At 45.9% G+C, this 60,948-nt stretch overlaps 7 protein-coding genes and 1 pseudogene across 8 annotated transcripts; 4 read left to right on the forward strand and 4 right to left on the reverse strand.

Annotated features, from left to right (window-relative positions):
* Positions 1–11,847: 11,847 nt before the first annotated feature.
* LOC127765832 (probable nucleolar protein 5-2) lies at positions 11,848–15,899 on the reverse strand. Its single transcript, XM_052290791.1, has 10 exons — positions 15,720–15,899; positions 15,514–15,616; positions 15,369–15,410; positions 14,643–14,822; positions 14,404–14,568; positions 13,921–14,121; positions 13,532–13,831; positions 12,994–13,194; positions 12,779–12,913; positions 11,848–12,551 (listed from the first exon to the last, which is right to left on the reverse strand). Exons 2-10 carry the CDS (start codon positions 15,589–15,591, stop codon positions 12,147–12,149), a joined length of 1,707 nt encoding a protein of 568 aa, XP_052146751.1. The 5' UTR covers positions 15,592–15,616; positions 15,720–15,899; the 3' UTR covers positions 11,848–12,146.
* Positions 15,900–19,327: 3,428 nt separating this feature from the next.
* On the reverse strand, positions 19,328–23,256 carry LOC127765831 (probable nucleolar protein 5-2). Its single transcript, XM_052290789.1, has 10 exons — positions 23,072–23,256; positions 22,858–22,963; positions 22,702–22,743; positions 22,015–22,194; positions 21,777–21,941; positions 21,295–21,495; positions 20,905–21,204; positions 20,464–20,664; positions 20,247–20,381; positions 19,328–19,965 (listed from the first exon to the last, which is right to left on the reverse strand). Exons 2-10 carry the CDS (start codon positions 22,933–22,935, stop codon positions 19,561–19,563), a joined length of 1,707 nt encoding a protein of 568 aa, XP_052146749.1. The 5' UTR covers positions 22,936–22,963; positions 23,072–23,256; the 3' UTR covers positions 19,328–19,560.
* A 3,203-nt stretch (positions 23,257–26,459) lies between these two features.
* Positions 26,460–27,820, forward strand: LOC127765098 (uncharacterized; annotated as a pseudogene).
* Positions 27,821–41,010: 13,190 nt separating this feature from the next.
* On the forward strand, positions 41,011–43,554 carry LOC127767433 (zinc finger protein CONSTANS-LIKE 13-like). The gene is made up of 4 exons (XM_052292772.1): positions 41,011–41,831; positions 41,953–42,183; positions 42,830–43,119; positions 43,242–43,554. Exons 1-4 carry the CDS (start codon positions 41,235–41,237, stop codon positions 43,333–43,335), a joined length of 1,212 nt encoding a protein of 403 aa, XP_052148732.1. The 5' UTR covers positions 41,011–41,234; the 3' UTR covers positions 43,336–43,554.
* Positions 43,555–43,926: 372 nt separating this feature from the next.
* LOC127767432 (divinyl chlorophyllide a 8-vinyl-reductase, chloroplastic) lies at positions 43,927–45,475 on the reverse strand. The gene has a single exon (XM_052292771.1). The coding sequence runs from the start codon at positions 45,303–45,305 to the stop codon at positions 44,088–44,090; it is 1,218 nt and encodes a 405-aa protein (XP_052148731.1). The 5' UTR covers positions 45,306–45,475; the 3' UTR covers positions 43,927–44,087.
* A 2,244-nt stretch (positions 45,476–47,719) lies between these two features.
* On the forward strand, positions 47,720–48,541 carry LOC127765463 (uncharacterized). Its single transcript, XM_052290374.1, has one exon. The coding sequence runs from the start codon at positions 47,720–47,722 to the stop codon at positions 48,539–48,541; it is 822 nt and encodes a 273-aa protein (XP_052146334.1).
* A 3,735-nt stretch (positions 48,542–52,276) lies between these two features.
* LOC127766181 (inactive beta-amylase 9-like) lies at positions 52,277–54,389 on the forward strand. The gene is made up of 2 exons (XM_052291250.1): positions 52,277–53,134; positions 53,215–54,389. Exons 1-2 carry the CDS (start codon positions 52,424–52,426, stop codon positions 54,076–54,078), a joined length of 1,575 nt encoding a protein of 524 aa, XP_052147210.1. The 5' UTR covers positions 52,277–52,423; the 3' UTR covers positions 54,079–54,389.
* Positions 54,390–54,989: 600 nt separating this feature from the next.
* Positions 54,990–59,650, reverse strand: LOC127766182 (tubby-like F-box protein 6). Of its 2 annotated transcripts, none has more exons than XM_052291251.1 (7): positions 58,988–59,650; positions 58,466–58,867; positions 57,801–57,888; positions 57,572–57,701; positions 57,039–57,218; positions 56,161–56,635; positions 54,990–55,389 (listed from the first exon to the last, which is right to left on the reverse strand). In XM_052291251.1, the coding sequence occupies exons 2-6, from the start codon at positions 58,808–58,810 to the stop codon at positions 56,167–56,169; spliced, it is 1,212 nt and encodes a 403-aa protein (XP_052147211.1). In that variant the 5' UTR covers positions 58,811–58,867; positions 58,988–59,650; the 3' UTR covers positions 54,990–55,389; positions 56,161–56,166. The 2 variants fall into 2 exon arrangements, with proteins under 2 accessions (XP_052147211.1, XP_052147212.1); XM_052291252.1 differs by having other exon boundaries at positions 58,979–59,650.
* Positions 59,651–60,948: the final 1,298 nt, after the last annotated feature.

Raw genomic sequence — 60,948 nt, forward strand, 5'->3', positions numbered from 1 at the left:
CCACCCCATGTCGGTCTGACCGGTCAGGCCGATGGGGCCCTCTGACAGCACTTCAACGGCTAGTTTTCTAGCCGTTGCAGAGTAGCACGGTCTGACCGGCCACATACCTTCGGTCAGACCGGCAGAGCACAAAGTTGGGGGATTTCGCCACCAACGGCTAGTTTTGGTGGGTGGGAGTATAAATACTCCCCCAGCAGCAGCAAGGGGGCTCTCTTGGCACCCAATTCAATTGCATACACCCCTTGCACCTCTCTCACACTCACTTGAGCTTTGTGTTCATCCATCTAGTGTGTTAGAGGGTTGTTTAGCCAAGAGTCAAGTGCATTTACTTCCATTGTAGAGCTAGTGTGGTACTTGATCATCTCCACACCGGGTCATTGCTTGTTACTCTTGGAGGTTGCCGCCTCCTAGACAGCTTGTGGAGGAGTTGCCCGGTGACCTCTCCGAGAAGATTGTGGAGGAGGCCCGGTGCCGATTTGTGAGTGGTTTGGAGTTCACCACCTTCGGAGTGAAGGAAGAACTACCCCGAGTGATCGAGGCTTGGGTAGTCCTCTCCGTGGGCCGGCTCCCGCCTTGCCCACCCCTTGACGAAGGGGGCGTGCGTTGGCTTCGTGGTTGAGCGGTGGAGTTGGGCTCGCCTCAACGGGGAGTAGGAAACCGGCGAGTTTCCGAACCTCGGTAAAAAATCTCTTGTCTCATTGTCTCATTTGATTGTCGCATTTACATTTGTGCAATTTACTTTCCTAGAGATATAATTGAGCCACTATCACCCTAGGTTTGCAAAACATAACTTAGTTGCTTAGTTAGAGTTCACCCTCACAAGCCTAGCAACTTAGGTTAGATTTGATTAGGTGTTATTTAATTTTTAAATCGCTTATTCACCCCCCCTCTAGTCGACATCTCGATCCTACAAGTGGTATCAGAGCTTGGTCTCTCTTGATTGGGCTTCACCGCCTAGAGAGAAGATGCCGAACGAGGTGAACCATGTAGGGAAGGCTCCCATGTTTAATGGCACAAACTACTCCACTTGGAAAATTAAAATGTCTACTCATCTCAAAGCTATGAGCTTCCATATTTGGAGTATTGTGGATGTAGGCTTTGCTATCACTGGCACACCCTTGACAGAGATTGATCACTGCAACCTCCAACTCAATGCCCAAGCCATGAATGCCTTGTTCAACTCTTTGAGCCAAGAGGAGTTCGATAGAGTGAGCAACCTTGAGACCGCATATGAGATTTGGAACAAGTTGGCGGAGATCCATGAGGGTACAAGTGAGTACAAGGATGCCAAGCTTCATTTCCTCAAGATCCAATATGAGACATTCTCCATGTTGCCTCATGAGAGTGCGAATGACATGTATGGGAGGCTCAATGTCATTGTGAATGATCTCAAGGGGCTTGGGGCAAACTACACCGATCTTGAGGTTGCCCAAAAGATGCTTAGAGCCCTACCGGAGAAGTATGAGACCCTTTTCACCATGCTCATCAACTCCGACATGTCAAGAATGACACCCGCAAGCCTCTTGGGGAAGATCAACACCAATGACATGTACAAGTTGAAGAAGAAGGAGATGGAGGAAGCCTCACCCTCTAAGAAGTGCATTGCTCTCCAAGCCGAAGTTGAAGACAAGAGCAAGAGCAAGGTGAATGAAGTCAATGAGGACTTGGAGGAAGAGATGGTCCTTCTTGCTAGAAAGTTCAACGATCTCTTGGGAAGGAGAAAGGAGAGAGGAAGGGGCTCCAACTCAAATAGGAGAAGAAATAGAAGACCCAACAAGACTCTCTCCAACTTGAGGTGTTTTGAGTGTGGTGAGAAGGGACACTTTGCTTCCAAGTGCCTTTCCAAGGATGATGATGGAGACAAGTCATCCAAGAAGAAGAGTGGAGGCTACAAGCTCATGAAGAAGCTTAAGAAGGAAGGGAAGAAGATTGAGGCTTTCATCGGGGAATGGGACTCAAATGAGGAGAGCTCCGCCTCATCCGGGTCCGAGGAAGAAGGTGGTGATGATGCAAGCTCCAAGAAGAAGAAGATGGCCGTTGTTGCCATCAAGGAGGCTCCATCACTCTTCGCTCCACTTTGTCTCATGGCAAAGGGCTCCTCTAAGGTAACATCTCTTAGTGATAGTGAGAGTGATAATGATTGTGATGATGTTTCCTATGATGAGCTTGTGAGTATGTTTGAGGAGCTCCATGCTTATAGTGAGAAGGAGATTGTCAAGTTCAAGGCCCTAAAGAAGGATCATGCTTCTTTGGAGGTCTTGTATGAGGAGTTAAAGACCTCTCATGAGAGACTCACCATTTCTCATGAGAAGCTTAAGGAAGCTCATGACAACCTCCTTTCCACTACTCAACATGGAGCTCACATTGATATTGGCATATCTTGTGATTTGCTTGATGATAGTGCTACTTGCCATATTACTCATGTTGCATCATCTAGCATTTCTACCTCTTGTGATGATCTTATGGATATGCCTAGCCCTAGCTCTAGCTCTAGCTCTTGTGTTTCTATTTGTGATGCCTCACTTGTTGTTGAGAACAATGAGCTTAAGGAGCAAGTGGCTAAGCTCAACAAGAGTTTGGAGAGATGCTTCAAGAGTAAGAACACTCTTGACAAGATTTTGAGTGAGCAATGGTGCATCCTTAACAAGGAGGGACTTGGATTCATTCCAAAGAAGGGTAAGAAACCTTCTCACCATGCCACTCGTTTTGTCAAGAGCAATGATAAGTATTGCTCCAAGTGTCGTGAGGTTGGGCATTTGGTGAGTGATTGCCCCGGTGGTAAGCCTCCTAAGACATGCATGTTCGATTCTCATTATATGCTTAGGAAGGCTTATGATGGTAGTATTGTTGCTAGATATGTGGGTTCCCCTATACTCGGTGGTAAAAAGAATGCCATTTGGGTGCCCAAAGCTTTGGTCTCTAACCTCCAAGGACCCAAACAAGTTTGGGTACCTAAAAGAGCTTGATCTTCTTTTGTAGGTGAAGTACCGCACCGGTGGGAGCCATTGGGTGCTTGATAGTGGATGCACTCAACACATGACCGGTGATAGGGCTATGTTCACCACATTTGAAGTAGGAGGGAATGAACAAGAGAAAGTGGACATTTGGAGACAATAGCAAAGGAAAGGTAATTGGGTTAGGTAAAATTGCTATCTCCAATGATTTGTCAATTGATAATGTCTCTCTTGTTAAATCTCTAAATTTCAATTTGCTTTCGGTTGCTCAAATTTGTGATCTTGGCTTGTCATGTGCCTTCTTCCTACAAGAAGTTATTGTTTCTAGCCTTCTTGACAAGTCTTGTGTATTCAAAGGTTTTAGATATGGACATCTTTATTTGGTTGATTTCAATTCTAGTGAAGCAAATTTGAAAACTTGTTTAGTTGAAAAACTTCATTGGGTTGGCTTTGGCATAGGAGGCTAGCTCATGTTGGCATGAATCAATTGAGCAAACTTTCAAAACGTGATCTAGTTGTGAGCTTGAAAGATGTGAAGTTTGAGAAAGATAAGCTTTGTAGTGCTTGTCAAGCCGGCAAGCAAGTTGCATGTTCTCATCCTACTAAGAGTATCATGTCCACATCTAGACCATTGGAGCTCTTGCATATGGATTTGTTTGGCCCAACAACCTATAAAAGCATTGGTGGTAATAGTCATTGTCTTGTGATTGTTGATGATTATTCTCGCTATACTTGGGTGTTCTTTTTGCATGATAAGTCTATTGTTGCCGAGCTTTTCAAAAAGTTTGCAAAAAGGGCCCAAAATGAATTTAGTTGCACTCTTGTGAAAATTAGAAGTGACAATGGTTCCGAATTTAAGAATACCAATATCGAGGACTATTGTGATGATCTTGGTATCAAACACGAACTTTCCGCTACCTACTCACCTCAACAAAATGGTGTAGTGGAAAGGAAAAATCGTACATTGATTGAGATGGCAAGGACTATGCTAGATGAATATGGTGTTTCCGATTCCTTTTGGGCGGAAGCCATAAACACCGCTTGCCATGCAACCAATAGGCTTTATTTGCATCGTCTCTTGAAAAAGACTTCCTATGAGCTAATTATTGGGAGGAAGCCAAATGTTGCCTATTTTCGAGTTTTTGGTTGCAAGTGTTATATTTACCGAAAGGGTGTTAGACTAACCAAATTTGAAAGTCGGTGTGATGAAGGGTTTCTTCTAGGTTATGCCTCAAATAGCAAGGCATACCGGGTCTACAACAAGAACAAAGGTATTGTGGAAGAAACCGCCGATGTTCAATTTGATGAGACTAATGGCTCCCAAGAGGGGCACGAGAATTTGGATGATGTAGGTGATGAAGGCTTGATGAGAGCTATGAAGAACATGTCTATTGGAGATGTCAAGTCTATTGAAGTGAAAGACAAGCCATCCACCTCCACTCAAGATGAGCCATCTACTTCCGCTTCGCCAAGTCAAGCTCAAGTTGAAGTGGAGGAGGAGAAGGCACAAGATCCAACTATGCCTCCAAGAATACACACCGCTCTTTCCAAGGATCATCCAATTAACCAAGTGTTGGGTGACATTAGTAAGGGTGTTCAAACTCGATCTCGTGTCGCTTCGATTTGTGAACATTACTCGTTTGTTTCTTGTCTTGAGCCAAAACATGTAGATGAAGCTCTTTGTGATCCGGATTGGATGAATGCTATGCATGAAGAGCTCAACAACTTTGCAAAAAACAAGGTGTGGACTTTGGTTGAAAGACCTAGAGACCACAATGTCATAGGGACAAAGTGGATCTTTAGGAATAAACAAGATGAGAACGGATTGGTGGTGAGAAACAAGGCAAGGTTGGTGGCGCAAGGTTTCACCCAAGTCGAAGGTTTGGACTTTGGTGAAACTTTTGCCCCCGTGGCAAGACTTGAGGCTATTCGCATCCTTCTTGCATTTGCATCATGCTTTGATATAAAACTATTTCAAATGGATGTGAAAAGTGCTTTTCTAAATGGTGAAATTGCCGAACTTGTCTTTGTTGAACAACCTCCCGGTTTTGAAGATCCTAAAAATCCTAACCATGTTTACAAACTCTCAAAAGCTCTTTATGGTTTAAAACAAGCTCCTAGGGCTTGGTGTGAAAGATTGAGAGATTTTCTTTTGTCAAAGGATTTCAAAATTGGAAAAGTTGACACCACTCTTTTCACAAAAATCATTGGTGATGATTTCTTTGTGTGTCAAATTTATGTTGATGACATCATATTCGGTTCTACTAATGAGGTATTTTGCAAGGAATTTGGTGATATGATGTCTAGGGAATTTGAGATGTCCATGATTGGAGAGTTTGAATTGGTCTATCTAAATCTCTAGGGTTAAGGGTAGTTTCCCCCATTGCTTCAATCTCTATGAAATAGACCTACACCTTGATGTTCATGCTCCAATCTTGTGCAACTTTGTCCTAGCAATTTTTAGAATCATTTGTATGGATTGTGGAAGGATTCGGTTGTGCTACTGTCAGTGACGGTCTGACCGGCCAAGCCGTCGGTCTGACCGGCCTATGGCCGTCAGTCTGACCGACCTTGGGCTTGCGGTCTGACCGGCCTTGGCTCTCGGTCTAACCGCCCCTGACAGACAGCACTCCCCCTTCTCCCACTTCACTATGTAGCTTCTAAAATTGTTGCTTATCCATCCTTTGCTCCTTGTTTTTCAGCCATGCCTCCTCGCACTCGTCATGGTCGTCGTGAGCCCACGCCCGATCCCATTAGTGAGAATGAGGATTCAAGCGGAGATGAGTATGTTCAAAGTGATGATGACAATATGGAAAATGTTGAGGGTGAGGAGATGGAAGTAAATGATGATGGTGATGACAATGAGAGTAGAAATGGTGAAGATGATGAGGCAAGTGATGATGGGAGTCCTCTCAATTCCACCATCCAATTTGTGCTTAATTTGAGGAATGCTCAACAATACACTATCCTCCGTCATCATGATCAATTCCGGAGGCCTAACGATTGTAATGATCCAAGATTTCATACACGGTTCCAAAAGTCCGTGTATGCACAAGTGTATGCCAACAAAGCCTTCGCCGAACACAAGTGGATTTCTTGGAGGCACATTGGTGAGACACCGGAGTTTGAGAATTTGCAAGAGATGTTCCGGACCGTTGGGATTGATAGAATTGTCACCATGAAGCAACCTTTTGATGAAGATCTCATCCGGCAATTCTATGCCACCGTATGGGTGTCCGGCGATTGTGATGCAATGAAGTGGATGTCGGGGACCCTTCGATGCTCTATCAACCACCATGAATTCAAGGAGCTCTTGCACATTCGCTTCAACAACGGGGATGACCTTCATGATGAGCACACCCACAACCCCTTACCCATTGATCACTTTTCTCAGTTTTATGAAGAAAGGGGAAGGCACACATATGGAAAGGTGGCGGGTTTGAGGGCTCTCCCAAGTGTGATCAACCGCATAGTAAGGGCCACCATCCTCCCAAGATGCGGCAACAATGATGACATACGCGGAGTTGCTTGGCATGTTATTGATGCCATTATGGATGGTGGTCGGTTTGATGTTATCAACCTTATGATGAAGGAGATTGCCATCTCAAAGGGGACTATTGGACAAGGAATCTATTATGCTCCCTACATAATGAGGTTGATTCAAAGCAAGTTGGGACAAATTGGTCACAATTTAAAAGAACATAAGGAGTACAAGCCTCGTCTCCAACTCTCCTCCCCTAGAGCTCCTCGTGTGCGCCAACCAACATTCGATCAAGGTGCAAGCTCAAGTGCAGCCCCCCCTCCTCCTCAAGTGCACTTTCCCGGTCAGACCGGCCCCCTGGAGGCCGAGATGATGCTGCTCGGGATGGCCGATACAGAGCCGACAGAGCCATAGTCGGTCAGACCGAGCTGATGGCAGTCTGACCGAGCCGAGGCCGGTCTGACCGGCCATCCCATGTCGGTCTGACCGGTCAGGCCGATGGGGCCCTCTGACAGCACTTCAACGGCTAGTTTTCTAGCCATTGCAGAGTAGCATAGTCTGACCGGCCACATACCTTCGGTCAGACCGGCAGAGCACAAAGTTGGGGGATTTCGCCACCAACGGCTAGTTTTGGTGGGTGGGAGTATAAATACTCCCCCAGCAGCAGCAAGGGGGCTCTCTTGGCACCCAATTCAATTGCATACACCCCTTGCACCTCTCTCACACTCACTTGAGCTTTGTGTTCATCCATCTAGTGTGTTAGAGGGTTGTTTAGCCAAGAGTCAAGTGCATTTGCTTCCATTTTAGAGCTAGTGTGGCACTTGATCATCTCCACACCGGGTCATTGCTTGTTACTCTTGGAGTTTGCCGCCTCCTAGACGGCTTGTAGAGGAGTTGCCCGGTGACCTCTCCGAGAAGATTGTGGAGGAGACCCGGCGCCGGTTTGTGAGTGGTTTGGAGTTCACCACCTTCGGAGTGAAGGAAGAACTACCCCGAGTGATCAAGGCTTGGGTAGTCCTCTCCGTGGGCCGGCTCCCGCCTTGCCCACCCCTTGACGAAGGGGGCGTGCGGTGGCTTCGTGGTTGAGCGGTGGAGTTGGGCTCGCCTCAACGGGGAGTAGGAAACCGGCGAGTTTCCGAACCTCGGTGAAAAATCTCTTGTCTCATTGTCTCATTTGATTGTCGCATTTACATTTGTGCAATTTACTTTTCTAGAGATATAATTGAGCCACTATCACCCTAGGTTTGCAAAACATAACTTAGTTGCTTAGTTAGAGTTCACCCTCACAAGCCTAGCAACTTAGGTTAGATTTGATTAGGTGTTATTTAATTTTTAAATCGCCTATTCACCCCCCTCTAGTCGATATCTCGATCCTACAGTTTCATCTAGAATACTAAATAAAAGGTGTTAATTATCTCCTGAGGTCATACTACTCTTTTTTTTAACAGGCCAAATTATCCAATAAATTTAGTGGGTTACGTCCCATCCAAGTGCACTTTCAAGTCAACATAGAAATCTATTTAAGGGCATTTAGTTTTGTGCAAATACAAGCAATCCGGCTGAGTTTGAAAAGCAGGGGATCGAGAAGATACGTAAAACGAGACGATCAATTAGCACATGATTAATTAAGTATTATCTATTTTAAATTTTAAAAATGGATTAATATGATTTTTTTAAAGAAACTTGTCTATAGAATTTTTTTTGCAAAAAATACACTGTTTAATAGTTTGGAAAACGTGCGCGTGGAAAACGACGTGTTTTCTCACTCAATGTCCCCTGAACGAACGCGTCCGTGTAGGAGGGTGAAGTCTTACTCTAAACCAGCGGCTTCTTTAGAACAAAAGAAATTTGTATGGTTCAAATCCTATAATAAAATTCATACATGCCCATTTGAAACAAACGAATAGCCATACCAAAATCATACGAAATTCTTTATATTTCCTCAAATCATAAGAATTTTAAAGGGTTTTCAACGTAAGATCCAATCTCTTGAAAAATCCAATTGTGTCTTAACTCCCGTTAGATGACAAGACTTATCTTTGTCTATCCATGTGTTTCTAAATTCTTACGTTCCGGAGGAAGCTATATATTTTGATGTATCTCTATGCATTCAGCTTTTGCTGTTAGGGTGCGTAGAACCGTGGGCCGTCTAGGTCACATTGGGTCTGCTACACCATAGGCCCAACCGGAGCCACAACTTTAGGTCTTGTGCCTACACAACCCAAAATACTAGTCTGATGGGTAAGGACTGCCCACACCTTTTAAGTCGTGTTGTTCTATCATCAATTACCGATGTGTGACTAAACCCAACATCTGCAGCCTTGAAAAAAGTGCATATCAACCATTTGCTTTTTTTTCTGTTCTGAAATAAATCGACCTACTTCCTCCGTCCCAAAAAAACTCAACCTAGGAGGGGACCCCTCCTAGTACAATAAATCTGGGTTGAGTTTTTTTTTGACGGAGGGAGTATGTTCTGTCTATAGCAGACTTCTTTTTTCTGCTCTAAATTTTATTCCTTTTTTTTTTTGCCTTTTGAGATATTGCGTTTGTCATTCATGTGTATCACTAAACAAATCTAACCTGCCACGCTCCTGTTGCCGGTGTTCGAGAAAAGCAAGACCACGAACATGTTACCTACAATAGAATTAGGGCTGTGTTTAGTTCAACGCAAAGTTTAGATTTTGGTAGAAATTAGAGATGATGTGATTGAAAAATTGTGTGTGTATGATAGGTTGATGTGATGGAAAAGGACTGAAATTTGGATCCAAACTTTAGATCTAAACATCTACTACGAGGACTTGTGCAAGAAAATGTTTCTGAGGTATTTGTCACATGTCAGTAACTTGGACTTGTGCAAGAAAATGTTTCGAGGTATTTGTCGCTGAGAAACTTGTTACATCTGTTCCCTTGCAAGACCAAGCTGTTAAGTCTAGTGCCACAATATACGGCTGTCAGGCAAAGCAGTTCACAAGTAAAGGCTGTGATTTTCATCATGCAGTTGCGTAGTTGCGTCTTGCGTCAGACAAAAAAAGGCTGTGATTTTCATCATGCGGTGTACTGGTCTGCTTTAAACCAACAACATGTGTATATGTAAAAAATCAGTTACTATTGGAACTTCGTCGATATTAGAGTCATGTAGCGAATCTACTTACTATTAAAGTAACCGCTGAGATAGGACTTAATACAACGAATTAGATAGGTCCTCCCAGTACGTAGTACGTAACAAATCTAAACAAAAAGTTGTCTAGATTCGTTGCAGTAGAAATCTTATCTCAAGCTCGGTTGCTTTATTTTGGACGATAAAGGTAATAACTTTCATAGTGACAGTTCACGCATGGGATGCTTAACAAGTTGGACCTACTGTTGTACTCTAAAGCCTCAAAGGCAGTAGCTTTTCCTAAAATTGTTGTACGGAGGGGGACTTCTGCACTACAATAGAAAGTTGTTGTAGCTAAAAAAGGCAAAACACAATCGAGTTCACTGATGCACGTTAATGATAAAGATTTAGTTAGTGGTGTACTGATGTAATGCACATCAATGATAAGATTTAGTTAGTGGTGTACTGTATTTCCCGGGTTTGGTTTGGTTACATAACATGTGCTTAAGTTGCTGTCCTGCAAGCTTCGACTCCTTCGAAATACAGCAATAGGAAATACAGAAATAAAGTATCGTATTGGTCGAAGCCTATAGGAAAATTTGGTAAAAGACATGTTTAGCTACTGGATATGAGAATCATAGGAATTTTGATTCAGACGATTAAAATAGACAAAATAGATCAGAGCAAGTCAAATAACATAGCTTTGCTATTAGCTCCAATAATATCCACATCAAGCATTTAAGTTAACTAGTAAGAGTAGTATATATACAATAGATACTACTCCATCCGTCCCAAAATATAAGCATTTTAAGAGGTGGATACGGTTATTAAGAAAGTAGTTAGAAGTAAATGGTGGAGGGTTGAGATTGATTGAATAGTGGAGGTAGGTGGAAAGTTGTGATTGGTTGGGAAAAGAATATTGGTAGAGAAGTAGTTATATTTTAGGACAAATCTTGTATTAGATCATCTACACACATATCCGTATGCATTCATTTTTTTTTATTTTTCTTTTAGTCTGTTATTTTTCGGGTCATGCTCATCCGTCTTCAAATTATCCTGTCCACTCGTTCTTCTCGAGAAGGAAGCAGTAGCCCAATGAAAACCATGCTGGTACTAGTCTTTGATCAAATGTCTGAAATACTTCAAAAAGTGGATGAATAGGAGAAATTTTGAAACAGATTCTTATAGTCCAACGAGCTTCACAGAACTATATTATTTTATAGGATTTCAGTCCTTTAAAATTCTTATAAAATTTCATGGTCCTAAGAGCATCCCTAGCAGCTCATCTATATTCTATCCTCCATATGCCTATTTGAATGTTCCTACAAAAAGATTCTCACTCCATATTTCTTTTTACTCCAACAGATCATTCATATTACATCATCTATCCTATATTTTACTATTATCTTTCAACTACCATCTATTTTATATTAACTCTTCTCTTCTTCTCTCTTCTACTCATTTCTCAACTCTTCTCCTCTCTTGCCGAATCCCCTTCACCTCCACCACCCACCGCCGCTACCATGGCCTCCGACCTGCTTGCGCCGGAGCACCAAGTGGCGGGGCACCGCGTCCACCGACAAGCTGGCAGGCGGGCAAGGGGTGGCGGCGGAGGAGCCGCGGAGGAGGCAGGCGGCGGCGAGCGGGCGGCGGTGTCGGGCGAGCGGGGAGCAGCGCGGCGGTCGCATGGGGAGGAACGGCGGGGAGGAGCCGCAGAGGAGCGGCGTCACGGCCAGATCCACCGCCTCTCTGCGCTCTACTCCGTGGCGGCGGACGACCGGAGGCGGGCGGAGGAACCGCGGAAAAGGCAGGCGGCGGCGAGCGGGCAGCGATGTCGGGCGAGCGGCGGGGGCCGCGGCACGGGCGGCTAGATCCAGGTTTCCTCCCCTCCGCTCCCCTCCGTTGGCCGACGGCGGTCGAACGGCGAAGGTAGCCACCGGTACGTCCTCTCTCTCTCTTCCTTCACCCTTCATGCTTCATGCTCGATCCAGATGGGGGTGGGAGAACCGGATGAGAGCGGGCGTTTGGGGATGGCGTGAGGCGTTTCTCTCTCCGTGTTTGGCGATCCGCCAATTTTGGCGCATCGGATGGAGCCTCTGCTAGAGCGAGGAGCCTTTGCTAGAGCGATGTTTTTCCCCTCCATGCGCCAAAATCGGGATGGAGGCTCTAAGGAACTCAAAAGTTGAGCCACCTATAGCGCATCATGCATACAAGACGGTACTGCCTTGGCCAGCAATCTACAGTCTTAACAGATATACAGGAAATACCAAAGACCACTTCAAATTCAGAAGAAAGAACATGAACTTCACTGTAGGGAAGTAAGAACCTGAAAGACCTTAACAGCCATTGCAATATTGCACGAACAAGACCCTCCCGGCCAAAAGGACCAAAAATTTCGGTTCACATAGAACGAGCAAGCACGACATGTTTCCCTATTCCAAAATTTAGTACTAGGTGCTTCAATACAGTTCCACTAGTAAACAAGTCTCAAGTCTCAACAGTGGTGCCTATACTATGGCTAACAGGCATGGAACAGACCCGGCATGTTCCATTTTACAGAACAGCGAGTTTTCAACCCAATGCTACCCAAGATTGTCTTTCTCCAGTGTATCCCTCATTCATCACCATGCTTTTTCTTCTTTTTCTTTTTGTCTTTCTTACCAGACGCTTCGGTTTCCATGGCAACATCCTCAGCATCTTGTGAATCAGATTTCTTCTTTTTCTTCTTCTCCTTCTTCTCACCTTCAGCGGTGGCTACAGGTGGCTCCTCGCTCTCCTTGGACTTCCTTTTCTTTTTCTTGCCGCCATCAGCATCGGCCACAGGAGAATCCTCGCTCTCTTTGGACTTCTTTTTCTTCTTTTTCTTCTGACCCTCTTGGTCACCATCCTCTTGAATGGTTTCTTCTGCACCTGCAGGCTCCGCCTCTTGATGTTTCCTCTTCTTTGAAGCACCTTCAGGCTTCTTTGGTGTTTCTTCAGTGGATTGTCCAAGTACCAGATCAGCCGCAGGATTGTATGTCTGACAAATTCAGGTGCCATAATCAGGTTGAGATGAATTCTGAATTAGATGTTTGCCCAAGTAAAAGTAAGCAAAATACACAAGACAGCTTTTACAGTGACTGGACAAAACGTTAGGTGCAACGCAGTCTCGAAAATTAGTAAGTTTCTTGAAGAGTGGCCAAGATTAACAGAAAACATTAAGCTTCCTCAATATATTTTCAAGACAAAAATCAAGATACTACCTACCTTGGCAGGAGTGATTAAAGCCCCAGCACCCTTCTTCCGGTCCTTTTCATACACTTCTATCTTGGGCTTTCCCTTAGTAGAACCTGCAGACCTGCCAAGTTCTTTACCCTCAAGAACCCGAAGCCGTGTCTCAAGCTGCCCAAATGGATCTCATGTCAATCCAAGGAGTCAGACAATATTATGGATAAAGAAAAGGTATTTCAGAAAGTACATACCTTGACTCGACTCTCAAGACCAATGGAGTTATCTTCACCATCACCAAGGGCATCATACCGAATGGCAAGAGCAGTTTTTGCAGCAAGAGAACGAGAAATCTTCCCCTTGTGCTTTGGAGCTGCTTGACCAATTAAGGATGCATGGTAGATGAGACCATACTTTGGCGTAGCATGCTTTGTCTTTAGAGCTCTGAACAAAGCCTGGAGGGAAAGATTGTGTTACTTATTATTTTTGTGGGAAACAAATTATAATACACCGCAAAAAGCTACTCCCTCCGTCCCATAATATAGCAACCTAGTACAGGATGGGGGCATATCCTAGCATTAGGGACCAAGTACAGGATGTGTGAAACATATTATCTCCCAGACATAGACTGAAATATAAGATCAAACAAAGTAAAATCACAAACACCACACATGAAGCATCCTTTCCCCATGTTACTAAAAAACAAACCCATACTTCCATTTACCTATTTTGCATCAAGTAATCTGAGTGGAAAATGGTTAAATCTTTCAAGAATAACAAATAGCAACTGACCTTCTCTGCACCAAGTATCTGAATTGTGCTGCCAGGCTGCTTGGCCAGATTTACCAAACTGCCGCCATGTGCAATAAGTCGAGCACCAACCAATTCGCCAACAAGTGCAGTCAAATTTGGTGCGATAGTGTTCATCCTGCTTCTCAGATAATCAAACAGCTGGGCTCTGTACTCAGAAAGAGCCAACACCTGATCACACAGCTCCCTGATATTTAGCAAGTCAAGTTCACTAACTTCTGTTCCCATGGATATTACTGCCGCCTCTTTTAGCTGTGCTTCAACCTCATCATCTGAAAGTATCTGAAAATAGCATTTGCTTCTTAATAAAGAACCAGTTGTGGTGGATACTCACGGCCATTACATTCTGATCACAAATGTGCAGAATTTACCTCAGAGAAATCAAGGCTTTCTGCGTTAGTCCGATCACCCATCATCTTCACAACTTTTGCGTACTGTATGTTATCAGCTACAATTTTAGTGAGCTCTGGAAAGTGCCACCCATACCATTCACGAACCCTCATGGCATAAGTGTTAAGCTCCTTGTCAAGATCATCCAATAAGCCAATGGCCTGAATGATCATAGTATCAACCTGTATAATCAGAAACAATATAGTGTTTACCTCAGTTACCGTCCCATGAAGGGGTTATGTACAAATTAAAAATAGTAAGACCTCTTGTATATCCATTTGATGCTGAACTAAATAATTGCAGGTGCGAGTTATTCGTTATAAAGTTAACAGAAACATAAGAGTAACAAATTGAGCATGAAAACTAACAAAAGGAAAATGATTGAATCATATGACTCAGAGCCAGGGAGAAGTACTGAATAACATGTTCAATAAAAGCGAACGGTAGGATAAATAAAAGCTCACCTTTTCAGGACTGAACTTCAGCTTATATCTAGACAAACTGTGGGACAAGCCAAGGCTCATTGGACCAAGGTCTTGTGCGCCCAAACCAGAGATAAGTTCAGTGAGCTGGTTTCTTAACCCTCTCATGAGCTCCATCACAGCACTATTATGAAGGCAGTCGATTTTCTGCAAAAGCACGTCAAATTATAAGCATGATTGGTTGTTCTACATAAACAAAACAACCAAGGAGCCTAACTAACCAGCTTCTCCTTTATAGCATTTCCAAGTTTAGAGTCAGCCACAGCTAATGTTTCACCCTCACAGTGCTTCTGCAAGAACTTGCGCAAACCCTTGGTAGGCTTGCTGTCAATAATGAGGGTTGCAGCAGAAAGGGCATCAGATGTGTTCTGAAATTTGTTGAAAGCCTTCAGCTCAACCACCTAAATATAGTTGATTTGTTTTGTCAGAAAAGAAAATCAACTGAAAAGAACAAAATAAATAGCAGTAATAGGAACAAATGGATAGACTATTGCAATTCAGCGTAAAGTAACATGACTTCTGTACATGACAATGTTCTCCACATAATGTCATAAACTCAATGTGCACAAATTTATTTGTCGAATCAATCTATAGGCATCGGACGGACAGAATATGTGCACAATAGGAGGCAAACGAAACCATTACATCTCTCTCCCCTGATAACCATAACACATTGGAAAGGAAATTACAGTTCAGAACATGGTAGGATTAGTCAGTTTTTTTTTTGTTTCTCGAAAACCACTTTGCATCTATCAAAATCATATCCCCAATTAGCAAGGCAAAATCAGCTAAGCTAAAACATATGTAGTACTCACCAACCTACAGAAGCCATTGGTCCTTGTGCTAATTTAACTGACTCCATCGACATGTGTCAAATCATGCATTAACGCTCTTAATAAACAAAAAAAAAGAGAAAATTTTGTGCTGTAAGGAAGAAAAGCACAAACCTTTCTCGCCGAGTCAGACGTCGTGAACTCCTTCCATAAATCCTAAAAAAAAACAACACAAAATGCGTTAGCACGATTAGTCCACTTAACACTCCATAGAAAGTCAAACCAACAGCTGAAGCGGCGGCGGCGGCGGAAGACTCACCTCGACCTTGTCGAGCTTCCCCTCGTCGAGCACCTTGAAGAGGGCGAACCCCGCGGGCGTCTCGAACAGCACCAGCATCTCTCTCACCGCCCGTGTCCCGCAACTACCAGATAACCCCCCACCAAATCAAAACCCCAACCTCAAACCTCCACGCTCAAACCGAGCAGCAGCAGCAGCAAAAAAAAAAAAGGATGGCGCGCGCAAACCTTGGGTCGATTCGATTCGACGACGGGAGAGGAAAGCGCGAGGCGTACGTTCTCGGCTGCGGTGAGACGGGGATGGAGAGGAGATAGCGCCGCCGCCGCCGCCGCCGCGGCGAGGGTTTAGCGCGAGGAGTTCGGCTGCGGCGAGGCGGGGGAGAGGGGAGAGGGAGAGAGCCGGCGCCGCAAGGGTTTTAGGGCTTGGGCTTTTGGGGAAATTTATAGTGGAGAGTAGTTGAGAACTGGGGGCCCATCTCGCCGTTGGTTTGGTGGGGCGGAGATCGTCAGCCGTTGGATGGCTTATTAGGTCGGGGACTCAGGGTTGCAATCCGTTTGATTATTATGGAGACAGTTCGTTCTATGGCACAGCTGTATTGCAAAAATGGGGAACATGTGACGGGTGGGCAAAAGTGACCACAAACAGAAAACCAGTGGAAATGATCGATGCCGAAATTTTCGTGAGAAATTCGACCAGGTTTTTCCACTAACTGAAACTATTAAGGTTAATTCACTCATCGCTCTCAGTTAATTGAATGACTGAATTTAACCAAAATTAGAGGGGAAAGCCTAAATAGTAAGAGTATCTTAGTCTTGATGGCTTGGTCATAAGTTGAAAGTTAAAATTGCTAGATTAAGAACAACGTTTTGTGTTGCCCGGTGAAACCTTTGCCGACAACTTCCTTGGCCTACCCCTTTCCATACACAAACCAACGAAGGCAAAGATTCAGCTAATGATGAACAAACTCCAAGCACTTACGGGGTGGAAACCCAAGATGTTATCTCGAGATGCTCGCATTGCGTTGATCAATCACTTTCTTATGGCGCTTTCCCTCTGCTTCATGTCAGTCCTTGAGCTTTTAGCCTGGCAATTAAGGAGATTGAGAAGAAGTACAAAAGGTTCACTTGGAAGGGTGATGCATAAGCTTTCGACGAAACTTGCCTGGTGGCACAAGAGAAGTTATACTTGTCGATAGAGTGTGATGGTCAGAGCGTCTAGAATCTATTGACGCATGGGAGTCGTGTGGCACGCTAGGTGGTGTTGGATGCGTCAAACATTGTCCAATCGCCCATGGGTTGCATTAGCGTCACCGCCAAAGGTTACTCACCTTCTCGCGGCGGGGTCAAATTTGATCCTTAGGAAACGAAGACTTGCATCCGTTTGGAAGGATCGTTGGTTGCCCAAGGGCAGCTCAATCGAGAGTTGGACGCCTATTCTCACCTCCTTTGTCAAGAAACAGGAGGCCGCACAGTGGCATTCGTGCTCTAGGACCATGCATGGTTTGCTGATATCAAAAGCGAGTTGTCCTTTCAGGTACTCATGGAGTGCTTCAAGGTTTCGATATGAACGCGGAGGTGGTGTTGGAGCCCGGCACTCTTGATTCCCTTCCTATGGGCAGTAACGACAAATGGCGAATTCTCGGGCAAATCGGGCTATCCGATGCTTTATTGTGGGCAAACTATGTGTGCACTAGGCAAGAACATCTGGAACTGGAAGGCCTGAGCCCGAAGCGATGCAAAGTTTTCATGTTCCTCACTATGCGTGGAGCTCGCCTCACCACCGACAATTTGCAGTGACACGGGTGGCATGTCACTTGGCAAGCTGCTACTTTCTCTACGGCAGAGAGTTAGAATCATGTGCACACATCTTCCACAATTGTGAGTTTACAGCGCATGTGTGGGAGCGGGTGTGAAGCCGTCTTAGCTTTCCTTGCCCGCCGCCTTCTCCTAACCTATCCGATTGGTCGATTGAGGCATGGAAGAAGATTGGCAAAACAAGACCGAATAACCCTTCAATACGGATGTAAATTCAGTAACTTGGCTCATTTGGAAGGAGCGAAATGCGCATGTCTGTGAACGGAAGACCACTTCGGCTAGGGCCCTATGCACGGCGATCGCGGACGAGTGAAAGACATGGGAGGTGGTTGGCCTGCTCAAGCTGGCGGACACCAGAAGGCGCTAAGGTAAGTCTATACTTAGGTAGTGGAAGCATGTGTTTCAACGTGAGTTGAGCTAGCTAGGAGTTCACCGTTGCTGACCGCAGTTAGCCTGGTGTAAGCGTTGTGAATGTTTTTTCTCTCCCCCTTCTTAATAAACTTCGGCTGGCTTTTGCCTTCCTGATAAAAATAAACTACTACGATCTATCTTGGTAAATTAGTGTGTTATATATTGTTTCCTATTATGTTATTTGTTTGCCAAACAATCATAAAAGAGGAAGGTGCTGCCAAATTTTGTTATGGTTTATTTGATTTTTCAATTATCACAAATCTCAGTTATGACCGAAAACGAACGGCTTGGTCTTGAGTTTTGCTTAACGTATCTGGCCAAAGAAGCAGCAGCAGCCCTGATTTCGATAAACTTGTCTATTTAACCAACGTGTGTATGTCACCAGAAGAAAATCAGTTAGGTTTTACGTACTTATCAAATCTAATAACTTCCGAACGGGCATTGACAGTTCATGCATGAGATGCATCTTGAAGTATTGGACCAGCAGCAGCGTAGTATACGTAGGCCAAGTTTAGTTCCAAAATTTATCTTCAAACTTTTAATTTTTTCATCACATCAAAACTTTCCTACACACACAAACTTCCAACTTTTCTATCACATCGTTCCAATTTTAACCAAACTTTCAATTTTAGTGTGAACTAAACACACCCGTAGTCGTAGTAAGAAAATATTAACTTCCGTACGGACATTGACAGTTCATGCATGGGATGCTTAACATCTTGGAGTATTGGACCAGCAGCAACGTAATATACGTAGTCGTAGTAAGAAAATATTTAGTTACTGGTGTAATGATGCAGTCCACATAAATGATGCTCCCTCCGCCCTCTAATACAAGGGATTTTGACAATTCATGCATGGGATACTTAACATCTTGGAGTATTGGACCAACAACAGCCTAGTATACGTGGTAGTAGTAAGAAAATATTTAGTTAGTGGTGTAATGATGCTGTCCATATAAATGATACTTCCTCCGTCCTCTAATATAAGAGATTTTGATATTTTGCTTGTATGTTTGACCATTCGATTTATTCAAAAATTTTGGAATTATTATTTATTTATTTTTACTTACTTTATTATCCAAAATACTTTAAGCACAACTTTTCGTTTTTTATATTTGCACATATTTTTAAATAAAACGACTGGTCAAACATATTTTTGAATAAAACGACTGGTCAAACAGTACCAGCAAAATATCAAAACCCGGAATGGAGGGAGTAACATTTAGTTAGTGGTGCGCTGGGAGTAACAATTAGTTAGTGGTGCGCTGGTGCAATTCCCCATGTTTGATTTGGTTGTCCAGAATTGTTTTTTTTTTTTTGGGACGGAGGGAGTACATACAACATGCGTAGCGTTGCTGGCTTGCTGCAGGTACAGAGATAATCAGACAAGCAGCCAAGGCTTTCAATCTGGTTGGCAAAGTTGATCCAAAAGTTCCGAGTCACCCATAGCATCACGCATGCGTAGTGCTACCTTGGCGACCAGCAACATTGTCACCACAGCACATACTAACAAAAAAAGACAACTTCAGAATCAGACGAAAGAGCACGAACTACTGTTGGGAAGTAAGAACCTGAAAGACATCAACAGCAACTGCGAGAACGAGATCTGGCCAGCCAAAAGGACAAGAAACTTTAGTTCACATAGAATGAGCAAAAGCATCATATGCTCTCCAATTCCAAAATTCGGTAGGCAATTGAATACAGATCCATGAGTAACAAGTCCAAACTTGATGCCTATCCTACAACTAACCGGCATGGAAAAACTCGGAATGTTGCATTTTACAGAGCAGCGATTCTTCAACCCTATGCTACTCAAGATAACATGTCCTTCTCCAGTGTATCCTTCATTCATCGCTATGCTTTTTCTTCTTTTTCTTCTTCTCTTTCTTGCCAGACTCCTCGGTTTCCATGGCCACATCCACGGCATCTTGTGAATCAGATTTCTTCTTTTTCTTCTTCTCCTTCTTCTCACCTTCTGTAGTGGCCACTGGAGGTTCCTCGCTCTCCTTGGACTTCTTTTTCTTTTTCTTGCCACCGTCAGCATCGGCCGCAGGAGATTCCTCGCTCTCTTTGGACTTCTTTTTCTTCTTTTTCTTTTCACCTTCTTGGTCACCATCCTCTTTAGTGGTCTTCTCTGCTGGTGCAGGCTCCGTGTCTTGATGTTTCCTCTTCTTCGAAGCACCTTCAGGCTTCTTTGGAGTTTCTTCAGTGGATTGTCCAAGTACCAGATCAGCCGCAGGATTGTATGTCTGGGATCAAGTGCAAAACATCAGGTTGAGATGACTTCTGAATAACAGATGCTTACACAAGTAAAAAGAGTGCCTTGGTACCAATAACAGATGTTTGCTAAGTATAAAATGTTAGTAATATACACAAGACATCTTTACAGTGACCGGTCAAAATGTTAGGTATCTAACAAAGAACAACTGCCTTGACAACTAGTATTTTTCTTCAAGTACTGGTTAAGAATAACACAAGACGTTAAGCTTCCTGAAAATACTTTCAAGAGAGAATTCGTGATACCACCTACCTTAGCAGGAGTGATTAAAGCCCCAGCACCCTTCTTCCGGTCCTTTTCATACACTTCTATCTTGGGCTTTCCTTTAGTGGAACCTGCAGACCTGCCAAGTTCTTTACCCTCGAGAACACGAAGCCACGTCTCAAGCTGTCCAAATGGATCACATGTCAATCTCAATGGGTCAGAAAATATTATGGACAAAGGAAATGTATTTCCACAAAGTAAATACCTTGACTCGACTCTCTAGACCAATGGAGTTGTCTTCACCATCACCAAGGGCATCATACCGAATGGCAAGAGCAGTTTTTGCTGCAAGAGAACGAGAAATCTTTCCCTTGTGCTTTGGAGCTGCTTGACCAATTAGGGATGCATGGTAAATGAGACCATACTTCGGCGTAGCATGTTTTGTCTTGAGAGCTCTGAACAAAGCCTGAAAAAAGAAAAACAGATGTCAGCACAACACAGAAAAATTGAGTTGTTTGAATCAAACTTATCTCCCAGACTTAGACAGAAATATAAGGAGATGAAAAAAAGGAAAGTTACACAAAACAACAATCAAGCATCCCTTCCCCATGTGCCTAGAGAACCCATCATCCAAGGGACAATTTTGCATAAACTACAAAGAGTGGAAAATAATTAAAGAGTTCAAGGTTCACAAATAGCAACTGACCTTCTCTGCACCAAGTATCTGAATTGTGCTGCCCGGCTGCTTGGCCAGATTTACCAAACTGCCACCGTGTGCAATAAGTCGAGCACCAACCAATTCGCCCACAAGTGCAGTCAAATTTGGTGCGATAGTGTTCATCCTGCTTCTCAGATAATCAAACAGCTGGGCTCTGTACTCAGAAAGAGCCAACACCTGATCACACAGCTCCCTGATATTTAGCAAATCAAGTTCACTAACTTCTGTTCCCATGGATATTACTGCCACCTCTTTTAACTGTGCTTCAACCTCATCATCTGAGAGTATCTGGAAAAAAGCATTTGCTTCATATTCAAGAACCAGTTGTGGTGTATAGTCATGGCCGTTAAATTCAGATCAGGTATGTCCAGAATTTACCTCAGAGAAATCAAGGCTTTCTGCGTTAGTCCGATCACCCATCATCTTCACAACTTTTGCGTACTGTATGTTATCAGCTACAATTTTAGTGAGCTCTGGGAAGTGCCACCCATACCATTCACGAACCCTCATGGCGTAAGTGTTGAGCTCCTTATCAAGATCATCCAATAATCCAATGGCCTGAATGATCATAGTATCAACCTGTATAACAAGAAACAATTTACCTCAGTTAGCTTGTCAGGATGGGGTCATGTACAAATAAAAACAGTAACGTTAACCTCAGTCCATCACAATGCTGAAGTGCTAGACTAATTAATTGCAAATGGAAGTTAAATGTAAAGTTAACAGAAGCATGGCATTGAAAAATCTAGTTTGGAAACTAACAAAAGATAATGATGTTGATTCATATGACTCAGAGCCAGGAAGAAGCACTGGATAGCGTGATCAATAAATATGAATAGTGGAATAAATAAAAGACTAACCTTTTCAGGACTGAACTTCAGCTTATATCTAGACAGGCTGTGGGACAATCCAAGGCTCATTGGACCAAGGTCTTGTGCACCCAAACCAGATATAAGTTCAGTGAGCTGGTTCCTTAACCCTCTCATGAGCTCCATCACAGCACTGTTATGAAGGCAATCAATTTTCTGCAAAAGCACGTCAAATTATAAGCATGATTGTTTGTTCAACATAAACAAAGCAACCAAGGAACCTACTAACCAGCTTCTCCTTTATAGCATTTCCAAGTTTAGAGTCAGCTACAGCTAACGTTTCACCCTCACAGTGCTTCTGCAAGAATTTGCGCAAACCCTTGGTAGGCTTGCTGTCAATAATGAGGGTTGCAGCTGAAAGGGCATCGGAGGTGTTCTCAAACTTGTTGAAAGCCTTCAGCTCGACCACCTGAATATAGTTAATTTGTTTGGTCAGGAAAGAAAATCAACTCAAAATAATAAAATAAACAGTAGTAAGAGGAAGATATGGAGATGCTCATCACAATTCAAAGTAGAAAAGTAACACAGCTTATGTATATAATACTGTTCTCCACACCATGTCATTCCAATGTGCATCAGGGCATTTATATTATAGGAGACTGAACTAACCATTACCCTCTTCTCTCACCATACAAATTACACATCCAAAACAAAACTGCGGTTCAGAGCATCAGAGAATTATTACTCAGTTGTATTTTTTTATTCCTGAAAATCACTTTGCTTCTCTCAAAGTCACAAAACCCCAAAAAGAAAGAAGGTTGTAATCACCTATGTTGAATCAACCTACTGAAGCCATGGGTCCTGGCTTATTTAACTCCATAAATATGAGATAACTTGTGCAATAACGAGATTATTAAATAAAAAAAAAAGAAGAATATTTTGTCCTGGGAGTAACGTGAAAAGAAAAAACACAAACCTTTCTCGCCGAGTCAGACGTCGTGAACTCCTTCCATAAATCCTAAAAAAGGATGAACACAAACGCGTAGCGCAATTAGTCCACCGAACACTCCACAGCAGCAAAGCAAACGAAGAGCTGAAACCGCGGAGGCGGAGGCGGTGGCGGAAGACTCACCTCGACCTTGTCGAGCTTCCCTTCGTCGAGCACCTTGAAGAGGGCGAACCCCGCGGGCGTCTCGAACAGCACCAGCATCTCTCTCACCGCACGAGAACACCTACACCTGGATCACAAACCCAAATCAAAAAAAAAAAACCCACAAGATCGAAAGCTTGGGTCAAACCGAGCAGCTAGGATATATACACCCTCAAGAAAAGAAAATGGCGCAAACCTTGGCTCGATTGGACGCGAATCGACGATGGGGGGAGGAGAGCGCGAGGCGAAGGTCCGGCTGCGGCGAGATGGTGGGGAGGGGGAGTAGGCGCCGCCGCCGCCGCCGCCGCCGCGAGGGTTTAGCGCGAGGTGTTGTGGGATGCGGCGGGAGAGGGGGTGCCGGCGGCGAGAGGGTTTTAGGGCTTGGGCTTGGGGGGAGTTTTTATACGAGGGAGCGGGCGAGACTTGGCGGCCCATCTCACCGTTGGTTCGGCCTGGTGGAGATCGTGGGCCGTTGGATGGATTTTTTTTCATTTTAGGTCGTGGGAGTGGGACTCTGGTTTGCGGGGCCTGCATGGGCTTCTTCCTCGCAGGAGGGAACTTTAGAATTAGAATGGAGCTGAGAGGCGACACCGGCGACGACCACCGCCGGGCGCGCGAGTCTCTCCAGTTATGGATGCAAGTCCGCGAACCCGTTTATATGTTAAAATAGTGGACAACTCACGCGGGTTACCTATTAATTTAACCTAAATATGTTTATGGGACGACCCACTTACATCTTTCGATACGGTAAGATACAGTAAGCTAGACCATGATAAGAAAGCCAAGATTTAATATATAAGTAGATTCACATATCGACCCGCTTGCTTACCTATCTCCAGCTGCTCATCTACCCTGGTGGCTCTACCACCACTACTACAGACGTCGGTGAACCTCTGCCACCGCGAGACTCCAACGAGCATTCTTTCTGCTATATCATCCCTGCGAGTTTGACCTGGTGAGTTTTTTCAATTCAATATCCTCAACTCTTTTCGGTGCTCAGACCCTCCATCTCCTTTCTTCCTTGACTCCGTGAACATATCCCTGTCTACCCTTCGAATTCCTCTTGCACTCACTCTAATCTGCCTCTTTCACTTCACATTACAAATCTCCTAAACTTCTGGTTATGTTCGTAACTAGAGTACTTTTATGTTCTATCTGTGGGTTTTGAGTTCTCTTTCGTAACCGTTCTTATATTTTTTTATCAAAAAGTCTATACAAACCATTACGAAAAGTAAAAAACAGGTTGAAACCTGTATGACCAACCCACTATTAAACAGGCCACCAATCATCCGTGACCCATTAAAGCTCAAATATCATCTCATCTGTTTAAATTAAGAGAGTAGTTATATCTATGACATCATAATATTTAAAAAAACAGTCGACATGTATTTATATTGTAAGTTCGTAAATTACACATAATTTTAGTGCATTTATGATGTAAGTCTGAAAAATTACATATGTAATTAATATGCAATTATAGTATAAGCACGATGTAATTAGCACGCGTGGGATCGTAAACAAAATAGCATTGGAAAACACGGCTCAAATCAATAATGATGGAGTCGGCAACGGCTGATTTGGGCTCAGGTGGAGTTGAGATCCAGAAATCTCATCATTGCTCGCAGATCGAATCGGCAACGACAACTCCGGTGAAATGGTCAATCATAAACAAAAGTAGGTCGGAAAACACTGCTCAAATCGAAGGAAATGCAAAGAAAATAGCCCAGTAATCTCACCAAATCATGCTCCAAGTTTTGCCGCCTCCAATCAAAAGAAGCCTGTCGAAGATTAGGCAAAGCGAACTCAAATCTATGCAGACATCGGGGAAAATCAAATCGTCTCTCCAAGCGGAACGCAAGCTGTCGACAAATAAATATTCAACCGGAGAACAGCAGGGAACAGTAACGTGGACCTAGTTAATTAGCAGGTAAAATCTAAACCGAGAGCGCTCTCGATTTAGTATTAAAGAGCGATGCATCCGTGAGAGAAGGTTTACTTGCAACTGGTACACTTATGTGAGAGACGTACGTGAGAGATGGTCTAGTTGTTTACTATTGCACAAAGTGTATCTCTTTTTTTTTCTTCTTATGGATTTTTCTCTTAAAATATTTATTCGATCTACAATATGACTACACCATTGTGTTCGTTGGTACACTTACGTGAGAGACGTATATGAGAGATGGTCTAGTTGTTTACTATTGCACAAAGTGTATCTCTTTTTTTCTTCTTATGGATTTTACTGTTAAAATATTTATTCGATCTACAATATGACAACACCATTGTGTTCGTTGTAATTAAATCTTTATAACAATATCTTACATGATTATATTATAATAAAAAATATTTATGTTGTAAATTACTTTTATCATATATATGTAAGTTACTTTTATCATACGTATAAATTACTTTTAAATTTGATTAAGTTACTTTTTAGACATTCAGTGAACAATATACTTTACTTTATCGTTAGTTCTATAATATGTTGATTAGATTTAATTTTTAGATAAACTTAGGTTTTTACCTCCATAATAGATTTACTTTTGATGTCGTGACAAGTTACTTTTTTTTTTACTTTTTTTAAGTTACTTCTATAATATATATAAATTACTTTTACCATTTATTGAATTTACTTTTATATGTCTAAGAAGTAATTTAATGAAATCTAAAAGTAATTTAGATATATTATAAAAGTAAATTGTATTTTTCATAAAAAAATATTATCATGTGAGATCTTGTTGTAAAGATTTAATTGTTACGAACACAACGGTGTAATCGGATCATATATCGGATGAGTGATTTAAGAGAAAATTCTATAAGAAAAAAAAAAAAACATGCACAGTAGCAACAAGAGAAGTCGTTGGTTAAGACAATCTAGCTTACATCACCCTCCATCCCATAATATAAGGGATTTTGAGTTTTTACTTGCACTGTTTGACCATTTATCTTATTCAAAAAAATTTAGAATTATTATTTTATTTTCTTTGTGATTTACTTTATTATTCAAAGTACTTTAAGCACAACTTTTCGTTTTTTATATTTACACAAATTTTTTGAATAAGACAAGTGGTCAAACATTGCAAGCAAAAACTCAAAATCCCTTATCCTATAGGAAGGAGGGATGCTAGCATGGATCTCAAAAACCATCTAACGGCTAAAAAACGAATGATGGAAGGTTTATAAATCTGTCAAATGATAGTTAGCAATTCCGCTTAATACCACTACCGTTCATATGCTAAATTTGACTTTGTTGAACAGTACATTATGTGTGTTATACGAATTTGATCAAAATAGTGTGCCGTGCATACGTTTTTTTTTCTTTTTTTCTAAAACAAAGTAGCAGGAAAACTCAAAGCACTGCCAAGCGATTCTACACGTCTGATTCTGCATGTCCTTCGATTATCTCAATGCGTTCATCTCGCGTCGTTCGACTGATGATCTCCATGTTTATCTCTTGGGCCCTTGGGGCAATACGTTTTATATATGGGCTTACGTATCCTTAAGCAAAACTAAAAACAAAAACCTTATTTTTTAAAAAAAAACAAAAACAAAAACCCTAGGTAGCAGCCAGCACACGCTCTCCAAACATGGCGCCGCCGCCGCCGCCGTGCGAGAGACGGCCAGTAAGCCTGAGCGACGACATGGTCGCCGAGATCCTCCTCCTCGTCCCCGCCAACTCCGTCGGCCGCCTCGCCGCCGTGTGCAAGCCGTGGCGCCGCGTCGCCGCCGACCCGACCTTCCTCGCGGCCCGCGAGCGCCGCGCGCCGCCGCTCCAGCTCCTCCGCGTCTCCAGGCGGCCGTCGGACTCGAACGGCAGGCAGTACGACGATGCCGAGCTGAGCGTGGTCGTCCCCGCCCCGCTGATCTCCGGCGGCGCCGAGGGCGAGGAGGCGCGCCGGCCCCTCGCCCGCTACACGGCGTCGTTCCCCGGCGGCTACACCCACTGCACCCTCCTCGCGTCCTGCGACGGCCTGCTCCTCTTCGCCGACCACCGGCGGCGCCTCCGCGTCATCTGCGACCCGACAACGCGGCGGTGGTCGGGCCTCCCGCCGCACCTGTCGTCCGCCGCGCTGGGCTTCTACCTCCACCGGCCGTCCGGCGAGTACCGCGTGCTGTCCAAGGGCCCCGATCCGTCGCGCAAGCACAGCTCGTCGTACTTCGTCATCTCGGCCGGCGGCGGCGGCGAACCCCGGCGGCTCGGCGGCGCGACCGCCGACCAGCTCGTGGAGAGACACCCGTGCTCTCACCTGGGCCACGTCGCCGCCGGGGGGAAGCTCTACTGGATGGGCGACCTCGTAGAGGCCGCCAGACACCCGCACCTAAACCCCTACGCCCCCGCGAAGCTCGTGGCGTTCGACACGGTGTCCGAGGCGTTCCGGCTGGTGGCGCCGCCGCCGGAGACGGTGGCGAACAACGGCGACGACGACGACGTGCTGATGTTCGAGCTGGACGGGGCACTCGCGGTGCTGAAAGGCGGAGCGATATCGACGCTCAAGCTGTGGGTGCTCGACGATGACGTCGGCGGCGGCGGCGGCGGCGACGCCGGCGAGCAGGGGGCACCTGTCTGGGAATGCAAATATAGCTGCATGTTACCAGTCTCTACGCCGGCGAGCGTGGCCGTGTGGGATGACGACGGCGGCGGCGGCGACGACGCCGGCGGCGCCACGTTCACCCGGCGTCGCATCACGCTGTACGGCGTGGATGAGACGGCGGCGAGGGGGAGGGCGCTCCACGTGTTCGCGTGCGGCGCGCGCAACGGCGGGTTATTGCAGGTGGCGTTCAGGGATAACACGGTGGCGCACGCCTTCTTCAAGACGCATCCGTCGCCAGCCGTGCGCACGTTTGGGTTTCTCTGATCTCGAGAGGCGGCTGCGATGATCGTCGACGGTGCACGAGTGGAATTGGTGTGTAATTTATTGCACATGGAAAATTGCTGGACTCATTTATATTTTTTGGACTAGATGTATGCATGCAGTTTTAATTTTGTATGTTTTTTAACATGCATAAGTACTATTTGTTGGAAATAGTGCATACTTAGCCATTAATTTTATTCCAAGCATTATTATTTGAGAGCATATACAGCAAGCATAACCTACTTGCGACATGATAGGACAAGAAAAACTCATAAATTCTATCATGCTAGATATCAAAAAAGACATAAATAACCAAGCCAAGTAAGTCATTAGGCTAATCACAATGGTAATCTAACCGCAATATTTTAATCTAGATGAACAGTACCATGCATATACAAAACTCAGGTACGAACAAAACTAAATTAGAAATGCACCGGTTCCTTTCCTTTGTAAACGAAAGAATTCACTCACTGAATGGATCGACGAAGATCAGCGAGTCGAAGCACTGCAGTCAATCGATGATGTCGAGCGGCCGTGTAGAAATACGCTGCCCAGAAACCTTTACACCGCCCCCGTGCAGGTGCGAATGCGGCGAAGGCTCGGAGACACCGCTCGCCGGAATGCTCGTTGCACGATGAGCACCACGGCCGGCTTGGATCGACGGCGACGCAACACGGCGGTAGTTGAGGAATTTCAGAGTAGATGGCTGTTGTGTTCTGTATCCTTCAAAGACGTCTCCTTCACTCCTATATAGAGCTAACACTGAACGGCAGCCCACGCTCAATCCGTTGCTCCTCCGTGTCAAAGCCGGATCGGCTCCGTGAGAACGCAGCCGCCAAATGGCCACAAGCGCATGTTCTCTCTTCACGTGAGAACCAAGTCTTCAGGTGATTGAATCGATCAGCAGAGGTTGTTGTATGCAAGCATCTTTTCATCCAACACATGCTTATCGTGCGGCTAAGCATTAGGCATTTAATTTGATAAAATGATCAATGTCTCCAAGCATGTTATTTCCATCACTATTCATTATTTTTGTTGAAAAATGCTCCACCTAGCCGCCTCTGGCATTTCCTCCTCTCTTACACCGGGATGTTGAAGTGCGGGTTTGGTGAGGCCTGCACCGCGAGGACATAACGGCATGTACAAGGGTTGTTAATCACTACTTAAAACACACACACAAATGATACGGTATTATAGGTGGCGGAACAGTTAAAACTGGTTCCTATACACTTTTTCTCATCCTTGCGGAAAAAAAAATAGAACCAACACTTTTCAAAACTATGGATGCCGGTTATAAAGAAATACTACTGACACCAATACTATAAGTGTCAGTTTACTTAGAAGAAACGATACCTCTAATATATTATAGGTGTCGGTTAATTAGAAAAACTATATAAAAAAAAGAGCCGAGCCTATCAACCACCCATATATCCCGTCCTGTCCTTATCCCTATAACCCCCCTCTCTCTTGTCCCTGCTCCCTCGCCCTCATTGGCGGCAGATCTAGTGGTCCTTCTCCCTCTCCGCCAACAAGATTTTCTTGGGGCGGATCCAATGGAGGCGATGGCATCGTTGCTCCAGCGAGCGGATCCAGTGGCGGCGGTGGCTTTCCCGGAGGTCCTCTACCACCTCCATTCCCCTTCCGTCCCAAGCTTCTTGCACGGCAGATCCGGCGGCGGTGACGACTTGTTTTGGATGATGTTGTTGTTGTTGTGTTGTTGTGACGATGATTATGATCTAGAGTTCGTTGTGGATTGATCTAATGGTTCAAAGTGTTTGATTTTGGGGGCGAAGCAGGGTGGATGTGCTCGGTGCCCCCCCTGTTTTTCATCCCGAGAACCTTAAAGGTGCCGGTTCCTAAACCAGCATCTTCGAGGTGACTCAAAGGTGCCACTGCTAGGTGTTAGTTGGGAATCGACAGTAGGTGCCAGATTTCTTAATCGAAACCTAACACGCTTTGTGTGGCACTGAATAGTGATCTCTTACTCTTCCTAATTATGAGTGTTTGTTGACATGGAAGAGAGAGAAAGAAAAGAGGCAAACAATTGTTGCTACTGGTAACAACGGCTTAACAACGACACTTAGCCTCTAGAACATAGAAACACTCTTGCATGAGGGTGAAAAGAATTGAAAGAATAGTAATAAAAAACAATATATTTCCGTTCCCATCACTACTACCAAAACCATCTTTCGTGGCGGCAATTTTGGGTTTTCACTGGTGGAATTTGAAGCCGTCACAAAGCAAAAGGCCAGTGAAAATCAAGATCTTCGCTAGCGGTTATCGACCGCCAGTGATAATTCATTTTTACTAGCGGTCGTCTTAAGGCAGCCGCCAGCGAAAATCCATTTTCGCTGGCGACAGGCATAAGACGATCGCCAGCGAAAATGAATTATCGCTGGCGGGTTACACCATGCCAGCCGCCGGTGTAAATGTTGGCCAAGTTTTTTAAAAAAATGATGGACAGAGCGACACCGCTCCGCCCGCCTCCATCAACGCTCCACCATTCAAAAATTTCACAGAAATTTACCCAAGCATTCTAAAATTCACAAAAATTTACATTCAAAAATTTCCATTCACCCAAGCTTTCAAGCATCACAAAAATTTGAAGTCGTCATCGTGGCACCTCCCCCATCAGCGTTGGCGGTAGATCCGGCCTCCCAGGTCATCGCGGCGGCGGATCCGGCCACCCCTGTCGTCGCGGCGGTGGATCCAGCCTCTCCCGTCGTCGCGGCGGCCGGATCCGGCCGGCCCCGATCTCCTGGCAGTAGAGGCGACGGCAGCCCGCGGCGATGGTGGCGACGACAGCTGGTGGTGGTGGAGGAGGGAGAGAGAGAAGGAGAGCCCGTCACCGGATCCGTCGCCCGCGTCGTCGTCGTTGCCGAGACTAGACGTCGCCGAGCCAGCTGGATCCGTCGCGCCAACACCGTCCCCGCCGCAGAGCCCGATCACCGCCGCAGAGCCCGATCACCACCGCCACCCATCCCCTTTGCCACCGTCGGAGCCTCCATCTCCTGCGCCGTCGGTGGAGAGGGAGGAGGAGAGGGCTACGCGTCGGTGGGAAGGGAGGAAAAGGGAAGAGTGGATCTAGGAGTGTTGAGAGGAGGGGATAGGAGGGCAGGGGTGGCGCGGGGAGCCGCAGGTCACTGCCGCCAGAGCCGGCCTTGCCGTCGCCGGTGGGGAGGCCGGGATGGAGGAGGAGAGAAGAGGAGGGGTAAGAAGAGGAGGGGATGTGGAGAGAAGGAGAAGAGGATGAGATAGGTGAGTGGTTTTTAATGTGAGGGATATTGGGTACGAGCTGGGTTTTTTCTGGCGGTTCTGTTTATTGGCCACCAGGAAAAATTCGACCGTCAGCGAATTATATATTTTCGCTGTCGGCGCACCTAAGTGACCGCCACCTGTCAGGGTTATGGATACCACATACCTAATAGTAGTTGACTAAATCTCGGCAGGACCCACCACATACCATGTCCTATACGGAAACAACCTGTGGATATAGGAGAAGTTCCGGATAAGGAAAGACAACCAGAGTTCTACATGGAAACGACAAGGACTACTCGGATTGTATCCATATTGGTTTTCCTAGTTTTACTTAGACAAGGAGACACCTATGGGTATAAATACAAGGCCCCCTAGGAGGAGAGGGGACACGGACAATCAACACCCACAATCAACATACATGGAACAACAGAAGCCACAACATACAAGCCAACATACGCCAAGACAAGACGCCGGATATCGACTTCGGAAATAAGCACGGCTAGTCCCGTACGGTGTCTCCGGATACTGTCAGGAGAGACGAAAGCGCTATCTCTGATCTCGCTGGGCACGAATTCGAGGAGGAAGACTACCCTGTTGTTGACTACAAGTCAGACCTTCAGACCGCCAAGTCGACAACAGTTAGATAGGCTACCCAAAATATTGTACTGGTGTGATTATGGTGAATAAGAGCAATATCGGCTTCGGCCAACAGGAAGTAGGGTTATTACCTGACAATTCAGGGGCCCGAACCTGTATAAAAATCCCTGTCCCCGTCTCTTTTACGATCTCGACAAATGCAGAGTCGTCGCGCCCAACCTACCAGCGAAGACCGACAACCTATCTCATAGCACCGGCCATGGCTGGACTACTCGAGAAAAGGTTGTTAACGGATAATTCCTCATGAACGCCGTCAGCTTGATCACCCGACATGATTACGAACGGACATCCGGATACGCTACAAGTTGGGTGTGTGAGTCATGCTGGCCACATGAGACGCACATGTAATAAACCAACTCTAGCACCTCCATTGGTGTTCGAGAGATATAGCAATCTCCCGCACCGCAAGCTTCCTTTAGTGTTCGAGAGATGATTCTACTCGCTCGCTGGTTCTCGAACCAGTACGTAGCAATCTCCCGCACCGCAAGCTTCCATTGGTGTTCGAGAGATGATTCTACCCGCTCGCTGGTTCTCGAACCAATACGTAGCAATCTCCCGCACCACAAGCTTCCATTGGTGTTCGAGAGATGATTATACTCGCTCGCTGGTTCATCTCTCGCACCGCAACCTCCATTGGTGTTCGAGAGATGATTCTACGCGTTCGTTGGTCCTCGAACCAGTACGTAGCAATCTCTAGCACCGCATCCTCAGACGGTCGAGGTACGACTACAACAATAACGCAGCGGTTCTCGCACCACGACTTCAAATGATCGAGAGACACCTACTCACTGGTTCTCAACCAGTCAATCGTAGCGATCCCTCGTACATTTACTTCTAGTGGTTGAGTTACGACTACTACCTGGTTCTTGACCAGAGGTGTAGCGATTCTCCCATTACCTCTACTTCAACAAAGTTGATATCAAGTGCACAATATCACCAAGTGTTTTACCTAGAGATCCCTTACCACAAAGACACCTAGCGTTGAAACCTATCCTAATGTCCCTTTACACCGTCCTGACAAGGCCTCTGAGGAACCTAAGGGAACTTCGGCTGGGGACGCCTTATCGGATCCTTCAAAGACGAAAGACCATGTAAGATCTGGTCGTGTAAGAGTTCTCGCCATGCGTATTAACTAAGCCGTGTAATCGGAAATTGGATTTTCCAACTTCACGGCAGGGGGCTACGATCAGTGCTTGTTCAACCGAGGCAGGTCAAAGGTCCAAGAGCCTTATATTCTAAGAACGATTCTCCAACGACAAGGCTGGGGGTTAGGGAGAGTGTATAACTCAACAAACTGACTGATCGAAGTCGGTAAAGGAGTAGACGCTCATATACAAAATATCGGTCTGTAAGTTTAATTCATTTTCGGTTTTCCATACATATTATAACATGTCACCCTTTGAGCATTTGCTCGGGGGCTATTTCTATCTAATATTCTTTTCTGAGTATTGATTTTAGGAAAATTCTATTCGACATTGTCGAAGACTTCATGTCTCTATGGTTCTACACTAAGATCGCTTAAGGCGAGTACGACAAATGTTGACAAGGCTCCGTAGCAAACTCTACGCCTTGACTTCAATCCAAATTCTCGATTACAGCAATACGGGAGACTTACTCGTATGCTCTGTACTTTCTTGGTTGACGTCGGAGATTGGCTCAGACAAACACTTTAGGTGCCCGCACGAGGCTAATAAAGGAAGTCTAACGTTATCTCTGAACTCACCGAGAACGGTCACAAGAGCTCGATAACAGTTCCTCCAAGGTCTGCGGTTGAGAATATGAACTCGCTCATTTGCATTGAAGTCGGGGGCTACTGTCAAGGTTATGGATACCACATACCTAATAGTAGTTGACTAAATCTCGGCAGGACCCACCACATACCATGTCCTATACAGAAACAACCTATGGATATAGGAGGAGTTCCGGATAAGGAAAGACAATCAGAGTTCTACATGGAAACGACAAGGACTACTCGGATTGTATCCATATTAGTTTCCCTAGTTCTACTTGGACAAGGGGACACCTATGGGTATAAATACAAGGCCCCCTAGGAGGAGAGGGGACACGGACAATCAACACCCACAATCAACATACATGAAACAACAGAAGCCACAACATACAAGCCAACATACGCCAAGACAAGACGCCGGGTATCGACTTCGGAGATAAGCACGGCTAGTCCCCTACGGTGTCTCCGGATACTGCCAGGAGAGACGAAAGCGCTATCTCTGATCTCGCCGGGCAAGGATTCGAGGAGGAAGACTACCCTGTTGTCGACTACGAGTCAGACCTTCAGACCGCCAAGTCGACAACAGTTAGATAGGCTACCCAAAATATTGTACTGGTGTGATTATGGTGAATAAGAGCAATATCGGCTTCGGCCAACAGGAAGTAGGGTTATTACCTGACAATTCAGGGGCCCAAACCTGTATAAAAATCCCTGTCCCCGTCTCTTTTACCTCAGTCTCGCGTGTACCCTGGTACCAACGATCCCCATACTATGCAAATACCGGAATCGCAACATCAAACGTCGACACCACCAAAAATTGACAATTTTTTGTTGGCGGCCGCTTTAGACGGGCCACCAGTGAAAATTCATTTTCGCTGGCGGTCGGTGCCCCCACCCCCTTGTTACGACTTTGCTGGCGGTTTTTACATTTTTCCGCCAACGAAAATAATAAGCCAATGCCATAAAAAATCGTTTTCTAGAGGTGAATTATTATAAAGATATATCTCTAAATAATAATTTTTGTATTATCTTATAGACTATATACTTGTCTCTAACATCGAGCATCCTCTCATCGACGTGCTCGCGCTGCTAGTGCTTCCTACCAACGACATCATGTCACGACGAGAAGCCAAGCTGGCTAGATTGGCTACACTTCCAAAGCTTTTAAATTTTTTGATGTGTCTACGGTCATCGAAACTTGATATTTGTGGCAGAGTATGCCATCTTCTTACCCCGATGAAATCCCACGTATTGTTGCTCGCTAGCTAAGAATGTCTAGCGAACTTAGCCAATTTATAGTGACAAAATGATGGCCAAGTAGATTTTGTCCCCGGAGAAGATATCCTCTCGTTTTGTACATAGCGTTTAAAATTTTTGAAAAAAAAATCAAAATAGATCAATATATAATATATCTTTCCACAAATATTCAAGTTGAAATTTGAATTATACAACGCAAACAAATAACAAATTTGATCACAGATTACGCATTATATTCATAGTCAAATTTCAAATTTGTTGTTTCTCTTCTACTTTTACATATTGAATTTGAACATACACATATTTGTGAAGTAATATATCATTATATTGATCTTTGTTACTAAATGTCTTTAAATTTTTGATAACTTTTTAAGCGACATGAAAAATCCTAAAGGTATGAATGGAGTAGTTTCCCAAATAATGGCAACAATATTTGAATCTGAATGTGAATCGAAGCAAGTAAATATAGGAAAAACATGGTAACCTACGTTTTCTTTTAGCAACTTGGAAGAATGGCGATAGAACAGGAGACGGATTCTAATAACTTGAGTGGACGTGCACCCGTTTATTGTATGTCAACTAAATGGTTATGAAAAAAATTCAAAAAAAATGACTAGATAGATCAATATGTAATATATCATACTATAAACATGCAAGTTCAAAATCAACTTCTACAAGTTGTAACAAAAAAAACAAATTTAACTGCAACTATACATGCATATACTAATTTGAGTTTTAGTTGCTTTATTTTTACAATTTATAGAAGTTGAATTTTAATTTGCATGTTTGTAGAGTGATATATTACATATTGATCTATCTTGTCAATTTTTTTTTAATTTTTTTTCATAACTATTTGAATTACATGTATTAAATGGATGAACAATCAAGAGTTTCCCGATAGAACGTGCCGTTGTTGATTCTATTGTCATGTACCATCTCCCTGGGATTGCGCGTCACGTATCTCTGTTAGTTAGCAGCGGAAAGGATTGGAGAGGGCTACGCGTCGGACGTCCGGATATTTGCAAATCTCCTGATGATGTTGCATTATATGTTAAAATATGTTGCAATGTTTCATTGCTCGAAAAAAAAGTTTCAACATGAATTGTTTTTGGGATTGTCTGTATATCTGTTGACAGAAAATCCCACTTCCCATCTTTCAAATTTTGAACCGTCGGATACACTTTGAGATTCGTGCAGAGGTATTAACCCTAACACTCCTCTCGTTCCCCTCCCCTCGCTCATGTCGCCGCCGCCACTCCCTCCCATCACGCATTCCACCGCCACCTACCGATCCCCCGCCGCCACCACCCCGCCTCGCCGGCTGGCCGAAGGGCGTCAACGGCGCCGTCGAGGCCCCCCGGCCAGCCCCTTCCCCTCCCTCTCCTCTTCTTTCCTCAAGCGGATGGCGGCGCACTGTCCCCGTGCCGCCGTCTTCCCTGTCTCCGGCGGCAGGGCACCACCACCGGCCGCCTCCTCCTAATACACCCTTCTGCTTTGCCCCCGCCGCCTACACCGGCCCACCGCCAGCTTCCGACCCCGCGGCTTCGGCGGCGCCCACCGCCGCCTTGCCGCCCACCTCCGCCTCCCTCTTCCCCCTCCCCCTCCAACCCTTCCCACCCCCACCCCAACCCGGGACCCTAACCCGTTGGGTCCTCTGCCGGAGTCTAGGGTGTCGCCGGCGCTGGAGAAGAAGAGGAGGTCGCCAGAGTTGGAGGAGAAGGCCCTGGAGCACGAATCGCAAAGTTCATCCGGTGGACCAAAATCTGCAAGATTTGAAGGTAGATTTTCTGTCGATAAATCGTTAGCATTTCCGAAATACTTATTGGCCACATCTTAAAGAAAAATAATCGGAGTTGCCAGAAAACTTCGCCAAGTTTTTTTTCCTAGAACTTTTAAATTTGTGACTATTGGAGAGTTGTGCATGATGGAAAAAACCGATGCGGAAAGGAAAAATCGGGCACCCGTCTCTCTCTCGTCTGTTCCCCGTATCTGTGTTCCAGCGCCGGCGGCTGTTCGCGGGGTGGTCGGTGGCGGCGGCGGCGTCGTATAGGAGGGTGAGGAGGCGGATGATGGGCCAGCTTATGGCGGCGGCAGCTATGCAAAGGTCATTGGTGACGACGTTCGAGAAGGAGCGGAGCTGGGGGTCGTCCTTCATCCAGAAGCACTGGACGATGCAACAGCTCCGGCGAGGTGACCCGCAATCGTGGTGACCGCAGTGCGGCTTGCTAGAGAAATCTGTCGCTGTTCTCGAGGGTTCTCAAGGGTTGGATGTTCGAGAACTTCCTCCGCGCGTAAGCTTAATGGCCTCTTTAGCCGGCGATGCAACAGCTCCGGCGAGGTGACCAGCAGTCGTGGAGCCGCAGCGCAGCTTGCAAGAGAAGTCCGTCGAGGTGACCAGCAGTCATGGTGCCGCAGCGCGGCTTGCCAGAGAAGTCCGTTGCCGTTCTCAAGGGTAAGGGTTGGATGTTCAAGAACTTCCTCCGCGCGTAAGCAATGTTTCGGCTAGTGTACTCGTGATGTTTTTCTATGTATAAATCAAATGTTGCAGTGGATTTTAAATATTGTTTAATGGGTCTGTCTATCCATTTGTCGTGTGATTTCTAACAAAAAAAAATCACCCAGATTTTTTCTGCCTTTATATTTACATCCAACGAACTACAAAAGAAAATAAAAAAAACATATTTACTTACACATTATTTTTATAAAAAATTACAGTGCACTTACATATCATATCAACTGAATTTACAAATATAATTTTAGTTATGTAGGACTGTAATTTTATATTTTAAAATGTAATTTTAGTTATATAAGACTGTAATTTTATATTTTTTAAAAAAATAACAAATACATATTTACTTATACCAAAATTACAGTGCACTTACATGTCATATCAACTGAAATTACAAATATAATTTTAGTTATATATGACTGTAATTTTATATTTTAAAGAAAATAACAAATACATATTTACTTACACATTAGTTTTATCAAAATTACATTGCACTTACATGTCATATCAACTAAATTTACAAATGCAAATTTAGTTAGTTATATAGGATTGTAATTTATATTTCACGACGACGAGAGGAACGGTGTCGCTCGCCGAATAGCGTTGGTGGTACTGCCGGTGGCCGGCTCGCCGGTCAGAGGCCACCTTGCTACCATGTTTCTCTATCACGGTGCACGCGTGGGCTAGCTGACACAGGCCGTGACCGTGAGCTGCAGCTCACATCACAAGTGGTGCATAGCGTGCGGCCAAAAAAAAAAAGTGTGAAATGCCATAGAAAAAATCACACGGGAGATGGATAGCAAAATCGTTGTTTAATAATATCATCTTGATGGATACGGAGTTTATTGTTGTACATGGGGGTAAGTGTTTCAATGACTTTAAATCGTTTGTTGCATATGTTGATCTAATTTTTTTTCATCTAGCGATCTAACCGTGCTTCTCTTTTTGTTTTTAACAATTGAAACATTATTTCGCAATTGATGAAATAATGCTTTTTATAGGGTGAAGCAACGTCCGATTCAAAACATCGGGCGACCGATTTATAGGGGTTCGTTTAAATTTTTTTTGCACACGGATCACGCGCCACCAAACCCCGGGACTCGACGCCGACGCGCCCACCACCCGAAGCCAATTTGATCCCACGTCACGGGGGGCGCCTCTGCGTCGCCGTCGGAGAAAAAGCTACAGTAGCTGGACAACCGGGATCCATGGTGCTACGGGCCTTCCGCTGGCAAGAAAGATCCTGTCGTCCGAGGCGTTCCGGCTGATGTCTCGTCCGCCGGCGACGACGACGCGGTGGGGAACACGGACGTGCTGCTGTTCGAGCTGGTCGAGGGACGGGTCACCTCATGCTTCTGGAGCTGCACCAGACGCGCCGTCGCCGGAGACGACGACGACGACGACGACGCTCGTCATCAGGGGTGTGGGCGGCCGCTCGAGGACAAGGATGCATGCGGTGGGCGCCGTGGCCGCCGTGTGGGAGGACGTCGATCGACGACCGCCGCGCCGCGGCGCTCACCACCCATCGTCGCATTGATATCAACGGGGGTGCTGGACACGACGACGGAGGCGGCGGCGGCGAGGAGGGCGCGCGGCGGCGCATCTTCGCGTCCGACGCGTCGCGATTCGCGTTCAGCGAGAACATCGCGGCGCACGCATGGCTTCTTCTCGACGCATATCCGATCCGTTCCATATGATGTACGTACTAGATCGACGGTGCATACGAGGCCACGTACACACAAACAAACTACGGGGAGATGGATTATATTAGTTTGAGATTTGTGGCATCAGTTTTTTTCGTGTTTTTTTAATTATATGATGAGGATTTTTTTTAGATAATGGAATTATATGATGAGGATAATTTGTTGAATGGAGTTAGGTATTCTGTACTTTTTGTTTAGCACAGGAACCATCATCTCTTACGTCACCCCATACGTCATCAGCGGCAGCTTGGTCGGGTCGCCCGTCGCCGTCGCCGTCGAACCATAGAGAAGCCACCGCTCCTCCCTCCCTCTCGACTCCCGTCACCTGTCATCCTTGATCCTCCCTCCCCTCCCCGGCAACGCTCCTTAGTACGCCCTCGACAACGACCACTCATCACCATCTCTACTCCTCTTGACAACTCGCTACTATCCCTCCTTTTTACTACATTATAAATCGTTTTCATTGTTAGACCCTGTTTAGATGCCGGCAAAATTTTTCACCCTGTTACATCGAAAGTTTAGACATATGCATAGAGTATTAAATATAAATGAAAAAATAACTAATTATATAGATTGCGTGTAAATTACGAGACGAATCTTTTAAGCCTAATTGCTCTATGATTTGATAATGTGGTGCTACAGTAAACATTTGCTAATGACGGATTAATTAGGCTTAATAAATTCGTCTCGTAGTTTTACAGGCGGAGTCTGTAATTTGTTTTGTTATTAGTCTACATTTAATACTTCACATGTGTGTCCGTATATACGATGTGATACGCCAAAACTCTACACTCCTGATCTAAACACAGCCTTATACAAAAGTTTGATCAAACTTATAAAAAACACATTAACATTCATATAGCATCAAATTAATGCCATTATATCTTCAAATTTGTTACTATATTTTTATGTTACTTGATTAAATCTAAATGGGTTTGACTTTGAAATTAAAACGACGAACGGAAATGGTACTACCCACCAACCGAGATGCGGATGAGACTCCGCTGACTTTGTGCAGTTTGCAGTTGTGGCACCGATATGTGGGCCTTATAGCCTTGCACAAAGTTAGGGGATCTGTTTCCTCGAGATGTTGGGCGCTTGACACGCCGACCCTACTCCCCCGGACATCGTCGTCTCCAACCAACAATAACGGCTTGTTTGGCAACTCGAGGTAAGAGGATTGAGAGTTTACACGAGGGAATTGATGATGAAATTAAAATGGGAATTTGATTTTTATCCCAATATCTTGTTTGGTGGAGGTGGTGGAAATTGATAGGGAGTTTAGTTGGAGATTAGGTCATTAATGAAAACGGATGGCTGTGATTTGTTTAGGCAAAGTAAAGGAGGAATTCCCTCCCAATTACCACCTCTACCCAGGTATTGAAAAGGGGGACTTCCTTTCTCAATTCCCTATCCCATCGCGCCAAAATTCACATGTCTCCTAACCAAACAAAATACTCCTCCGTATTTTAATGTATGACGCCGTTGACTTTTTAAAAAACGTTTGATCTTTCGTCTTATTCAAAAAATTTATGTAATTATCATTTATTTTATTGTGACTTGATTTATCATCAAATGTTCTTTAAGTATGACATAAGTATTTTTGTATTTGCATAAAAAATTTGAATAAGATGAATGATTAAACGTTGGTTAAAAGTCAACGGTATCATACATTAAAATACGGAGGGAGTATTTAATAGCCTCGTCTTTCTAAACTCCCAATCCCTTGTAAGAGCAGGTACAATAGCAGGCTATAAACCAGCTATAAATATATTTTAAAAAGATAAAGGAAGAGAGAGAAGAGCAGCGAGCTACAGATCTGTAGCCAGCTGCAACACGGACTACAAGACGTAATGTGTATGACAGGTGGTACCAGGTATTAATAGTATAGTAAGCAACTATTGTATGAATTGGCTATTATATTGGTTATAGATAATTTAGAGCTAGTAGTGGGCTATACTATTGAACTTGCTCTAAAAACTCCCTCCGACCAAATGGGCCGCAAAGACAGTGATAAATAATCCATGTGAGGCAGTCACAGGTAAAAAAAAAAAAAAAAAGCTTCTCTAATCCTGGCTCGTGGCCTGACACCTGTCCAGATGGGAACGAATCGAGCGGAGGCTAGCGAAGTAGTAGCGAGTGTAGCATCTTCTCGCGCGCTGGTCTCCCCACCGTCTCTTTCGCCATTTGCACAATTCTCTCACTCCTCTTTCCCCCTCCCTTCTTCTTCTTGCTTCTTATCCCCCAAGCAATAACGAGGCGTCATCTCTCTCGTCATCTTCTACTCTCCCTCCTCTAGTCCTCTTCTTCTTCTACTTTGTACGCGCCACTCACTCTCCGAGCTTGACGGCGGCGGCGGCGGCGGCGGCGGAGGTCGTCGAGTGGTGGTCGGGGAGATGGGTCAAGATGAGGTGGAGGTAGGTGCGGAGAAGAAGGATCAAGAACTACCGGAGGTGGAGGTGGTCGAGGAGGAGGAGGAGGAGGGATCCAAGAAGGCGGCGGCGGGCTGCGACTACTGCGGCGACGCGGCGGCGGTGGTGTATTGCAGGGCCGACGCGGCGAGGCTCTGCCTGCCGTGCGACCGCCACGTGCACGGCGCCAACGGGGTGTGCTCCCGCCACGCGCGCGCGCCGCTCTGCGCCGCGTGCGCCGCCGCGGGGGCCGTCTTCCGCCGGGGCGCGGGCGGCTTCCTCTGCTCCAACTGCGACTTCTCCAGGCACCGCCACGGCGGGGAGCGCGACCCGGCGGCGCCGCTCCACGACCGCTCCACGGTGCACCCGTACACCGGGTGCCCCTCCGCGCTCGACCTCGCCGCGCTCCTCGGGATCTCCTACTCCGACAAGGCGGCGGCGGCGACCGCGGCGGCGGGGGGCGACGACGGTGGGTGGTGGGCCATCTGGGAGGAGCCCCAGGTGCTCAGCCTCGAGGATCTCATCGTCCCGACCACCTCCTGCCATGGATTCGAGCCTCTCCTCACGCCATCTTCCCCCAAGGTTCGCTTTTACAGCCTTCTACTGTTCACTGTCCGAAAAAAAAAAATCCCCCCCTTTTCTGAATCAACTTCTATTTAATTTACTCCCATTTATCCGGCTTAATTCTTGTCTGCTGCAAAAGATTCAGAACTCGCCGGATGGGAAGGTGAATGAGGAGGTCATACGACAGCTAACCGAGCTCGCCAATTCAGACGGCGGCGGCGCGCAGATTTGGGCTCATCGCGAGGCGGCGCAGGCCGGCGATCATCAGTTACCTTCATGGGGAACAACAACACAACACAACACTGGACATGGCAATTTCGGTACTGCAAACAGCAATGAGGTTGCAACCATGCCGACGCCTGGTTATGAGGTTTGATCTACAATCTTCAGCATATCTGACTAATTTGCAGTGCTGTTTAACCTATGGATGTACTTTTGTCACTGCAATTGTTAATCAAGCGATAAATGGTACTAGATTGGTAGTGTCCGCAGAATCTTCGTCTGAACGGTAGAAACTATACAGATTCTGTATCATATGCGGTGAAGATATTCCTAGGCATGCTTTGCTGTACCTATGTTGATGGGGAATTTATTCTGTAGTGTCAACTCAAGCGCTAGCAACTCAAGATACATCTGAGTCAGAATAAAGTCATTCTAGTGAAGAACCCCTAAATTCTCTTTCTCTTTTTCAGAGAGAAGAAGCCCCAAATTTGATATGATTCTGTTCTTTTCCTATCTATTGTCATATTCGTGATTTTGTGTAAGATTCTTACTTGGTTTACACCTACTGACACATACATTAATTTTTTAAACCTGGACAAGGATACCATTCTACCCATTGATTATTTATTGACAGTCCTGTTCAGATAGGGGGAATTGTATCCACACTGAAATTGGCCATGAAAAACGCAGAGTAGGCCTAGTTGATAAAGAGCTAAGATTTTGATTGTCAGTTCTTTTGTGCAAAATAGATGCTTACTTGGCTATCTATTAATATAACTTTATCTATATGGCAGAATGGTGGATGGGATAACAGCGATTACCCTGCGCTAAATGATCCGTGCAAGGTCGAGTTCACATATGAGCAACCTCCAGCCAGCTCAGCTGAAGCATGTATTTCATCATTTGTTCAGATGTCTGAACTTTGCCCCAGCATGAGCAATGGTAGCAGCATGGAGGAAACCCACCAGACAAACCCTGGAAATGGCACGCCAATGCAAGTTCTACCCAAAATGCCAGAATTTGTTCCTTGCCCCGACAGGAACTTGGTCATTTCTCGCTATAAAGAGAAGAGGAAGACAAGAAGGTGACATAAGCTTATGGCAAGCATGATGTTTTTATTTCCTCTTGAAGCTTCTCTTGGACTCTTACCCAGGATTTTTCGATTTGAAACATAACTGTGTGACAATGAAATTCTAATTATTGCAGATTCGACAGGCAGGTCCGGTATGAGTCCCGCAAAGCTCGTGCTGATAGCAGGCTGAGGATTAAGGGCCGTTTTGCTAAAGTCAATCAGATTTGAGCCTTCATTTCTGTAATATATTTTGCATCTTGGACATGAGTAATACTAATTAGGACCAAGCAGATATAGTTCAAGAAAAAATATCAGCATTTTGTATGTAACTATGTACCCACCCAATGGCTACGCCACGCTGAGGAGAATTTAGTTTCATCGAATCTCTGTATATAGTGTTGCATCGAACTCAGTGATACTATTTACATGCAAAGGATATTGTCATTATGGCTGTTTCCCCATGGTTTTACTGCAAACTGTCTTCTGTGTTACTACTGCAAAAGCTCTCCTTTGATGAGGATCAGTAAAATAGTGTCAAATTCGGATCGCAGATATGTTGACATTGGAGAGGACAATTGTGTGTTAAGAGATGAGTAACTCGTTTCATGGCAAAATGGTTACAAAATATTTAATTCCCTGTAATCGGCTTGTCAGTTTGTCATGAATCATGAATTCGTGATGCTAGAGGATAAAACAGAGTCTGCTGCATACCAGAAGCTAATGAAATAGTTGATGCACGACAAATCACAGTAATCTGTCAAAAGATTAGCTTTGATTTATTTATATCATACCAGATCTGACACAGCAAAACTATCCTCCTTTGGAATTAGGCAATGCATTGTATGGTACAATTGAATGGCTAATGGCGTCCGAAACATCAAGAACAACTCACATCTCTACAAACACTCTGGATGAAGTAGTAATTTACAACTTACAAGCACCAAGAAACTGGCAATGGCAGCCAAGAAGGCGAGCGAGGCCTAGAAGATGGTCTGCTCGCCGAGCTCCTGCCCTGCCATGCCTTCCCTGATCACCCTCTCGAAGAACTGCTCGAGCGTGTCGCTGCCGTAGCTGGGCGTCATCTCGTCGCTGTACTCGCCGGTGTCCGGGTCGAGCACCAGCATGCTCTCCGACGCGTAGTACCTCCCGATCTTGCCGAACTCCGCCGCGTCCTCCACCCCGGGGAACACCTTGGCCAGCGCGTCGAGCACCCAGATGGCGGCGTCCATGACCTGGATCGGCACCTTGATGAACCTGGGCTCGCGCCCCAGCAGCCGGAACAGCATCTCCCCTTGCTCCAGCGGCGTCAGCGCCTTCCCCGGCCCGCCGATGGGGAGGATCTTGTTGGCCTTGCCCTCGTCGGAGATGCAGTCGGCGATGAACGCGGCGAGGTCCTCCTCGCTGATGGGCTTGCAGGCGCAGAGCTTCCCGTCGCCGAACATGACGTAGGGCTGGCCGTTCTTGACGGTCTCGACCTGGCCGCCCAGGCTCTTGAAGAAGGCGGTGGGGCGGACGATGCTGTAGGTGAAGGACGGGTCGCGCGACGCCTCGGCGGCGAGCTCGCCCTCGAACCTGAGCTTGGCGCGCTGGAACTCGAGGAGCGGCTTCTGGACGCAGACGGCGGAGAGGAGGACGAAGTGCGCGGCGCCGAGGCCGCGCGCCGCCTGGAGGGTGTGCAGCGTGGCGCGGTAGTCCACGCGCCACGAGTCCCGCACGCCGCCGCCGCGGCTGGCGAGGCAGCACACCGCGGCGTGGATGGGGCCGTGCGGCGACAGGTCGGCGCGGAGCGCGCCCGCGTCGGTGACGTCGGAGAAGACGACGCGGGCGGGGGCGAGGTCCGCGACGACCTCGTCGGGGCCGTTGCGGCCGCGCAGCCCGCTCCGGGGGCGCGCCACGGCGACCACGGGGTGGCCGCGGCGGAGGAGCTCGCGGACGACATAACGCCCGATGTAGCCCGTGGCGCCCGTGACCAGCACGGTGGTCTCCGACGGCGCCAGTGACCGGAACGGCTGCGCCGCCGACGCAGCAGGCGGTGGCTCTACCGACGAAGCAAGGACAGGGCAACCCCGACGGGCACCCTTAGGGGCGGCGTTGGCGGCGCGGAAGGAGACGAAGCTTGGCGCCGGTCGAGCAGTGGGGGACGTGGTGGAGGATGAGGAGGCGGCGGTGAGGTGGGAGGAGATAAGGAGGGCAGCCATGGCGGCTGCCGGCTAGGGAGGCGGAGGTGCTCGACGGAATGCGGGGAGGGAGGCGGAGGGCGACGTGGAGGCCGGCAGTATCAGAGCCCGGCCGGCGAGCGTTTGTGGTGGTGGTGGCGTCGCGACCAAATCCGAGAGCGCGATTGCGCTGACGTCACTTTGATATTTTCATTTTCATTATTTGGATTTTGGAGGAGCAGCCTCTCATCAAAGCAACCCCAAAAAAATAAAAAAGGAACTCGCCACTGGGCTGAAATCAGAAAAGCCCAATGGGCCTCGCTGTGAAGGCCACAATAACAGAGGCCCACTCAGAGCCCGTCTTTCCAAGGCTTTATTAAAGCGAGAGGACTCGATGGCCCCGAGACGAAACCCTAGCCTTCGCCGCCGCCGCATCAGTTGGCGATCGATGCTTCTCCAAGTTCCGTCGTGTTCAACCGTTTTCGTTCGATCTCCTCTTTCTGATTTTGGCCTCTTTGTCACTGGTTTATCGATGGCGTTGTTTGTCTATCCCCATTTGTTTCTCTCGGTGGTTTTTTGTTCATCTTTGAGGTTACTGTGATTTATTTTTTCCTTCCTGCAATACATCGTCTTGATTTGGAAGTTTATGGATTGGTCATGCTCTTGTTCTGTGTGTTTTTTTTTTGTTGTTTTACATCCTGATTTTCGATCTAGCGATTGTTGAATCTTGGAGTTGGTGGTGTTGGCCGGTGATGACAGCGTATGGTATGAGCCTCAGTAACTAATCTGCGCATCGGGTAGTGATAAACCCGGGTTATTGACGGCCAAGATTCATGTGCCAAAATGCTAATCTGAGGCCAGCCAAACCATCTCTCCCTTGAGCAACTTACCTTACTTCGTTTCCATATCTTAAATAACAAGCGTAAAGAAATGGCGAGCTAGTGTTCAAACCCAATTAGGAATGACATCTGAACAAGCAGAAGATTGAGGAATGTAACGCAGACACCGGGTTGATGCCAGTATGCCACTCGCACATAAATTACGCAACATACTCCTTATTTGCAGGCACAGTTTGAATACGAGTACTACCTCCATTTCAAAATACTTGTCGTTTTGAGTTTTTATCGTAACTTTTAATCATTTGACTTTGTTTGTGATTTGCTTTGTTATCAACAGTATTTTAAATATAACTTATTCTTTTTTATATTTATATTAATTTTTTAAATAAAACGAATGATCAAACGTTGTAATGAAAAGGACAAAGCGACAACTATACTGGACGGAGGTAGTAGAACGCAGCGCTGTAAAAAAAATTGTTACTTTGTTCAAAATGGTTCTAATATGGTCCAAAATAATCGCTCCAATCGTTACGAGATAAGCCCGCTGCCACGATCAACAGTGTTTGATCATTACATACCGCCGCCGTAATGATCTTAATTATCGCCGTGCCTGAGATAATAGCAGAGCCCACTACTATTTAATGCTAAAACTAATATGTATAGTAGATTGGCTATAAGTTTATCTTTAATTTCTTCATCCTCTCTCTTTCTCTCACTATAAATTTAATGTATTATTTTTGGAGCTTGTGTGTAGTTAGCTCTTGCATGAGAGCCAACACTCTCCACTTTTGTTTCTCTCTCTTCTATATAAGCATATACTATCTCCGTTTTTTAATAGATGACGCCGTTGACTTTTTCTCACATATTTGACCATTCGTCTTATTCAAAAAATTTACGTAATTATAATTTATTTTGTTATGAGTTGTTTTATTACTCATAGTACTTTAAGTGCGATTTATATCTTATATATTTGTAAAAAAAATTAAATAAGACGAATAGTCAAACATGTGAGAAAAAGTCAACAGCGTCATCTATTAAAAACGAAGGGAGTAGCTTGCTTATAGCCTACTTATTAGAGTTAGATTATATTTGTATAGATTGTATCCGTATATAACTCTTATTTAAGAGTTTGTTGTAATCTCTATTGTATTGGATATATAAATACAATCGCCCTCCCACGTTGGGTTGTGAGGCGTCTCATAATTCTCTACATGGTATCAGATACCGGTTTCCTTCTACCCTAATTCGCCGCTTCCTCTGGCCTTCGCTTTTTCCGCGTTCGCTTCTCTTCCGCTGCCCACGCGACTTCCGCGTCCCCACCACCGCGCCGCGCCCCAGCGATTTCCCCTCGCGATCTCGCCGCGCCCCAGCGATTTCCCCTCGCGATCTCGCCGCGCCCCAGCCCCACCGCGCCTTCCGCGTCCCCACCGCGCCACGACGCGCCGCGCCCTGCCTGCATTGCGCCGCGCCGCGCTCTGCCCCCATCGCGCCACGCCGCGCCCTGCCCGCGCCGCGCTCTGCCCTGCTCTGCTCACGCTGCGCCGCCTTCTGTCTTCGCCGCGTTGTGATTATTCTGCCTCTCTGCCATGTCTACCGAGTCCACCTCCTCTTCCAACAATGGCATCTACATCATCCGGCTCTACTCCATCTTCTGCTGCCAGCACCGGGGATTCTACCGGCTCGATCTTCGTCAACCTGTATGCCACCGTCAACGTCAAGATTCACATACCAATTACCCTGGAGCTCAAGCACCCCAATTTCAACAAGTGGAAGACCTTCTTCACTTCTATGTGTGGCAAGTTTGGGCTCCTTCCTCACATTGATGGCACTGCACCCCCTCGTCCCGAAGACTCGACTTGGGCACAAACCGATTGTTGTGTTCGGGGCTGGCTGTTCGGCTCCGTTTCCGATGCTATCCTCAACGTCGTCATGGAACCCGACCAGACCGCCCGCGACCTATGGCTCGCCATCGACGATCTCTTTCAAGCAAACAAGGAACCCCGCGCCATCTATCTCAGTCACGAGTTCCACTCAATGACGCAAGGTGACATGCCCATTGCCGATTATTGTCAGAAGGTGAAGACTGCTGCCGATGCCCTCTGCGACGTTGGCCACCCCGTCACTAAATCTCAGCTTGTCCTCAACTTGCTGAGCGGCCTCAACTCTTGTTTTTCGAGCACCGCCGACAACATCGCCAGCGCCCCTGTTCTGCCCTCCTTCACCTCGGCGCACAACACCTTGTTGCTCAAAGAGCTGCGAATTGCCAATGCACACAAGGTCCAGGCTGAGACAGCCATGGTGGTGGCTGCCTCCTCTGCCAATGCCTGCACTTCCGGCACCTGTGCGTCCTCTTCTTCATCACAGTCTCGTGGCTGTGGCTCCAACAACGGTGGTCGCCGCAACCAGCGACGCTACAACGGTGGCCGGAACAACAGTTGACATCAAGGGTACTCTACATATTGGTCTTCACATCGGAACTGCACCAGTTGACTCTTTGACAGCTTATTCTGATGCTGACTGGGCGGGTTGTCCTGATTCTCGTCGTTCCACATCAGGGTATTGTGTTTTCCTCGGTGAAAACTTGGTCTCATGGTCCTCCAAGCGACAGACCACTGTCTCTCGATCTAGTGCTGAAGCTGAGTACCGTGCAGTAACACATGCTGTTGCTGAATGTTGCTGGCTTCGACAACTTCTTCTTGAATTACATATTCTACTTGCTTCGGCCACTATCGTTTATTGTGATAATATTAGCGCCGTCTACATGACCGCTAATCCTGTTCATCATCGTCGGACGAAGCATATTGAGATTGATATTCATTTTGTTCGAGAGAAAGTTGCTTTAGGACAAGTTCGTGTTTTACACGTTCCGTCCTCACATCAGTTCGCAGATATCATGACCAAAGGCTTGCCAGTTCAGTTATTCACTGAGTTTAGGTTCAGTGTTTGCGTTCGTGATGTTCCTCCCGCTTTGACTGCGGGCGGGTATTAGAGTTAGATTAGATTTGTATAGATTGTATCCGTATATAACTCATATCTAAAAGTTTGTTGTAATCTCTATTGTATTGGATATATAAATACAATCACCCTCCCGCGTTGGGTTATGAGGCGTCTCATAATTCTCTACACTACTGTTATCCTTGCTCTGAGTTGTTCACGCATTGCTGATTGCATGTTGATTGCTGGTGGCGTGGATTGATCTCTCGCTTCGTGTGGTGAATCCGTCCATGCTGGTTGCTGGAACTGGAAGGCTGAACGGCCCCTTTTGCTGTTGCCTAGAACATTTCCGCTGTCACATTCCTTTGTTCCCTGGATCGCACCCAACCATTTCGTTGTCCGTGACAATCTGTTCCAGGTTTCAACCAAGAGAGGGCCCATGGCCTTCGTAATCCTCATCTTAAAAGCTACTCCCTCCGTTTTAAAATATTTAACACCGTTAACTTTTTAGCACATGTTTAAACCGTTCGTTTTATTTAAATTTTTTTTGTGAAATATGTAAAATTATATGTGTACATGAAAGTATATTTAACAATAAATTAAATGATATAAAAAGAATAAATAATTACTTAAATTTTTTGAATAAGACGAATGGTCAAACACGCACTAAAAAATCAACAATATCAAACATTTTGAAATTGGAGGGAGAATATCACCATTATCCAAATGGAGAATCCTATAACACCATTATCCGCCGAAGCATGAATTCGACTTCTTTTTTTCTTTCTTGAAGATTATCAGTTCCTCTTTTGCATATATATTTTTTTCTGTCTCGTTTAAAGTTCATTTTTCACGGGACAGCAATTGGTAGTAGCGTATTGTTTCACGCAAACTGGATTTCCTTTACATACACTTCTGACCAAATTATAGTACTCCGTAAAAGTCTAGTAGAACACTACACGGCCATTCTCCCCAGCGACTGCACAATACCAATTTTTCGCCTTCTTCTCGGGACAGTCGGTTGCTCGCTCGCTAGCCGCTACTCCCTTCGTCACTAAAAAGAGGACGTGGTTGCACAAATCTTAATACTATGAAACTTAATACTTTCTCCGTTTATTTTATAACTTTGACAAGTTTAAAATTTAACTAGCTAACGTTATACATACAAATTTGGAGGTAAGGGCGGTGGCTATTGTTCAAGCCCAATTAGGAATGACATCTGAACAAACAAAAGATTGAGAAAAGGCATACACCGGATTGGTGTCAATTGCACATAAATGTGCAATATATTAGCAGGCACAGTCTGAATACGAGCATACGAGTAAAACTTATCGCTGTACAAAAATTGTTGCTTTGTTCAAAATGATTTTAATAAACAGTGTTTGATCATTGATACCGCCGCCGTAATGACCTTAATAATCGTCGTGGCTGAGTTGTTCACGCATTGCTGATTGCTGGTGGCGTGGATTGATCTCTCGCTTCGTGTGGTGCTTGAAACGGCTGCTCCTTCGCTGTCGCCTAGAACATCTTCTCACGTGACAGTCCTTTGTTCACTCGCACCACCAACATCTGTGGTACTTCCTCCGTTTCGTAGTATAAATTATTCTAACATTTCTCACAATTATATTAATGCTAATAAATCTATTTATATTGATATTAATGAATCTATATGTTTAGATTAATTAACATCAATACAAATATTTGAAATGCTAAAATAACTTACATTGTAAAACGGAGAGGAAGGATTCATCCGGCCCATGGCCTCCGTAATCCTGATCTTGAAGCTACCGGTTTATCCAAAAGGAGAATCCTATATATCGTTATTATCCGCCAAAGCGTGAATTCGACTTCTTTTTTTCTTCTTTCTTATAGATTATCGATTCCTTTTTGCATATTATTTTTTTTCTCCTTTTGTATCATCTTAAAGATTCTTTTTCATTGGCCTGTATCCGGTCGGGTATTGTTCTACACGTATTTCTGTCGAAATTTATTTAGATAGAACACTACATGGTATAGGTCATTGTCCCACACGGCTGCACGATACCAATTTTTCGCCTTCTTCTGCCGTCCTCCGGTCCTCGGGACAGTCAGTCCGTCGGTAGCTAGCACCTGCTAGCAGACGTATGACCAAAACAACGCTCATAACCCACGTGAAGCGGAAACACCGAGAAAAACCGCGGAAAACGGCCGAAACCAACGAGTGGATTGTAAATCCTCGAAAATACATTTCCTTGTTATTTACATATAACCTACTAAATAGTTATTTTTAAAAAATTTAAAACAAGATAAATTATTATATGATAAATCACTCCATAAACATACAATTTAAAAAATTTCATCTTTTATAAGTTGTAACAAAGAAAACAAAATAAACTATAATTAGTAAACGTATATTCACAATTAAATTTACTTTTTTCGTTGTAATGTGTAAAAGTTAAATTTGATTATACATGTTTGTTGAGTAATATATCATATATTAATCTATCTTATTTATTTTTTAAAAATTTTATCATATACTCGTACTATTTAAATGAATCGTTTTTCCTCCGTCTAATAATATAATATAAGAGATATCGATATCAGACCGTGTAAGTGAAATATGAAAATATCTTTTATATTAGGAGATGGTTGGAGTAAACAGCAATGCTCAATCCATTGTTCGAGTAGTTTTTCCCCGAACAAACGCAATCCACACGCGACGACGCCGCGAACCGGCGCCCAATCGACGCACGGCGCGCGGGGCCGTCGGTTTTTGGCGCCGCACAGCCACGCGTCGGCGCCCGCCGAGTCAGCACCACGTCCTCCTCCTCTTCCGCCCAGATCCACTCCCACAGTATGGCCGCCGACCGCCGCGTGGGCCCAACATCTCAGTCAGCGCCAACGCGGTACTACTAGCTGCCTGCCGGGTGGGCCCTCCAGCCCACCGTCCAAATCCACCTACGTGGCCGCACCCGCGTCCCTACGTGCCGCCTTATCCACAAAGACCACAAACCTCACCCCGGTTGGTGTGGAGTGGGGCCCACGCTGTCATTCGGTGGACGAGGCCGGTGCGGGCCCCGCGCGTCATTGGATGGAGGAGGAAGCGAGCGGCGGAGGAAAAACAAAAAAAAAAAAAGAACGCGAGGCCACCTGGCGCGCTCTGTATTATTGCGGCTGCTGCTCGCCGTGCCACGTGGCACTCGACTGGCGCTTTTTTCGGTGTTTTTCTTTTTGTTTCTTTTCGCTTCGCTGTGAATAAATACGAGGCGAAAAATTAAAAATTCAGTACCACCAAACCAAACCCAAACGAGAGAGAGAAGAACACACGCACACCCCGAGCGAACGCAAAGGAGCGAGAAGCCGAGAAGAAAGGAGCAAAGTCGCGATCGAGTGACGTAAGCGGCGACAATGGAGGCTGTGCTGATGCAGCAGGCAGCGGCGGCGGCGGCGGTGGTTGCAAGGCCGGCGAGGCGGCGGTGCGCCGGGGAGGAGGTGGTGGGTGGAAGGCGACCGGGGTTGGTCCGGCTCGGATTTGCGCGGCGGCGGTGGTCGAGGCTGAGGCTGAGCCCCGCGCGGGCGCACCTCGCCGTCGACCGGAGCAGGGAGGCCGGCGAGGAGGCGGCGGCGGTGGTGGAGGAGGAGGGGGAGGCGGCGGTGAGGCTGTTCGTGGGGCTCCCCTCCGACGTGGTCACCGCCGACGGCCGCGCCGTGAACCGCGGCAAGGCCGTGTCGGCGGGGCTGCGCGCGCTGAAGCTCCTCGGCGTCGACGGCGTCGAGCTGCCGGTCTCGTGGGCCGTCGCGCAGCCGGGGCCCACCGGCGACGAGCTCGGGTGGGCAGGGTACCTCGCCGTCGCCGCCATGGTCCGCGACGCCGGGCTCTGCCTCCGCGTCTCGCTCGACACCCACGGCTCCGCGCTCCCCGCCTGGGTCGCGGCGGCGGCGGCCGCCGACCCCGACATCCTCTTCGCCGACCGCTCCGGGAACCGCCGCGACGGGTGCCTCTCCTTCGCCGTCGACGAGCTCCCGGTTCTTGGCGGCAAGTCGCCGCTCCAGGCCTACGAGGCCTTCTTCCGCAGCTTCGCCGCCGCCTTCCATGACTTCTTGGGCTCGACTGTCACGGTAAGCGAAATCAAGAACACCTTCGTCTCGTTCTCGAAGTTGCAGTGTTTCTTAGTACTAGTTTTTGTTGGATTCTGTAGGATGTGACGGTGAGCTTGGGTCCCAATGGCGAGCTCAAGTACCCTTCGTATCCGCCTGGGAGCGACGGCGCCGGCGGCTATGGCGGCGCGGGCGAATTCCAGTGCTACGACAGGCACATGCTGGCGCGGCTGAAGCGGCACGCCGTGGCGGCGGGGCAGCCGCTGTGGGGCTTGTCGGGGCCGCACGACGCGCCGCGGTACGGCGAGTCGCCGGAGTGCTCCACCTTCTTCAGGTCCCCGGGGGGCTCGTGGGAGACCGCGTACGGGGGCTTCTTCCTGTCGTGGTACGCCGGGGAGCTCCTCGCGCACGGCGACCGCGTCCTGGCCGCGGCGCGCAGGGTGTTCGACGGCGAGCCCGTCGAGCTGTCCGCGAAGGTGCCGCTCCCGCGGTCGCGCCCCGCGGAGGCCACCGCGGGGCTCCACGGCGGGTACGGCCCCGTCGCCGAGATGTTCGCGCGGCGCGGGTGCACGGTGATCGCCTCGGGCATGGACGGGTCCGCGGCGGCGGCGGCGGTCCTCGCCCAGGTGAAGGCCGCCTGCGCGGAGCACGGCGCGCGGCTCGCCGGCGAGAGCGCGTCGCTCGCCGTGGCGCGCGACGGCGACGGCGCCCCCGGCGCGTGGGGCGGCCTGCTCGCCGCCGAGCGCACGCGGCCGTGCCACTTCACGTACCAGCGGATGGGCGCGGAGTTCTTCTCGCCGGACCACTGGCCGCTGTTCGTGCAGCTGGTGCGCGCCATGGAATGCCCCGAGGAGGCGCACGAGGACGACCTCCCCGCCGCCGCCGGCGACGGCGGCCGGCTCGCCGTGCCGTCCGGCGGCCGCGCCGCAGAAGACGCCACCGCGAAGCAGGCGCAGACAGTGTAGACGCAGCTGGCACGCTGCGACTCGTAGCTGTACATATGTGCAGTAGTAATACCAGTATACTGCTGTAATTACAGCAGTACAATTTACTATTACTACTCCATTTTTATTAGGAAAATCAGCGGTAAATTCTCAGTGTGTAGCTGAGAATTATGAGATGGATGATGCCCCCTGTATTAGTGGGGTCAAATGAGTATTTGTCAAAAATGGTATTTTGTAATGATCTTATGATCGAGATGAGAGATTGTATTCTAGTGATGCTATTGCATCATTGTTACCTCAAGAATCAGAACATGAGACGTGTACCCCAATAATTCTTTTGTCCATGATATTGCAATGCTTATACGATGATGATTGATGCATGATTAACATACGTAATCTGCATGATTAGCTCGCGTTGGAAGAACACGAGCTTCTTATTCTCAACTGAGATTAGGTCCAACAAAATACTGCTTCGGATTAACAAATACACACAGTTTTGGCTCTCAGATACATCCTGATACCATGGTAACCACTAGTTTCTTACTCAGTAGAATTTATAAGGCCCATTAGGCATTATAAAAACGCTCGACTCAAATCAACAAATGGTTACCGTATGTATTCGTCAACATATAGTAGTATATACAAGTCAGAATGTGAAGTTCACCGCTGAAACGTTTATAGCTTCTCTCGCTTTTGCCCTTTCCCAAAAATAATTTAATAAAAAACAATTACCATTTTACCCTTCCACCTTCCATACCTGATTGCCCTTTTAATACCTTTTTTCAGGTACCTTCTCTCTATTATATCTGATCAAGGGTCCTAATTAATTTCAAGCATCGAAGAAGATCTCTACTAACAAATCACACAATCCACAACACTGCTTTTGACACTGTTCTCAGCACTGCAGCCTATTACTCCATGTATTACACTAATTTAAAGAACACATCAAGTTGCAACTTGCAACACACAACTTTGCATTTTTGGCTACACAAGCCTGCCGTTTACAATGTAAATTGGGGGAGATTAAAAAGAAGAAGAAACTCTCTAGGTTTCAACAGCCGGCACCGCCCAAGAATGTATAACAATTAGAAAAAAAAAAAAACAAACTAGAACAGAATTACAAGCCAGGAGGCCAGAAAGATCACAGGTGGCTATTATGTACACTGCAGCAGCAGCATCCGGGGCAGCAACTTCAGGAGATGGACTTGGTGTTTTTTTTTTTCTGCCCAAATCCAAACAAATCCTTGTGCTTCAATGTCAAGCGTGACTCGTGCACGCTACGCCTGCCGATCCAGCTTATAATGCTTCCACGGTTCGTCCTTCATCCAGCACCTGCAGGTACATTGCATTCGCGGCCAAAAATCTTGATTAGGATGCGGTTCATCTGATTGTGATTTAGCTGCATGAATGCAGCTATGCCTGGACAGTGATGGAAAACAACTGCGCAACTGCAGCTTAAGAGATATTTTTGCGAGTTCCATTGGCAACTCGTCAGCCTATAAACCGAGGCTAAATTTGAATTTTTGAAACTTAATTTCAGATTGGTCTACGTGGTTTTCTTATTGTTTTCTATTTAAACCGCTAAGAGTAGAAACATAAAATCCCTACTCTAAAATTATTTTTCTTTGCTTCGTGTCACGTTTCATGGCACATAAACCGTACCCAAGCAAGTATGCAACTGTAGTTTACAGAACAGGCTGAATCAGTAGTGATTACGGAGCTAAGGGTAAAACACAGAGGGCAGCTATCATCTGGTGCAAATTGCATACATGTGTTGCCATCTATTCTCTTCTGATGTGACATCCCAACAGAAAAGCTCGATTTGCATATGGGCAGACCGATGAATTCAGATATGCCTAACAGCCAGCTCAGATTTTGGATCAACCACTGCTCTACTAGTACTCCTAATCTGACTATCTAGTGTCTGAAGTTTGGAAGGTTCTGAAAATGTGAGTCAGCTTTCATAATACTGTTGAAGAAACAATTAGGTAAACTGAAGACCATCTAGATAAAAGCAAGTATTAAGTGTCATTATATAAAGCAGGGTAAGTAACCATGTGTAAATGTCGATAGTAGTAAAGCTGAATAGAGAGAAATGATCACCTTATCTCATTCACAGGCTATTTTGGTATCAAAACTGCTCAGACAGATTGCAAATGATTGAAATGCTGATATCGGATAACGGTAGTCCATGGTGAACAAGTCCTTCCCAATCTTTCCAAACTGGAGAATCACCTTGTCCTGCTCCTGGTTAGTTGGCCCATTTTCATCAGACGCCACCAGCTGAAAGTTTTTCACTGAGGCAACAGTAACCCGTCCACGGAAGTTGAGGCACCAACATTGCAGTTGCTCATGCCACCTAGGAGATTTATTCTTCAGAACCAGCTTTTCTTCCTTCTGAGTGGATAATTGTGAAGTTGCACTATCTATTCGAGCTGATTTTGATCTGAAGAATGAAATTGATGGGAAAGAGTCGAGGCCACTGAGAGGAAATTCAGTCTGTGTCGGAGCTTTCCCACCCTCTTGAACAGCTGATGCGGGGATGGAATCCATAATGCAGTTCATCCTTCTTGGACCTCTGCAATAGGAATGCATCGCAAAAATCACTGCAATTTTCTACGAAGTATTGTAGAAGCAGTCAAATCTAGCATGCAAAGTCAATCAACAATGAAAAGGTTGCGTATATGGAATTATGACAGCTGGTCAGCCGCCTTCTCTATATAATTATTCCTAGCCATGTGTGCTCAATTAACAGCCAAAAGGCTCACGGAGTTGTGATGTTATCACCACTTTTATCATTAGAGCCTTTTCTTAAAAAATAGATTCAGCATGTCTAATTGATCAATCATGCAATTGCAGTAATCACCACTGTGATTCTAACTATCCATGAATTCACATATTAAGGTATCAGGCGTTGATGACAATATTTACCAATACTATCCATAGATTTACTCGGCATAACACAAGTGCTGATTCAATACCTTGCACCCAAAACATTCAATTCGTAGGAAATATGTGAAACTGGGTAATTCCCGGCAGGAACTCTCGGGGAGACTTGGTTCAGACCAACCACACGCGCAGACCGACTTTTTGAGACAACAGCTCCATCATATGGTGGATGGGCATCATAGACGGTAAACTTTGTTCCGAGAAAGTTTGACCTGTTAAAACAAAGGTGGTTAGCTGGTTCTTTTAATTGTTATTGTAGGCTATATTTTTAGATCTGTAAGAAACAAACAAAAAAAAGATATAACTGAAGATTAAGTTTGAGTAATGCACTTGACATCCAAATACATACAGTTTTGTTCTAAGTTGAATGAATAGTTTAGATGTGAAATGCATAGCACTTCAATTTCTTGTACTTTCCAAATTCTAACACTTACAGCAAAAGGAGAGGGGGAAAAATGCCATGTGATGCTTTTATATGAAACAGCCTATAGTACATCTAAAGGGCCTTCCTTACACATACTACTAAAGGGCCTTCCTTTTCAGTGATGAAATCTCAAAAGATCACCTTAGCTTGCCAATATAGGTGTTGCTCCCCTTTGACATATCACTCATGTCAAGGGAAATCAGGTAGTCTGTGCATGTGGGCTTCCTGCATTTGCGTGCAGCAAGTAGGAACTTCCCATCATCGGCAAGTGCTGTAAAAAGAAACTTCCCGAAAATAGTAAGCATATATCCATTATACGCCAGCATAGCTGTACTTAATTTGGCGTACCAGGGGTGGATAAACAGCATACCTTCTGTGAGCCCAATATACAGATAATATGTCTGAGTAGTCCGGTTTCTTCTTATGAAACATTTAAGAGTGCCGTCTCTTGGGCCAGGCTGCACATCACGTAGACTTGAGTAAATTAGGACTAAGATGACACTAAAATGAACTTGTCAACCAAAGGTTACAGTCAATGAAGTGGCATCAATTTCTACGAAAATGACAGCAGAGAAATGGCATTTGATACTGGAATATCATGCTAAACATGTGAAGCACCGCAATCAAAAGGGAAACGGCTTCATCAGATAGCATTTGTGCATCCATCACATTTTCTTGATATGCAGTTTGTTTTCTAGCCCAAAACTAGATAAATCACATAAGGGAGACACCTTCCAAAAATTAAAACATACTAGAATGCCATGGTTCACAACATCCATTAAAAAGATGATTTGGCTGCTTGCAATCCATCAGAGCAAAGCCGACATACGCAACAGTGCAACAGAATGCAGGGCTTTCATCCTTCACCGCTTGACGAACGCAATTCAGCAGCTAACCAATCAATCATAAAGTGTTGACACAATGAACAAATAATTCCTAAAGATTAAACAATGAAGCTTCAACACAATGAACAATCAAATTACTAACAGTTCGACATCGCAACCGGGAATTTCAGAATGAAACGAGAGCGCGAACCTGCTTGAGCGAGATGGGGAAGGTGAGCTTGCCGGACGCCTCCGGGACGCGGACGATCTCCTTGGTGATCCCCCTCCAGCTCCGGCAGACGCCGGCGCACGCCACCACGTCCCTCCGCGACGGCCACAACGCCTCCGACTCCTCGATCCTCACCAGCACCTCCCGGAGCAGCTCGGGCGGCAGCTGCGCCCAGCAGCTCTGCTGCATCGCCGCCGCCTCCGCCGGCCCCACCGCCGCCACCCGCGGCGCGCCGCCGCCGCCGCGGTGGGACCGCGACCGCAGGCTGTGCCGCGAGATGCTCCCGAACTCGTCCCTCATCTCCTGGATCAGGCTCCTGAACGACATCTTCCTCCTCGCTCCCTCCTAATCCACACCTCTCCTCCAATCTCTCAAATCTGCAGGCTGCAACCGCGCCAAGAAAAACCCGGTCACGAAATTTACCACCACCATTTCCATCAAATCTTCCACCAAACGGAACGCCAAGAATCGCAAGAACAGGGGGAGGAATTTCACCGTACTGACCGAGAGACGGGCCGAGCTAATTTCACCGTAATGTCTCCATGGCATCGCCGCCCATGCCGGAATCCATCGATGAACACCAACAAGGCACCGAACTGAGCTGGAAGCAAGCAGGGCGGGGACCAAATCCCTCGACGCAGCAAGCAAGAAATGGCAGAAATCCTCACGCGGAGGTAGGTATCTCCACCGCTGAATCCCAGAATCAATCCAAGGGCCAAGAAAACCACCACCAGCTCGAAGAAGCAAGAAACCGGCTCGAATTCAAGCTCTCAACCCACCAAACAAAACACCCAACATTTATCCGAAATTGAGCACGAAAATTCTGCAATGGATTCTTGGCTGGAAGGAGGAGGCGGAGGGAGCAAGAACAAGAAGAAGGCAGAGGCAAAGATTCCAAGAAACGAAAGGCGGAGGTGAGGAGGGAAGAGGAGGAGGAGTAGGTGCCTTGGGAATTTTTAGGTGGTGAATGGGTGATTGATTGGTGGTGGTGGTGTAGGAAGGAATGGTTGGGGAATGCTAGTATACTAGTACTACCTATGATTGCTACTACACAAAAAGGGAATGGAATGGAGATGGAGCTTGAGAGCAGGTAGGAAGGATTAGGGTTCCTCCCTCCCTCTTCCTTCCTTGCTGAGTGGCTGAAAAAGATGGGCATCTGACAACTCTCCCTCCCTCACTCCATGCACATACATCTATCCATCCACACATTCATTGTAGCACAATTAATTAACTAATAAATGTGTGTATAAGTACAGCTGATTAGTACTAATCCACTCGTTTCAAACTATAACAAGTGTTGGCTTTAATATGGAGTAAATATTAAGAAAATAAGTAGATATACAAATGAACTAGCTAAGACTATATATAGAACACAGAGATGGTACAACCAGAATGGACAATTTACTGAATAAAATCATATTATATAAATAATAGGGTTTTATATTTATAATAATTTCGTTTTAACAGTTATTACTTACTCTATATTTTACTCCTACAGTACTGGTTAACTTTGCATGAGAGGCGAATTATAATACTAATAGGCCACACTGGTGGAAAAGAAGAAACCAAATTAGTATCAATTATTTTGGCATGACACTCTGTCCCAAGGTCATTGTCAGGGCAGGGATGATGCCACTATAGCCAAGGGAAGCATCATTGCTCAAGCTTAACCCAAGTAGTACTAGTACTCCTCATGATTGATTGCTTCCATCTTTGTGCTAATTAGGCATGGAGTGCAGGACACTTGACTGTACCTGCCCCTCACTTTCCAAGTGTGAGTGAGATTAAAGCACAAGAAATGAGGATTTCTTTTTTTTTTCAAGGTACAACTCTGCCAGTTTGGCCAAGCAAAATGTTGGTACTATCATCTTTGCATCATCATCATCATCCACCTGAGGAAAAACAGTAGAAGGTCCCTTTTAATGTTCAGGTGAAAAACATGAGATGTTTTATTGGGCTTTTCTGCTATTTTTCTTTCACCTCACATGTGTTAGTGGCCTGCATCAAATAACGGGGATTTTTTTTTTTTTGCATGCATCCCTTACATGTGAAGGCAGTGGTCGCGCGCGGAGAATCGAGAAAGTAAATGACCGGCGTCACTTCCTCTCATTCTAACCACAAATAGTTAATGGTCAATAAAATAAAATGAGTTACTAGTAATCTCTCTCTTTTTCTCTCAAAAAAAGTTACTACTCTTTCTATTTACAGAAAAAAGTTTATTCCCCTGTATTTATACTCAATTGCATACGCACCCTGTTTATAAATATTACTTCATTGTCATGATCTTTGAGATAAGATATAGAGCTTTTATTCTGTAACTTGATGATTCCCCGTATGTTGTTGTAGGATATTAGCTTAACATTGGTGTAAGCTTTGGTGGGAAAAATATACTACTTGTGCACACAGAGTTGCATGATGCAAAGATTGTAAAAGGTTGCAATAAAACATGTGGTTATATGATTTAA

This window comes from Oryza glaberrima, chromosome 3, assembly GCF_000147395.1.
Source record: "Oryza glaberrima chromosome 3, OglaRS2, whole genome shotgun sequence".
In the NCBI taxonomy this organism is placed as follows: domain Eukaryota; kingdom Viridiplantae; phylum Streptophyta; class Magnoliopsida; order Poales; family Poaceae; genus Oryza; species Oryza glaberrima.

Excerpts from the sequence above, each read along its gene's own strand:
- LOC127765832 (XM_052290791.1), bottom strand. The coding sequence starts at position 15,591 with ATGCTGGTGCTGTTCGAGACGCCCGCGGGGTTCGCCCTCTTCAAGGTG. Across the intron at positions 15,411-15,513 it reads GGAAGCTCGACAAGGTCGAG|GATTTATGGAAGGAGTTCAC; the intron begins GTGAGTCTTCCG and ends GTTTTTTTTTAG. Across the intron at positions 12,914-12,993 it reads GTCTTGAGAGTCGAGTCAAG|CTTGAGACACGGCTTCGGGT; the intron begins GTATGTACTTTC and ends CCATTTGGGCAG.
- LOC127765831 (XM_052290789.1), bottom strand. The coding sequence starts at position 22,935 with ATGCTGGTGCTGTTCGAGACGCCCGCGGGGTTCGCCCTCTTCAAGGTG. Across the intron at positions 20,382-20,463 it reads GTCTAGAGAGTCGAGTCAAG|CTTGAGACGTGGCTTCGTGT; the intron begins GTATTTACTTTG and ends CCATTTGGACAG. Across the intron at positions 19,966-20,246 it reads CTTTAATCACTCCTGCTAAG|ACATACAATCCTGCGGCTGA; the intron begins GTAGGTGGTATC and ends ACTTGATCCCAG.
- LOC127767433 (XM_052292772.1), top strand. The coding sequence starts at position 41,235 with ATGGGTCAAGATGAGGTGGAGGTAGGTGCGGAGAAGAAGGATCAAGAA. Across the intron at positions 41,832-41,952 it reads TCACGCCATCTTCCCCCAAG|ATTCAGAACTCGCCGGATGG; the intron begins GTTCGCTTTTAC and ends CTGCTGCAAAAG. Across the intron at positions 43,120-43,241 it reads GAGAAGAGGAAGACAAGAAG|ATTCGACAGGCAGGTCCGGT; the intron begins GTGACATAAGCT and ends TAATTATTGCAG.
- LOC127767432 (XM_052292771.1), bottom strand. The coding sequence starts at position 45,305 with ATGGCTGCCCTCCTTATCTCCTCCCACCTCACCGCCGCCTCCTCATCC.
- LOC127765463 (XM_052290374.1), top strand. The coding sequence starts at position 47,720 with ATGGCATCTACATCATCCGGCTCTACTCCATCTTCTGCTGCCAGCACC.
- LOC127766181 (XM_052291250.1), top strand. The coding sequence starts at position 52,424 with ATGGAGGCTGTGCTGATGCAGCAGGCAGCGGCGGCGGCGGCGGTGGTT. Across the intron at positions 53,135-53,214 it reads TCTTGGGCTCGACTGTCACG|GATGTGACGGTGAGCTTGGG; the intron begins GTAAGCGAAATC and ends TGGATTCTGTAG.
- LOC127766182 (XM_052291251.1), bottom strand. The coding sequence starts at position 58,810 with ATGTCGTTCAGGAGCCTGATCCAGGAGATGAGGGACGAGTTCGGGAGC. Across the intron at positions 57,889-58,465 it reads TCCCCATCTCGCTCAAGCAG|CCTGGCCCAAGAGACGGCAC; the intron begins GTTCGCGCTCTC and ends CGTGATGTGCAG. Across the intron at positions 56,636-57,038 it reads TTGAATGTTTTGGGTGCAAG|AGGTCCAAGAAGGATGAACT; the intron begins GTATTGAATCAG and ends TTCCTATTGCAG.